Source organism: Dermacentor variabilis, chromosome 11 (genome assembly GCF_050947875.1).
Source record: "Dermacentor variabilis isolate Ectoservices chromosome 11, ASM5094787v1, whole genome shotgun sequence".
Lineage (NCBI taxonomy): Eukaryota > Metazoa > Arthropoda > Arachnida > Ixodida > Ixodidae > Dermacentor > Dermacentor variabilis.
In genome coordinates, this window is record NC_134578.1 from 109,377,822 (window position 1) to 109,449,910 (window position 72,089).

Here is a 72,089-nt window from a genome sequence, read left to right on the forward strand (position 1 = left end):
CTTTACCCCGCACGTTTCGAGAAAGGCTGTCATCAAAGCGCTCGTAAACACCGTGCCCTGATCTGACTGGATTTCCGCAGGAAAACCAACTCGCGCAAATATGGACAGTAGTGCATTGACTATCTCAACTGAGCTGAGTTCTTTAAGCGGCACTGCTTCAGGGAACTTTGTCGCTGGGCAGATCACAGTCAAAATGTGTCTGTACCCCGTGGCTGTTACCGGCAGAGGTCCCACTGTATCAATAACGAGCCGTCTAAAAGGCTCCGTAATGATAGGTACCAACTTCAACGGCACCCTCGACTTGTCCCCTGGTTTGCCCACCCGCTGACAGGTGTCACATGTCCTCACAAAGTGGTATGCGTCCCGAAAACACCCTGGCCAATAGTACTCTTGCAAGAGACGGTCCTTAGTTTTCTTAACTCATAGGTGTCCGGACAACGAACCCCCATGCGACAAGCGCAACAGATCCTGACGGTAGCACTGAGGCACGATCAGCTGATCGAACTCCACTCCCCTGCGGTCTAGATACTTCCGGTACAGGACCCCACCTCTTTCCACAAAACGAGCATTTTTCTTGGCGATACCTTCCTTGACATTGCAGCGTATGTTTTCTAGGCTGCCATCCTTTTTTTGCTCGGCTATCAAAGCCGACCGGCTGACTTTTAGCAACCTATTAAGTCCGTCTGACGTAGGCGCGATGAGGAAATCTGCAGATAGCTCTTCTAACTTTCCCGTGTCGGGCATTTCCTCTCGAGTATCTGGTGCCTTCAACGCTACAGGCTCAATTGTATTCAGTTCGGACGTGCTCAGAATATCAGCTTGCTGCGCCTCTGACCCTTTCTCATTGTTCGACAACGTCGGCCCCGCAACTACCGCCTTTGCAGCGAGCTCCCGAACCTTCGATCTGGTTAAGGCCTGAACGCTAGCCTCACCAAACAAAAGCCCCTTCTCGCGCAGGAGGTGATCGGACCTGTTCGAAAATAGGTACGGGTACTGGGGGGGCAGCATAGATGACACTGCGGCCTCCGTCTCAAGTGCTCCGAAAGGTCCTTCAATAAGCACTTTTGCTACGGGCAGACACACGCTATGAGCTTCCACGGCTTGCTTGATCCATGCGCACTCGCCCGTGAACATATCGGGTTCTACGTAAGAGGGGTGAACTACATCCATCGTAGCTGCGGAATCGCCAAGCACTCGGCACTCTTTCCCGTTCACGAGGAGGTCTCGCATGTAAGGCTCGAGAAGCTTCATGTTCTCGTCAGTGCTGCATAATGACAAAAACACGACTTCTGTTTTTGTTTCTGGACACTGCGCCGAAAAGTGACCCGGCTTCTGGCACGTATAACACACGCACACTTGCCTCGTCTCGAGCCGCTTTCTGCGTTCGGCTTCGGCTGCCGCCGTCTCCTTACGTTCGGTCGGACTTTCACTCGCATCCGCACTACGTGTGTCCCCCCTTGCTCTCATGGGCGTGAACTTTGGCCTCTCAAACTTGGAGCCAAATTCACCCTTTTGACCGTCCTTAGCTCCGCGAGCCCGACGCGTCACAAGCTCCTCGGCTAGCTCAGCGGCTCTAGCCACCGTACTAACGTCTGGCCTATCCAAGACCCAGTACCGCACGTTCCCAGGTAACCGACTATAAAACTGTTCCAGCCCGAAACACTGCAGAACTTTCTCGTGGTCACCAAACGCTTTCTCTTCTTTGAGCCACTCCTGCATGTTTGACATAAGCCTGTAGGCAAACTCTGTATATGACTCACTTTTGCCTTTCTCATTTTCCCGAAACTTCCGACGGAACGCCTCCGCTGATAGCCTGTACTTTTTTAGCAGACTCGATTTCACTTTGTCGAAATCCTCTGCCTCCTCTCTCTTCAAGCGAGCGACTACGTCGGCCGCCTCGCCGGGTAACAAAGTGAGCAAGCGCTGTGGCCACGTTTCCCGAGAGAACCCCTGCTTCTCGCACGTTCGCTCAAAGTTAACCAGGAACAAACCAGTGTCCTCTCCAAGCTTAAACGGCCGCATCAGGTCAGTCATCTTGAACGATACTCGTTCTCCTGCACCGTGTGCCTGACTTCCATTACGAGCGCGTTCCATCTCTATCTCGAGACGCTTCATTTCCAAAGCGTCTTGACGGTCGCGCTCTTGTTGCTCTCGCTCTTTCTGTTCTTTAAGTTCGCGCTCCTGTTTCTCTTTCTGTTCTTTAAGTTCGCGCTCCTGTTTCTCTTTCTGTTCTTTAAGTTCGCGCTCCTGTTTCTCTTTTTGCTCTTTAAGTTCGCGCTCCTGTCTTTTTGCCCTCTCCTGAATAGTCTCAAGGCATTCCGACAGCTCGTCATCCTCAGCCTCTAACTCAATAATTGCCCTTAGCAGTTGTGGTTTTCTGAGTTTGTCTGAGACATCCAGACCCAACTCTCTTGCAAGCTCCAGCAATTTCGGTTTGCGCAACGACTTCAAATCCATGGCTGCTCTGAATGCTGCTTTCTCTACTGCCTACTATTGTCTTGCCGCAAACTACCCTATTGCAAAATCCAGTGCACTGGGACCCAGTGCGCCTGATTATGGGCCCAGTAAATGCTGGCATGCTGGGACACTGGCACACTGGGGTACTGGGATGCCAGCGCACTGGGATGCCGGCACACTGGGACGCCAGCACACTGGGACACTGGCACACTGGGATGCCAGCGCACTGGGATGCCAGCGCACTGGGACGCCGGCACACTGGGACGCCGGCACACTGGGACGCCGGCACACTGGGACGCCCGCACACTGGGACGCCCGCACACTGGGACGCCAGCACACTGGGACGTTGGTGTGCTCAGCCATGGCATTTTAGCAAAGGCACATGGCTTGCACCCGCATCATGACAATGTATGAGAAATGACATCAATTTCTGAGGAAGTTATTTATTTGATAAAAAGATTAAAATAGGCCGCTTCAAGCCACAGTTTTTGAGCGCTGGCCTATTCGAGCGCTCTCTGCAAACAAATCACGGATCGCTTTCCGAGCTTGCGCCCGCCGCTTGCCTCCGGGGATGTCGCTGGGAGTTTCTGCGATCAGCTTTTCCACTACATCTGAAAAATGTATGCACCAGATTACATTTAAAACACACATGACAATCAAGTAACTATACAGTGAAAGCTCGTTAATTCGAACTTCAATAATTCGAATTTATGGATAATTCGAACTGTACGATTTGGTCCGGCCAAGCTCCACAGAAGTCTATGTATAAAAAAGTCCGTTAATTCGAACGCAAGAAGGTTCCCTCACGGATAATTCGAACTACGCTCACCTGGCACACGGCCAGAGAAAAGCGCCTACTGCCTACACACAAGGCTATATTGTCTCCGAAACGGAGAGAACGGCGAGAGATGGCAAAATCGGAAAAAAATCTAACCGACACGGGGTCAGCCAGAAGGCAGTGGCGGCTGCCGCCTCTCCGTTCTACGTAATCTCCAAGACTTCTTGGCCGTTGTGAATCTCGGAGGCTTTGCAAATCTTGTACAGCTGCAAATGTTTTGCCGAGATGGCACGGCAAGCGCCAAAACACAGCGAATCAAGTACGTCGCAGCTGCGCTTGCAATCAAGAACCAACGAATCAGGGCCTTCGCCACCTTCACATGTTCAGCGTCTTTGTCTCGGCAGTCTTCATCGGTTGTGCACCTCTGTTTTCAGCTTAGGAGGTATCGGCCGTCGCGAATCATTGTGATACTGTTAAGCCTCGGCTAACGTTCGTTTCGGTGGACATCGGTGGTGTGGCACAGTCGGACCCAGAGCTTCGACTTGAAGATGGCGTGTGCCCGCGGCACACGCCATCACTTTCTGACACGCCATATTTCTGACATGCCCTACTGCTTCCAAATCGCAGTGTACTGTTGCTCTCCTTCACTTTCGTTAGTTCGAACTTTCGTTAATTCGAACTGAATCGGCTTCCCCTTGCGGTTCGAATTAACAAGCTTTTACTGTATTGAAGTCTACATGCAAACAGCCTTTGTAAAAGGAATTATGCAACAAATTAATGTCCCTATATAAGGCTACTTTCACCAAACCGTCACATTATGCATGCAAAGATGTTCGAACCCATATTGTCGCTTATGCAATACCAGCAGTGAGCTCAACCATTGGACATAATTCAGAAAATGTACGTAGCAGTTTGCAAATTCTGCAAGCTTCTGCAAAAAACACACTTTTGTAATACACTGTGCGAGCACACTCTTTGGCTGCGAAAGCATGGTTGCATTTGCTAATAAAACCATCATATAACCAGTATGCAAACCGTATATAACTGTTCCAGCTATTGTAAAGCACACGTTCATAGATACTGCAGACACTAAAAGGGGGCATGAATTTGTGCAGTGTTACTTACTCATTATGGCAGTCACCTTATCAGGCGTCGCCTGCTGCTTTCCGGTGTCAGAATTTTTCCAGCTAGAATGGCCGGTCAATGAGCGAATCTTCAGCTCACTGACCGTCCAAAAAAAACGCGCCATTTCCCTGGCCACTTTCATCTCGTGGCCAGCCTTCATAATGAATGACAGTTTGTTTTCAGGCATAGTTAAGCCTGGCCCAAGGTGTACCTACAAGCATGAAAAAGTATGAAAACAAAGCATATTGTAAAATTTTTCAGTCAGGCAATAACAAGGGAAAACACAGCAGGGTGATAATCTCTCATTGACAGACTTAATTATTTTTCCTTATTGGCAAAAATTTAAGTTGCGGGCTTTTATTGTTCCAAAGCAACACTATGAGTGATGAGGGATGCTGCAGTGAGGGCGAAATGAATTCTTATCGCCTGCGGTTCTCCTATGTTAGCAAACGCTTCTATTTGCATTTAGATATCTTCCTCAGAATGCAGCCTCATGATCAAGAGCAGAACACCCCCATTAGCCATGAGCCACCGTGAAGGGTCCCAATAAAAAATGTTTTCTAAACACGTTTTCAGGTTGTTGCACTACTAATCATGATTTCTGTATGGTAGTTTTGATAACAATATGGCAAGTGTGCTGTGCATAGTTTCTATATTAATTTTAAGTGCTAGAAAAAAATTAATATCAGCTGTGAGTTACTTTGTATCATGGACCATAAGAACTATTGCCAGTTAGCGCAAATCGACATAAAAATAAGGGGAGGAAGAGGCAAGGTAAGCGCTAACTTTCAAGTGTTTATTGGGGACACAGGTACATTAAATGTATACCAAGAACCTACGAACATGCATTTACAAGCACGCTTTATAGCACCCACATAATATTTTTTCAATAAACTGACTGTCCAAGACAAAGAAGTAACTGATGTGTTGCTGATACACGAAGCCCCAAGTTTCCTGATGTGAAAAGCTTCTGTTAATTCACCTACAGCTGCATCCTTACTTCGACCTATAATCCTGATCTGGTCTAGCCATGGCTCACACTGATGTGCTTGGCAGCGGGCAGGCAAATGCGTCCTGTCTAAATTTACTCTTCAAAGACCGACGAAAAGACGAAAAGAACATGTATTCAGTTGGAAGTTTAGTGCCTGTCCATTGTAAATGTTCTTCTTTTCGTCCTCATCTCTCTAGAGCTGTTTTTCTTCAAATGTTACACCAGCTCACCCCCATCAAGCTCCTGCTGTACAGAATACCGCTACCTTGCAGTAAGAGCAACGTCTGCCAGACTGGCGCTACGTAAACGAGCCTGCATGGGAACACGAGCTGTCTTTGAAGAGTAAATTTAGACAGGACGCATTTGCCTGCCCGCTGCCAAGCACATCAGCGTGAGCCATGGCTAGACCAGATCAGGATTATAGGTCGAAGTAAGGATGCAGCTGTAGGTGAATTAACAGAAGGTTTTCACATCAGGAAACTTGGGGCTTCATGTATCAGCAACACATCAGTTACTTTCTTTCTCTTGGAGAGTCAGTTTATTGAAAAAAATATTATGTGGGTGCTGTAAAGCGTGCTTGTAAATGCATGTTCGCAGGTTCTTGGTATACATTTAATGTACCTGTGTCCCCAATAAACACTTGAGAGTTAGCGCTTACCTTGCCTCTTCCTCCCCTTATTTTTATGTCGATTTGCGCTAACTGGCCATAGTTCTTATGGTCCGTAATACAGTATGAACTGACTAGACCAGCAACAAATGTAAGTGCGTTAGTTTCATGTTTACTTTGCAAGAAAATTTGCTCAGTGTGCATGAATTTGCTGTTCAATGCACCTTGAGAAACATGCAGAGTGCTTACACAAGACAACTGGCCAGCCAAAACACAATGAACAAAAATGTCAGTAAAAAATAGAAATATAACCACAGTGAGCATCAGGCACAAATGTACATCTAAGCAAAGCTTAGAAACTACTAACTCGAAAAAGGTGACATGCATTGCTCCTCATACATAAAACAAATAACAATGCCATAGCGCTTACTACTAGGCAATTATTAAAAATATGAAACAAATATAAAAAACCAAAGCACAGCATAAAGGAAGTGTCCAAGTCAAACTTACATTCCCATCTACCACTTCAAACAGCTTGGGCTCTTGCGGTGCAGAGCTTGACGCAGCAAGAGAACTGTCATCTGAAGAGGCAAATAATATTGTCACTGAATGTCCCACAAGAAAAAGTCAGCAATATTGAAGCAAATGTGAAGCACAATTAAAGCAGCAAACAGGTTACCCTAGATAAACATGCATTAATGGGACACTAATTATGCAATAGGTGGAATATTAGTTGAAAAATTAAGGTCAAAGTTCTAGTTTTCGGATTTCATGCTGCCTCCAGACTGGCAGAATGTCAGTGTGACATCATTAATTTCGAAGCATACATTCTTGTTTTTCATATTTGGGCTTCGTTGCCTAAGTGCCACAAGCTTGCCATTTTCAATGCTTGGCTCCTTTAAAACACAATGTAGCCGATTTTTACCCACAAACAATTAACCATTGGGCTTAGCAGACACTCTGGTGCAGGAACTTTAAGGCATCATCGCTCACCTTCTCTTTTGCACATTTTCTGGCTTATCAAAATTAAGCCGTCTTCTGGAAGTAACCGAGGGCCTTTTTGGTATTGTGGAAGAGTAATTTAGTAATGCAGGTGAAACCATTTTTATGTTAACTGCGGCTCAAAGGATGTATCTGCAGAAAACTGGCAAACTTTGAAGCAGCTGGTAAAAAACAAAATAACTTTCTCCTCCTCCTAGATGAGATATGTTGAATTTTCTACCATAACGATCATTCAAACACAGTTTAAGCAAGTTATTCCACATACCAATATCAGCCTGGTCTGTCCTCCCCAGGTCCAGAAGCTCATCTTCCAGTGCATGGCTGAAACTGGCACCTGAAAATCACAATATTGCATCACAATTTCTAGTTTCATAAGCAATTTGTACTTTTTGCATAACTATGCCAGCAAAACATCATGCAATTGTCTGAACACATCTTTAATGAACTTCACAAAGCACCATGTAAATGAGTGCGGCAAAGTAGTTCTAGGGAAGCCTGCAAGTTGGAGGAAAGTCTACAAGATGAAAAAATGTCATTGACCTCAAGAGCAACGACTTTAGGGCTAGCTGGTTGCACATAGCAGATCACGGTGAGGCACGCACAAACAAGGACAAAGTGAGGGGTAAACAACACAAGCGCTTGTGTTTTCTACTCCTCACTTTGTCCTTGTTTGTGCATGCTTGACCGTGATCTGCTATGTCATCGACCTGACTGTAGCATGAAGCTATAAAGGAAACCCATACGAGTTTCTCAGAAAGAAAGCTTTGCAGTTGAAGAAAATCCCGGACAAGGACGAATTTTTCAATTGCAAAGCTCTGTTTAGAGAAGCTCGTACGCGTTTCCTTTGTAGCTTCATACTACAGTCGGGTGGATGACAATTTCCCCGTTATACTATCAACAACACATACACAACTACTTTTCACTACTGCAATGAAGTCATAAAAGTAATTGTCAAGGATAACTGGGGGTGTAGCATATATATAAAGTTCTCTTTAAACCATAACATTTTGTTTATAAAAAATGACCGGCGATTACGTTACTTCCTAATGCGAAATTTGAGCGCAGCAAATAAGCTGTTGGATAGATTGAGGCAAAGAAATCGAGCAACACATGTATGCGCTATCACAGAATTTTTTTTTATTTTTCACACGTATTCCTTTAACAAAGACTCCACTAACAGTTCTTGACAGTCATGAAGGAAGCTTTGTGGTCGGAGAAATAGACTGATATATGTTCGACTTGGTACACCAATGCTTGATTCTCAAAGACGAGATCTATACAAGTGCCTCGCGAGGTTGTCACAGCCGTGGGGGAAGCAGAGGCTAAGCGCCGCCGCCGAGAAGACCCTGCTGTTCGCGCCGCCGAAGCGGAGGCTCATTGCCGCCGTCGAGAGCAACCAGCAGTAAGCGAGGCTGAAGCAGAAGCTCATCGCCGCCGCCGAGAAGACCCTGCAGTTCGCGCCGCCGAAGCGGAGGCTCATCGCTGCCGTCGAGAGCAACCAGCAGTAAGCGGAAGCGGAGGGGGGCGGCGTGTACACCCAGCGGCAAACGATGGGGGCAGAAGCGCGCGCAGCAAGCGGACAACACGATAAAGGGAGGAGGGAAGAGATAGCAGCGACTGACTGATGCCTTTGACTGATACTCTTTCTGCATGGCGGCGACGGTGTTCTATGCAGTCACGTTATCTTGACTCTCTAGCGGCGTCAGCGGCATCCAGCGGTATCAGTCGGTCGCTGCTAGCGCTGGGGGGATGAAAGGGGGGCGGAGCTGGTTACGAGGCCGACGACGACGCCGACGACGACGCGAAACCCAGGAACGGACGCCAAAGAGCTGCGCTCTAAAAGTGCATGAGTGTAGCGACACACTACTTTTGTGGAGTTTCTAGATGAGGCAGACATACTTTGCTGTGAATAATGCATTTCAGAAAACTTATCAAAAATTCATGAAATTTGTTTAGAACCTTGAGGGCAGCAGTTTGTAGGGCAAATTTGGATGCAGTGACAACTTAATACAGCTACATTTTTTTTACATTGAGAATCATACTGAATTCTAGATACTTATCAAATTTGAATGCTTCATCAAGGCGATAATGGAACAAACACAGCGGGAGTACAGAAAAGGCAGCCTTATTTGCCGATGCACACAAACTCGAGTCTACGTGCCTTGTGCCTGCCACGCCTCACAAGGAATGGTGGTTTGCATCTACAATAAACGTGAGCCAGCGCCTGCTCTCACATAGATGTCTCAGCAGGCATCATTTCATATTGCTATCGACAGTGCTTCAAAATTCTTAAATATTTATCAAAGTAACTGTTTTAAATTTAGGGATGTAAAGTCCATGCGAAGAAGAAAGAAAAAGCACTTCCTCACATGAACATTACCGTATAGTGCGAAATATAAGTCGACGTTTTTTCCAAAAAAAATATTACTCAAAGGTCACCCCTTGACTTATATATATATATACCGGCCCTTGGCACAACCTGAATAGTCATCTGGAAACATGTAAAAGCGCAGACTTTCCAGCATCCACATTTTTATCGCCTCCATGGTGACCGATGAGGCCCAACATTGACGCGGCCTATGCAATTGGATCGACACCATCTTCCCTTTTTGTGCGGCAATCGTTCCTAGCATAGCTAATTTGCCGACAACCCACAAAATAAGTACTAGTACTTGACGTCAGATCACCACAGCATATTAAAAGAAAGTGATCGAATATGCTGAAATGCATGGGAGCATGTCCGCCCAGCGGCACTTTGGCATTTTGGAAAAAAGCATCCAGTACTGGTGAACGCAGAAAGTCAAGCTGTCTGCCTGCAATGTGTGGAAGATGTCCTATCGCGGGTGTCACGCGGTGCACCTGGAGCTTGAAGGCAAGGGGGCAGATTTCATCCGTGAGCATCGTGCCAGATCCTTGACAGTGACAGCAGAACTCATCCGCATCAAAGCTATCGAGATCACTCGAGAATCCGGACTGTCCAAGGAACAATTCAAAGGCTCCATTTATTGGGTTCGTCGCTTCACGCGACGCAAGGAATTCGCACTTCGACGGTGCACATCCATCTGCCAGAAGATGCGGAGGCATATGAGGACAAGCTGGTGGAATTCCAGCAGTATGTTATCTGTCTCTGGCAGCAGCATAGGGACAGATCGGCAACGCTGATGAAACGCCAGTGCGGTTCGACATGCCGTCGTCCACCACAATGTGCAAACACGGCGCGAAGGAAGTCAAGCTTCTTTCAACGAGGAATGAGCATTCGCGCTTCACGGTGATGCTCGTGTGTGATGCAGACGGCAGAAAGCTGCCCCCATACATAATCTTCAAGAGGAAGACGCTCCCGAAAGAGGTTTTCCCACGGGATGTTGTCATTTGCGTGAGCGAAAAGGGCTATATGGACGAGGCCCTCATGATCAATTGGATCAAGACCCTCTGGAATCGGCGACCCGGTGCACTCCTGCGGTGTCCGAGCATGCTCGTCTTCGTTGCCTTTCGCAAGCACTTGATCACAGGTGTGAAGCAGGCACTCCGCGACGGGAGGACAGAGTTCGCCGTCCTTCCAGGAGGTATGACATCAGCACTTCAGCCAATGGACGTCGTGCTTAACATGCCCTTTAAAGACCGTGTTCGTGAACAGTATAATCAGTAGATGGCCGGCGCCAATGCGACGACCCCAACCAGCCGGCTCTCGCCACTGTGGCCACATGAGTGTTGCAGGCTTGGCGCTCGCTGCCCGACGATACGGTGGTGCGGGCATTGAAGAGGTGTTGCATTAGCAACTCCTTGGATGGCACCAAGGAAGACATGTTGTGGGTCGCAGCCAGTGAGAAGCAGTCTTCAGACGAGAGTTCAGACAGCTCGAATGAATAAGCAGATGACTGGTCTGACGGCGCCAGTAAATAAACGAAGTCTTGTGCCTTATAGTTTTTATGTTGACTTCTTCGCTTCAATGCAAGGGGGTCGACCAATATTTCGCCCTAACCTATATTCCACATAATACGGTAATCAGCCTCCCTGAGAATTGATTTTAGCAAGGTGCTTGGCTAATATGGCAATTTAAGGCAGCCCGAGCACTAATATTTCCCTGCAACAGATCTCCCCGCTCGCACCAGCCTTCAACACATACGAGCTATTCCGCATTATCTACGCATACTCAAGCTGCACGCAGCTTGAGTATGCGAAGGCACGCAGACTCAAGCTTGCGTGCATTGTGTGGTTGGCAACTTCAGACATAAGTATAAGAAATTAGTCTTTCTTGGGTGCTGGTTATTGCACAGCACACATATCTAACCAATCAGTACACAAATTAGCCAATCAAAGCGGAAATTTAGGCAAGTTTGTGAGAATGCATATTTGACTTCAAGCGCAAAAAAACAGGGCGCGGGGAAGAAAGGAAGAACAGACGGGATGAGCACTTGTCCTATGTGGTTTTCCTTTCTTCTGTCCCTATTTATTTGCACTTGAAGTATGCACATACTTTAGACACACTTATAACAAACTGCAGGATGCACACAAATGTGGTCATTATATCCAATATTTAAATATTCTGAAAGATGTATGTCTTTGCTTATTGCAAATTGTCAATTATGCCAGTGGACTGTAAAGCAAAATGAGAAGAAATGTGTTCACAGCAATGCATGCAGTGCAGCATTATATTTACTGTTAATAGCACATTTCTATTGCAGTACTGTAAAATGTCCAATCTTATTAAATTTGAAAGGCAGTGCAACTTCCCAATGCAACTTAGGAGTACTTCAGCAGATCAGTTTACAGAAAGATAATAAAAAGAACATTGCCTAAGCAACATACCCACAAAATAAATTATATATGTAGGAATTACCTTAATATGGCAACAGACTTCAACTTGTAGTACTTTTTGATATTCCTGTTCCCAATACACTAGGTAAATGAATGTGGTAAATCAGTTCTGGGGAAGCCTGCAAGTTTATAGAGCATGACTCTGCAGAAAGAATTTCCACTATCATGCAAATTCTTTTCGAGGGAACTGCAAGCGTCACGTCATTGTTAGGCCAGAGAAGGTTCTTGTCCAGCTGAATAACTGATTGACACATGCTAGAAACTGCCAAATGGAACAAACATGGGCAAGTTATGGTCGCAGCATTTTATGTGCTTTAAATATATTTCAATGACGATTTGAGCAATGCACAGGGTCATCCATTCTTAGCACGCACACAGCGTAGCATGGCCGTGCGCCACGGAGCGCCAGCACGAACGGCTTAGCCGCCCATCGAAGCAAAGCGACGCAGGTGCACAGGGGCTTGGAGGTAGGGCTTCATGTCCTGTGTAGTATGCTAAAGCATGGTAAGCTCCCTCGCTTCAGCAGACGACGCAATGCCCCACCTCCAAGCCCCTGTGCACCTGCTCCACTTAGTTTTGATGCGCGGCCAAGTGGTGCACGCTGACGCTTTGCGCAGCACAGCCACGCTGCGCCGTGTTCATACCAAGAGTGGACGACCCTGTACATTTTACAATGATTATAATTAGGGTTCTGTACGTTTGGTGTAAGATGAAATGAAGAGAGAAGTATGGCATACTTTCTGGAGAACAAGAACTGAAAGCAAGGAATACTGATTATGGACAGTGTTGTGCTGGTTCAACATAGTGTGAAATTTGTCAGCAGTCTCCAAAAGATAGTGTTTTGATTTAAAATGGCCTTCTTTCCTAGTCAGAGGTGCAAAAGGGCTAGTTGTATAACCCCAGTTCACAGCTGACAAACAAAAATATAGTGCAGACCATTTAACATTTCATAAACAAAATGTATACACATATGCCATGGAATGAAACTTCACAAATACCATAAGAAGTGTGTAAAGACACACTCGTAATGAGTATTACAAGGGTTCACTTGCCTTCCACTGAACCCTCCGCCAACACTTCGTATGACTGCGGTGGACCACCTAAAACAAAAATATAGCAGTATGAGAAACATTCTACTGTACCTCCTGCATGATTTTTATCTGGACGAAAAAGAACAAAACAAAGCAAATCCTGCAAAAAAAGTCTTAAAGACTTCTACTAGGGGTGCTTGAAGCATTACAAAGGATGCTGCCAGAGGAACTATCATCTGTAATTGACTTAATTAAGTAAATATTCACAAATCACTCTAACACCCTTGGAAGTCATCATTACATTAGTTATTTGCAGCAATGCACACATTTCTGCACAATCAGCCAAACAATTGACAACAAGCGAGTGCTGCGCGATGATAACTGCTTTGTTCCAAACTCACGTGGAGCTTTCGCATAGGCATGGAAAGGTTAAACATTTTGTGCAAGTATATGAAATGCTGCAAATTCACTTACTGGCATGCAGCTGTCACCAAACATTTGTGGCAGTAGGCTAAAACTTTGCAAGTTGGTCCAGTGCTTTGTAATGGACAATGTAGAAAAAGCAAGGAGACGAATGACTATAACTACAGGGGTAGCATCCACTTCAGAGAACAGCCCAGCAGACAAATGTTGTGATGGCACCAATTAAGTGTGCGTGCACCTACACTAGATTTTTCTTTGCACTGCAGCAAAAAGCATGGATCATTAAAATGGCAAGCATTCACCCGATGTTGTTATCTGACTGATTGTACTTAGTAAGTCCAGTAAAAAGATGCTGGCTCTCCCATAACCGAGAGTAGATGTAAGCATGAACCAGCTACCGGCAAATCAGATGGGTTGGAGTAATTACGACGATTACTCACAGCCATCTGAGGCGTGCCGGTCACTGTCGGCCTGGTCACTCAGCACATTGCCAGCTCTTGCAGGAGGCGGCACAAAACTTGTGCCACGGAAATCATAGAACACTAGCCATGAAAAGAGCACAAGCAACCCTGTTTCAGCGCAAAAGATGACATTCAGGTGTATGGTGCACTGTATCTGCCTTTTTGAACATCGCTATTCGAAATGATAAATTAAACTTCAGCGTACAAGAAGTTACAGCTTGATAGAGTGGTATTGTGAACAAACATTAGGAAGAAATCAGAAGCAATATTTTTAAAGGGCAGTAATTAGCATATGTAATGTGGTCCTGTACAAAGGGTTGGGGACCAGAGACCGTGAGTTTAGACTGGGGCGAAACTGAGTTTCGACTGAAGCGAATTCTATCATTGTTTTGTTTCTCGAAACAGTGCGTTGGTTGTGCATTTAACTCGACCCCATCATTGAATGCCAGTGAGCCATTGCAATGTTGTTGGCTCTTGAAAAGCGCGCCACTGTTCCAGCAGTTTATTTTCCTTTTGTTTTTTCCTCGCTGTGCGTGACACCACCTAGGGACAACGCAGAGAAACTAATAGTTACAAACTGTAGTATTCTGCAAGCAGATGACAAACGAGTGAAGTAGACTTCCGGGGAGTTCACCACTTGCAGACTGGCTTCTCTCTCCGCCCCGTTCTCGCAAATTCTGCGTACTGCCACTTTGTGACGTTGCAGTGACCAAACAGAATGCGTATTGAACAAAGATCTTCGATCGCGCACTATATGTTCTCGTTTCATTCTTGCCCCATTCTCGTCTCATTCTCATCTTGAGTGCCCGGATAACAGCTCGATTTTGGCTCAAGGTCTCTTGAAGGTCGCGGACAATGGGAGCTAACAGCATTTTATGCTTTAAAAAAATGTCTACAAGGAAGCTGTTCCAAAGTGGTCAAGACAAACCCCTCATACCTTTTCCAAGACAATGTAATAGCTAGGTGCACCTGTACATATCAACAATGAAGACAATATAGCAATTAATTCTAGGACCTGTGTGTTGCATGAATAAGATAAATACACTGCCAACAACATGCAACATTTTGTTCCATCTTGTGCGTATGTTAGACTAACATCTTCCCATGCGTCGAAGTTAAATATTATGTCTCGCTGAATATCTGTCACATGAAGCCACACAGATGTAAATCACTTGCAATCAACTAAGAGGTCAAAAGTTTCCTGAAGTTATCATGCAAAAAAGTAAATTTTATGAAGTTATTTAGGTTAAATAAAAAGCAAATTTTTTAACATATTCTTAACAATTACAGCTTAAAGGGCCCCGCACCAAGTCCAATCGATAATTTTCTTTGTGCACTGCAAGTAGCAGGGCATCACCTAGGGAAGGGCTCACTGCCAACGTAAGCACTCTCTCCTTCTGCTATGTCTGATGCCCACAGGTGACTTTTGTTACCAGCCAACTCCCTCACTGGAGCCAAGGGACCTTGTCCCATTTACGTCACAAGCACTGCCTCCATTTTTTTCCCCTTCCACTTTTCGCTGTGTGGCATACTACCAGTGGCAGCATTGTGCTAGGCAAAATACCAAGGTCATAAGCCATAATTGGTGACGTTGCAGGCAGTGCATCTTACATAGAGGCATTTGTGCATGTAACCTTGACTCTGTGGCTGGAAGCAGAGCTCACGTGAAAAAAAGGGCATGCAAGCTTTTCTGTGACGTTTATGCTGTTACACCGTGTAGCTTTCAATATTTTGCAGACACAGTTTCCACAGAGTGATCTATGCGTCACACTTGTCTGTTCAAAATGCCTAAACCTGGTGAGGGGCCCTTTAAAGAATGCCACGTCTGGAACAGGAAAACCAAGTGAGAGAGAGCTGATGAGCAAACCTGGGGATACATCTGGCACCAAGATTTCATGAACAACCTCTTTTGAGATTGTGGCTGTCTTGGCAGTGGGAGCAATTTCTGCATGAAAAGCAATTACTGTTATAAAACACCAGCTAAGAAAATAGCATTAAAAACAAGGAAAAGCCAGACATTCTTTTGCCAATGGCTGCAAATAATGCACAACATGGTGCAGCAAAATCCTTATATGTGCTCGTGCCTGTGGACATAGCTGTGGCTAAGATGCATACGTGGCTCCTGTGCCACTCATGGTGCTTACAATAATGAAGAACAGAAGCTCCCACCTTCCAAAGCTGTATGCTCCGAACACAGATAATGAGCCCCGCAGTCATGCATTCAGTGTACACAGTATATTTTTGATAAGCCTTACATAACCTGCAATGTTGATTTAGCTGCTACATGCACATATACCACAATATTGCAAGAAGTGAGGTAATATTTGGCCAGGAACTGACAGCATGTCAGGTATAAATGATCTGCCATGAACTCAGTTTGGAAAATCAGATGCACACTATGAGCCTACCACAACTTAAAAGAGTACTGGTACAATACTTTTGCATCCTGTTTTCCATGCTTCATTAGATAACTGCTGAACTGAGAAACATAGTATGGTAAAAGAATTCCCTAAATGCACAAAGAATTGCTAATTATATCCTCTTCCAATGCTACGATCAGTTGGCCTAAGGTTTTTTTACAAGGGTTTCTCTACATGTCACGCATATCATAGGCAATGCTCACATGGTATCACAAGCTGCTGACATACAAATGAGCCTGATGATACAGTGTTCACAAGCCACAAAATAACCGTGTTGCCGCAAGCTGGAAGCACACCACGTGGCCTATTCTTTCCACTTGTTCACATTCAACATGTAATAATAAAAGCTTGGCCCTCTACTGTCTCTTAGAATGTGCAGTGCCCTTTGCCCTCCTCCCCTTCAGTAACTTATTCCTCGTCGTCTAAAGCTTTCTCGCCTTGAAAAGCTTTCACAACTCTATAACATTGTGCTTTTACCACTGCACCAAACAACTCATCAGTGATAACACGTGCACATAACCACAATTTGCACATGTAGTGAAGCTAGGAGGAATGAAAGAATTGGAAGAGAACACCATAGGATAAAATTGCAGCCAAAAAAAGTTGACTCAACAAGTGATCTTGTCAAGACAGTTTTTACTGTCTTTCACTGCCGCACTAACTGCACTCTTCTGAAAATAAAATGAGTGTGATAGTAGCTGCACTGTTGCACAATGGCTATTAAATGTACAAGCCAGCATAAGCTACCCAAGTTGCATAAGCATGTTGCAAAGAAGTAATCACACGGCAGTTACCAAAGCCCCCAAACACATGTACAGGCACCGACAAAAGTGGTAAACTCCACACAACGGGAGCCGCAGCAACGGCAAACTGCATCGCAACGCCATCTACAGGCAGCACCTGGGATCAAGACAGCCGATCGGTGCCCTTTATTATCTGCAGGCATGTCGCTTGACTCGTTTCAATGTTTCGTGCTTCAGCTCGCCAAAATACCGAGCGACGCCGCTGCAGTATCCCACTTTTGTAGGCGCCTTTATGTTGATTAAAACCTACCATAAGCCAAGCTTACAATGCCAAGTCTGCTGAGCGCAGGGTCATGCGGTAGGCCAAGAGAAAGTGAAGGGTATGGATCCAAGAATAATTGGTTTACAAAGGCCAGCTATGCAATGTGACATTTCCTCCTAGTTTATTTCCTTTCTCTGTGTAGAGGAGCCCTTGCAAACGAATGGTATGCAAATAAGCTGTACTCTATATGGTACCAATCTAAATTAATTGCATTAAAAGGTGGTATAATTCATGATTTATTGCATGTTTGAGAAACTGAGGCCTTATTATAGAGTTGCAGCTTTAAGAATAGATTTTTAATAATTGTGTCAGTGCACCTTGAAGACAAAACATAGATGCTTCTGTATTATACTTGGCTCATAGATACGCACCCATTTATTGATTATATGACACTCTACAGTGCATGCCTATGTAGCTGCACGTATGTTTCTTACTTGGTTTGTGTCTATTCACTCTCCTTTTGATCCCCAGCTTTTACTGCTTTCATTGAATACTGAAACATGTTATCGCTGTTGCGTGGCACTTGTTAGGCATTCTCAGCTTCTGTGTTAAAAAATAATGAGTTTAAGGAGCTCACTTCAAAAAGTCATGCTACACGAACATGAGTTAAAATTGTATAAGCGCACTGAAATTGAGGACTAGCAATTGCACAGACAAGCACTAACTTTAAGGCTTTATTGGCTGGCTGCAGCAGGCATAATAAAATGCACTTTGTAAACTAGAGATCGTGTTGTGCATCATACTGCACTTTCATGCGGAAAGTTCTAGGTAGGCCATATGGAACACTGCCTAAAAGACAAACTGAGAAACCACAGCAACAACATAAGAAAGCATGCGGTGGTTGGTTGGCTCTGTTGCAAGACATGTGGCAGTGAGCCATTGTTTAACAAAGGCTTTGATGTGCCGAGACACAGAGATGGACTCACTAGGCTGGTCATTGAAGTAGCCCGAACAGCAAGCCTAATTATAAATGCGTGAGCATGCCTTCGCTTGCTTTGTCAAGAACTGTTTTTTCTCAACGCGATTTTGTGTTGGCATTGCATTTTTGTTTGCAAGTGAGCATGCTTTGAATGCCTGTATGTGCATCTGTTTCCAATAAAGTGACTCTTGAAGTCTGTGTTTGTGTGTCCACTAATTTGTTCTCGGTCATTTCCCATACCAGCAAACGTCAACACTCATCACAAACACGAGCTTGCAACTTACCAATCTTGTTGAGGAGGGCATCCGTCAGCCTTCTAGACCTCTCTCGCTCCTCTTCCAACAGCCGAGCAAGCTCCTCTTTCTCAGCTTCTATATTTTGTAGTTCTTTTTCGAGGTCCTCAATTCTTGCTTCCATCTTCTTCCACTCAATTTCATGGGAAGCTCTTTTATCTTTCTTGCTTTTAGTGTGATTTTCAACAGATTCTTTGCTCTCATCTTCAAAGTCTTGAAACTGCAATAATACATGACACCATGAACCTTGGGAGAATGACGAGACTTCTCAAGAGCAAACTATGAATAATACTTGAACTGCGCTATGAACAATACAATAACGATACGAACTATGAAGAAGTCACTTAGTTGCATGCGTATGCAAGCCAATAATTTACTACCAGAAATCAGAACCAGATATCACCAAGTTATCTCTGATTAGCAGTGCTGCAATAAAAATCCATAAATGTGTATCAGCCAATCGACAGTGCACTTCTGGCAAACCAGGCAACACCTGTACTGGTATTAAATGAGACAGGCCAACATGAGCCAGCCATAAAGGTGCGTAAAATCTCACCCATCCACATGTTGTGGCATTACTTTTCAAAAAATGAAGCGCCAACGGTAGCGGCACACTAATAAGGAACAAAAAGACAGGAAGCGCCTTGTCCTGTCTTACCTTTCCTTCTTAGTGTGCAGTTACCGTTGGTGCTTCATTTTTTTATAGCTATGCACCAACTAGCCTCACAACTTGTTTTACTGCAATTACTTTTCAATGCAGTGTGTCACTTCTGAGGTCACAAAGGAAGCCACACACTAAAAATACCAGTATATACCAGTCAGGTAAAATTATGGTAATAATGACATCTTGCAATGGCAGGTTGTCTTGATTATGATAATGCAAGTTTTCCATGCATGACCACCTATAAAGCACCAAGTAGGATTTTGTACTAGCCAAGGAAATCAAGGCAACAGTTTATCTTATGACGTACTTTGGCACCATTTGTGCATTGCAAGTGATGCATATTTTTATTCTTATTTTCCCACAAAGGTGTTGCCATTACCTCTGCACACCACATACAATTCTTTATTTGCACATGCTAATGCAAGTGGCATTTAGTGAATATTTCTAGTTTTAACAATCCCTTGTATGGTTTAGTGATGAGCAGGTGAAAGTAACATTAAATATTGCATACTACTCTTTTTTTTATGTGTGCAGTCTCGTGTATGCTAGTCGTGTCCAGTTGAAAATAATGCCATGTTGTGCTGCCAGAAGGCCAAATTACAGAGACCTGTATATTGAATGAAAATGTGCAGAAAGAAAAGACTATTAATAACAAAGTAAAAGGCACAATCACAGCCCCCTCATCACATCACAGACATGATAATGAAGCAGCAAGGTAAACTGCTACTTTAAGCTTTAACCAAAATATTGTTTCAGCATCGCCATCAGGTTTGAATGTTGACAGCAATAATGGGTAGCTGGGCTCAAATAAATATTGCTTACCAGTTCCGAGTTCTCCGACTGCTTGAATGCCTTAAGTATGTTGCCAAGTTCCTTCCTGGCAGCTTCTCGCTTCCTTTTCCTCTCTTCTCTCTTGGAGAGCCCTTCATCAGCCTTAACCATAAAAAAGGCATGCAAGATAAAACTCAACACATCTCCTCAAGAACATTTATGCAGGCATCGGGATCTATTTCTTATCTTCATATCTGCAGAGACTCTCCCAGCAGCCAACACTGACCACTGCAACAAAAGTGTGTGTGGTTGAATGAGAGGAAACAGGGGAACTGACTTTTTTTTTTAGCAGCCCCATAGAGATGGTAAAGCTGAAGAAATCACGAGGGAAATTAACTGCGCTTTTAGGTGGATAAATAAATAAGAAAATGGCACATGTAGTGCAATAAGGTTTTCAGTGTGGCACTAATCATAGCTGGCCAGCTTTTATTTCCTCTTCCCCTTTCGTTATGTTTGGGTTTGACTTAAACATTGCCCTGACCAGGCTAGATGTCACTTAACTTTTGATTTCATCCAGGCCTCTTTCTATGCATTGCAAAAGCACTTGCCATCATTAAGGTAGCAGCCGCACATTTTGAAACAGTTCTACTGCTACACTCTAAAAGGTCAATAAAGCACCACATCATGGCCTCCAGAGCCATGTTTTTGCAATTACGTATCATACAATTATGCAGTAAAGCAGTGATTTGGGCTTGTTGGTAAGACATCGTGAGGCATATAGCGCGTTAAAAAGCGCCTGTGTGTATCACGTCTCACTTTTGTCCTTGTCTTTTTAACGCGCTATATGCCGCACAATTATGCAGCATTTTTACAAATGTATAAGATCTGGGACCTTATATTCAGGGCGTTATCACCAACAGCATTGCAACACTTAGGAAAACTAAATAAGAACAAATTAATAGCACAAGTAGACAACTGCACAAGCCACTGAATGCAGAAAAGGAAGCTAGAACCCCCTATGAACATACTATCATCAAATGAAACGCAAACAGTGAAGCGCGTAACCAAAGCATAATTGAAGGTATATTGTGTACCATCCAGTCAGCACCAGTGACACGCATACACATCCAGTTTGACCGCACTGCACAATGATGCTCCACCTATGATGCAATATTTATGTTTCTGTTTTGGTTCTCTTTCATTTGAAAGCAAGAAAAGATGACGCTGCTGTTCACATTTCAATTGACACCGATAGGACATACAGTTTCGTCGCACTGTGATAATGCTCGCCCTATACTGCAATATTTCAGCTTCCATTGCTTTCTATTTTTGTTTTCTTGCATTCAAGTAAAAGAGAACCAGAACACAAACGAAAATATTGCAGCACAGAGAGAGCATCCTTGTGCAGTGCTGTCAACAGGATCTGCACTCCTGTCAATGGTGATGACTGGATTGTGCACACTACACCTTCCATTATGGTTTGGCCATGCGCTCCAATCTTCACGTCTTATTTGACGCCAAGAGTACATCACAATAAATACTCAAGTTTCACTAAGAAGGCTAAAGCGATGGCTTGATGCAAATGGTATGCTTAAAGTAAGCAGTAATGGTCTGCCAAGCTGCACTTCTGCTCTCAATTTTGCAGCTAATTGTGGGTGCTAATAGTAATAATTATTATTATAACAGTAATAATAATAATAATAATCATGAACAATAATATGCGCAGGTGCACACCTCACTAGCAAATTATTTGTGGTCCAAAGCAGTGCTTTTGAACGTTTTCAGTGTATAATTATACTAGCGGGCCACAGCACGATACACCAATCTTTCATCCCTTGAAAAGTTCTCCTGAACAACACAAAGTACCACAAGATGGTGCTGCAGTGCAGTATTTATTTTACTGCTGAACTGAACTTTGATAACTCAGCAATAAACTACAGCAGCTGCACCTGTTTTGCTATGTAAGCTTTAACTGAGGAGCAAAGTAACGCTCGTAAGAAACCCAGTAGGTTGATGATATAGAAAACTAAGGGCCTATTTCATTCCCATATGGTCCCCAAAGTATGTGTGAAAAAAAACAAGACTACAACTGTGCCAATCATGCAAAGAGAGTGGGTGCACAGCATATCTTCAGTGAAACACTGAAGCTCAGGTGGTCACTTGGTCACTGTCAACCTCACAAGAGCAGATACGGTGACCCATCAACCCCATTATGCAACATGTGCGACCTGACAGACCAAGACCAGGCAGCCAGCCAAGCAGGAAGAAAGACTAGTGGGATGTAGTTACCAGGAATTCCGCACAAATGACATAGAAGCCCTTAAGGTAATGCAGCGTGAATAAGATAGGAGGAGTACAATGTGTGCACATTCTTCGGTGCCTCAACCTGATAATTGCAATATTCATGTGTAACCAAACTTTGAAGAGAAAGAAACAAAGACCTTTCTGCCACACAATGCATGTGCATGTGTGGTAGAGAGGTCTCATGCACATTCCCAAGGAGCCAGGTAGCAGCCAAAATCATAGCCTTCTTACTAAACTGTTTGTGCAAAGACAAAGACTGGCCAGCAAGCATGACCTGAGCAATCACTATCTGCAACTATGCACTGTGACTGTACCACACTGCAGTGCAGGGGTATTTCTTTTACCACAGCATTCACATCTGCGAAGAGGCAAACCATGCAATAGTGAGGATGGTACAATGAACCACACATGAATCAAATATAGCTAAAAACCGAAAAAGCTTAATGTGCAAGATGCACTCAAGTCATATATATATATATATTCCATTAGGTGTTGTTTTACCACTGGCATAACCAACCAAAACTAATGTACGCGTTCACACAGCACATTGTAAAATATAATTGAAAAAAATCTTACCAAGTTGCCTTTGTGCAGCTTTCCCAATATCACTCTGGGAAATGAGTGTCGCGAGTTCTTCAATTTGCACAGAAGGTCCTCAAGGGTGTCTGACAATGATTAAAACAGAACTCAAATGAAAGAAGGCAAACTATAAGAACAGCATGGTGGGCCACGTGTTTAGACCCCTACTCTAGGTGCAAATGGCCTGCGGCGGCGACGCGTCGGCTTACCCGCGAGTGCAGTGACGTTGGCCGGGTAAAAGTTCTCGCCTCTTCCATCTTCGTCCGCCCAATACGCCATGACAACGTCGTCCTTTTTGAAATCAGTTGTGCTTTGTGGCTCGAAATCTCTTATAAGAGCCACAGGCAGCGCTGCCCGCTCCTTATCTTCTGTGTACTGTACACATGCAAACATTGTCTCCGATCGTCGTGCAGGCGGAGTTTCGAGACACACGAGGAATGCTCGTTCACGACCGACAAACTATCAGCACCAACAATGGTTCCCGCGGATATAATTATAGTTTACTATAAATGTAATATAGATATACAGCTACTTGTAAAATCACAGATCACCTATGCAAACTGTCTCACTACAGCGTCTATTACAAAGCCCTACCATACATACAGACCTAGTCTAAAGGACACGGCCGCCCATGGTGGTAGATAAGTTTAGATGGCGCCAGTAACGAGTTTTTTTTTCCCCCGATGTTAATTGATTTTGTTCTTTACGATGGTAAGGTGAGTGTTGCAGATGTTTATTTCTCGTATAAAGTGACAAGCGTAGCCACCGAAATTTTAATTTTTTTTTTGTTCATCGGTTTTATTCTCGTGCTTCGTCCACGACCGATGAGTACACCACACGGGGACGAAAGTGCGTCTGTATGCTGCGCTACAAATAAACGGCTTGTTTATATCATTATATATACTCGTTTACAAAAGGCTTAAGCAGGTGTCATTAATTTACATCTAAGAAAATGTTTTTCAGTGCCCGGCCTAATCGTTAAAGCGACTGCACAACTAATTTTCATGGTAACCACTTTTTTAGTGCAATGGAAAGCTTACCGGCTCTAATCATGAAGTAGTAGCGTAGAATAAAGGTAGTAATGATGTGGAAAACGCCGTGGAAAAATTTGTTATCATAATTTTTCGATTTGCAGTGACGATGAAGTCGTTCACCGGAAGCATGCTGAAGACTGCGATAGGCGAGCGCGATAGCGCGTATAGGGCGGCACTAGTTGGAGGCAGACAAGTGCAGCCGTAGATGTTAGAACGTATTCATCTCTCGAAGACCTGAGCGAGCTGGAACAGAGGATCTTAGCTCGCATGCGTGCTCACAATTTACATCCTTACGAAGTAGCACCCAAACGTCATATTTCGATGCACGAAAGCTGCAACGGAAACGAGGAATCCGACTTGCACGAAAGACCACTGTCCCCGCCGTTTTCGTAACGCAGTTTTCACTCTAATTCAACCCAGGTCAGATCACAGCTCATAATATTCTTACACCATGGTCAGATCTAAGAGGGTTGTCACCTCTTGTACATTATGTTGCACTTTGCCTTCAACCGTTTTTGAATTTCAATCAGACGCGATTGCGTAAAATATTTACCACGTATGTACGTGTATCAATTATATGCCAGCGGAAATGTATGAACGTTGAGTATTCGTAGTCTTGTCATCAGCGTTCGACAAAATAAACATTCATTTCATCTATACCGACGTGTCGCTATATATGTATACATATGACAAAAGCAAGAGAACCGGATGCTGCGTCAGTTCAACATACCAGGGATAGAGTGTCTCCGTACCACACGATTATGTAACATAGGTAAAGCGGTATACCGGTCCGCTTTACCTTATGTTGACATAATCAGCATCAGCATTTGTTGTAGAATATATATTCCACAACAACAAACACGGCTTTGTACACGTAGTACAATTGTACTACGTGGACAAAGCCGTGTTGCAGAGAGCATGCAGCTTGTCGTTAAGGACAAGCTGCATGCTCTCGGCAATAAAGCGTATATGTATATACATAACCCTCAAGACAACCTGTTTGGTGTACTTTAATTGTGATATTTTCACATTTATTAGAAACACGTACGATCGAATATACAGGCCTAGCTGTAGTCGAACGCCTTTAGAACGAAGTGCATGCGGTCACCTCGTGGCACCATGCAGCTCACAATAGAACCGCGGAACAGAATTATTCCTTCGTTATATAACTGTCGATATATAATAATATTGGCGAACTGGAAGCACAGAATCGTTTACAGACGCTATCTCTTTACCGAATACGTACGTACAGTAAACGCCACTGCACGCGGTCGCGGCGATGGAGTCTCCCGAACCGGCTTCTTGCATGAAAGGTAGGCAGTCGCTGAGCGCAATTAAGCTATGTGAAATATGTTCATATAGCGGACTGTCGTGTAAACAAATGGCGCATAACAGAATGAAGTCTCAATGCAGCGATCGCACTGTATATGTTTATTGGTATTCTCATGCAGCGGGCAATTTCCCGCTGCTTCTCTTTCGTAATCCAGTGCGTTAATTCATAAAACAAACACCGTATACGCCTTTTTTAAATATGCTTCTTACCGATCCTATTCCATTCCAAAAAAAAAAATTAAATGGTGTGTTTTACGTGCCAAAACCACTTTTACGAGGCACGCCGTAGTGGAGGCGCGACTCCGGAAATTTCGACCACATGGGGATCTTGGGATCTTTAACGTGCACCTAAATCTAAGTATATATATATGTACATATATATATATATATATATATATATATATATATATATATATATATATATATATATATATATATATATATGTGTGTGTGTGTGTGTGTGTGTGTGTGTGTGTGTGTGTGTGTGTGTGTGTGTGTGTGTGTATACACACACGCCGGGCAGCGATTGCGGGAGAGGGTCTCAGTGCGCGTTTTCTTCTACTCACCGAATATCGCAGACCCAGCGCCGTAGCAGAAATCTTCGTTGTGTCTGTGCTTGCTGCATACCAGAGTTGTAGCCGATGGCTGTCTGCCCGTTCTAAGTTTCGCGGGCCAAGATTCAGGCAGCTTTTTGTCCTCCGGCTACGTGTGAATAAGGCTGGCACCGGGCTCCGTTGCGTACGTCCGGCAATGCGGCACCGAGCAGTAGCCCTACCATACTGCACGCCTCCAAAGGTATAGCCACTACCGATTATAGTGATTTCAGATGTTGTCAAGCAGATACCCAAGGCGGGAAAGCCTCCCCACTTAATGAGAACTGCAGCGCAAGTGGGACTTAAACTTTCGTTTTCAGGTCGCTTTGGCGCTTCCGAAGCAGCCGACGCGGCCGACGTGTCCACGTGATCCTTCATGTCACGTCATGCATGCCGACGGTGGCGCCAGATTTTCCAGTGGTGGAGCTCGCCCCCAATATACAGGATTAAGCCGATGGGGTTAATCCGAAGGCCTTATACTGTGGTTGGTGCATTCAGTGATAGCTGCGGCCACGACCAGCGACTGATCTTGACCTCCTGTTCTACGACTCTAATTAGGCGCTGCCGAATTGAGGGTCGATCCAGTCTTCGATTAATGGTTAGTAGCTTGTTCACTGTTCGATTAATGATCAGTTAATTATTCTATGTAGCAGCAGTTTTGCACACATTACGTGTGTTTTATCGCTCAGATTGAGCCGATGGCCGACGTTCCGTCGAAAAGGGCGCGAAAGAGCTACTTGCACCATAGCAAGGAACTCGGCGTGCCGAAAACGACTTTTTACAGACGTTGGAAAGCAGGCGAGGAGAACGCGGATTGTTCCAGCGCACCGAGCAGCGCAGAGCCGTCTACGTGCGGGGATGACGCACCGCCTTCCTGCACCGGCGACGATCTGTCCCGCGAACCCTCACCCGTCTCGTCTGAAGAAAGCTGCATGTTTCGCGAGGAAGCAGAAGACTGCGACGACTCAGTTGAGAGTGGATCGCCGCCGCCTCTTATCGAAGAGGAAATATTGGCCACTACATTTGCTGCACTCAGCTCGGAAACGCTGCCAAACCTTGGTACGTCCAAGGCAGGAGCTGCTGCTATGGCCATGTCATATGCAGTTACGCATGGCTTGACGTGGACAGCGTTGGGCGATCTGGCTGCGCTGGTGAACAGCATCGCAGGAGCTGACGTGTTGCCACGCAACAAGTACGCATTTAGAAAGCTGTGGTCAACAAAGAAAAGCGGCTTAGTTACCTATTGGTACCTTTGTGATGTTTGTCAGGCTGTGTTGACAGTGGAAAACGGCAACACACTATGTACTGTCTGTGGCACCAAAGAAAATTTCACCAATGTGCATGCAAAAGGGTCATTTTTTGTGACTTTGGACACAGCAAGTCAGCTTTGCCTTCTCATTGACAGGACAAAGGAAAGCCTGGAAGAAGGGTTGTTGAAGAGAAGCCAGCGATGTGATGCTGTCACTGACATAACAAGTGCTGCTTGCTTTCATGAGCTTAGCAAAGCTGAGAACTTGACTTATGATGACTTGACTCTGACCATCAACACAGATGGAAGTCCAGTTTTCAAGTCCTCCAAGACATCAGTGTGGCCTCTGCAAATTGTGGTGAATGAGCTACCACCTGCCACACGACTTCAAAATCCTGTTCTGACAGCACTATGGTTTGGGAGAACCCACCCAAATATGCAGACATTTCTTGCAAAGTTTGTTGAGCAGGTAAAAAGTATGAAGCCCATATCATGGAAGACTGCATCATCTGTACACCAATCTAGAGTATTTGTGCTGTGCTGTGCTGTGGATGCACCTGCACGTGCTGCCGTTCTGAACATGATTCAGTTCAACGGTCTGCATGGCTGCCCTCGGTGCCTCACGATGGCAACGCATAGAGAAGGTAAGAAATGTGCTGATATCTCCAAACAGTTTTTATAATTGCAGTATTATATAGTGTAATTATTGTAATTGAGTGGTGTCTCTTGTATGCACGGAACAGTCTTCTTATTTTAATATTTTCAGTCTAGAGTACTGGTGTAGAAGATGTAGCTGCACACAAGAATGCCAACTATCAAGACAGATATTGCTCCTCATATCACCCAAAGACTTGGGAAGCAAGGGCAACTTTCAACACACAGCATGCTCTATGTGGGATCTTGAGAATATTTGTGCAAGTAATTAAATTCGAAAATATTCACTGGGAAGTCTGTTATGTGCAAAAACCTGGCTTAGCTTGACTGTGGATGAAGTGATAGACATGCTAAGTTTCTTAAAACGTGTGGCAAAACATGCCACATGAGTGTGCATGCAGTAACACATGCAAGGCACTTGCCATTAAGGCAAAAGTACAGCAGTAGAGATACTGTGACTTTCCAGTTTTCTGTGCCATGTGTTACTTTAACTGACCACGTCTGTGAGGAAAATTTGGAAAGCCAGTGTCAAAAATAAACATACCTCGACAAAACTCATTTCTGTCAAGCTCACTGTAAATGTGCTCATAGGTTCATTAGCTAATTTTGTGCATATGAGGACAAGCATCTGTCGTCCCTGTTACCACATTTTTGCAGTTTTTTTATCCATGCAGGTAACAAGATCATACCAACCTAATTTTTAACACGAAAAGAAAAAAGACAACAGTACTACTTTCTTTTTTCTTTTTACATTAAGTGCATACTGTTATGAGCTTGTTAGAGGTGATGGTTTCTTGTTATGGTAGAAGCAAGTATTCTGCAGCCAACCGTCCTGAATTCAGCGAGACAGTCTCTATTTCTGAGTAAATGTCCCAAGTTGTGACTTGATCCAGTTTCGATAACCAAATGTCCCAACTTTGATTTTTTCTGCTTAATAATAGAATGGCGCTCCCCTTCCATTCCAACTTTGTCCACTCATCGACAGTTGGCAACCCTATATGAACAAGTTTGCAACAAATAAATATGGACAGCTGCCAAGAGTCTTTGTGATAATGTTTGTGTTCACACACCTGCATTACATAAGCAGCTTACATAAGCCTTACGATGCTGCGGCTTCATGTAGCCGCTAAAGGCAAATTGCATTATGTTGTTGCTGAAAACAGTTGCACTCTGGTGCATCTTGAAGTACTGTGACTGTATTGGTGGCAAGCACACCAGCATGCTTTGCAAAGACTCGCAATCAGGTGTCACTTGGTTGAGGCTGCCGCCATAGCTGGCGCAGTCGCCAATGTTACGATTGTAGAAAACAAGAAAACACAGGGTGGTGAAGAAAACCCACAGCAGCAGGCTCATAAAAATCAAGAAGTTGAAAAGCAATGAAGTGATTCTTTTTAACATTTTACTATAAACAAATACAATTGTATGGTTTAAAAAATAACAAATGTCATCATTCCCTACTGTTAAGTCACAGTCACTTAAATTAGTAGTAATGCCCTGCCCTCTCTAACTTCTGAACTCTACAGCATAACAGTTTTTGTCATAAACTGTGTGCATGTACGTACAAGTTCCTTTAAATTTGTAGTTTGCACCAGATAACGTAGCAATGTCAGGTACATTTTCATAATTGGAAAATGTGGTGTCTCTCTGCAACTACATTTTGGATTGTGGATGCATAGCCTGCAGGCACAGTGTGGTTTTGTGGGCAAAACTTGTTAATATTTTGGTTGTCACCATATATAGTTTATGTAGTGCAGTGCCTTTGTAAAAGTGTACAAGCAAGCTTTCCATTTCATTATTTTCAGGTGGCATGCGTTACATTGACCAACCGGCTGAGGAAAGGACACATAGTCAAGTAATCAGAGACATGCATATTGCATACATCGCAGAAAACACAGTGAATGGTTTCAAGGGCCCATCAGCTTTAATGAGCCTTAAAGGTAAGCATGCAGCGGCATTCTTTTATGCTTTTATGTGGTGGTGTGTTAAACAACCAGCTGTAACAGTCTTAAGAAGGAAGGGAAACCAGCTTATGAAGCCTTAAAGAGCCCATAAACGTCTAACATTTTTTTACACTTTTAAACAAATATGCTCGTCGCTTGGAGAGTGCTGTGACCATAACCACCAGTGAATGCTGCAGCCCTATGTGCTGCAGGAAACGCCACTAATTCAAAAAACAATCCTGTACTGCTCTCCTGCCCTATCCGCTGCTGCCTTTGTGCATCACCACCACGCATCAACAGGGTGCTCCAGGTGGTGTCGGCAGGGCTAAAAACTCTTGATTGGTCAGTAGTCGAGGAACGACAGTGCCAACTTGGCAAGAGCTGACTGTGTATTCTGAGAATGGAGGGATGCTTGCCCACTGTGCTCAACCGAACCTTTTATGAAGCTTCTATTCAGTAAGTTTCACGCTGATGATGATTAGGGGTGGACAATGGAGGACCCTTTTTTTCTGGCCTGCAGATTCGAGATGTAGCTTTCACTAGACTGCGTAGTGTTGGTGAGTATGTGACAAGGGGCAGATAGTGCAAATGGGGAGAGTAGCAAAAGAGAGCAAGAAACAGTAGTAGTTGCATTTTCATTGTTCAAACGCCTGTAGCTTTGCTATTACTGCGCCACTTTAAAAGTATTCTTGCCGCCACGTGTTCATATTCCAGCAACAGTGGAGATCAATTGCAACAAATGATTGAGGACCTTCACTGAGCAAGTGCAAGAGTGTGGTTAAAGTTTTGTATGCAGAAGAAAAATGCAGTGTTTAATAGCCTGGCAAGAAAACAAGAATTCATGATCGCTCGTCAGCCTCTAGAGTTTGTACGGGAGTACGTTTACCTAGGTCAATTACTCACAGGAGACTCTTACCATGAGAACGAAGCTTACAAAAGAATAAAAATGGGTCAGAGTGCTTACGACAGGCATTACCAAATCCTGACTAGGAGCTTAACACTGTTGTTGAAAAGAAAAGGGTACAATCATAGCATTCTACCGGTGCTAACATATGGGGCAGAAACTTGTAGGTCAACCAAGAAGCTCGAGAACAAGTTACCGTCTGCACAAAGAGCAATGGAACAATAAATGTTGGGCGAAATGTTAAGAGACAGGGAAAGAGCGGTGTGAATCAGAGAGCAAAGGGGGTTTCCAATATCATAGCTAACATTAAGAGAAAAAGATGGAGTTGGGCAGACCAAGTAATGCGTAGTGTAGATCACCAGTGAACACTAGAGTTACAGAATGGGTGCTATGGGAAGGGAAGCGCTGTCAACGATGGCAGAAAATGAGGCGATATGATGAAATTAAAAAATTTGCAGGTGCAAGTTTGAATCAGCTAGTGCGAGACAGGGGTAATAGGAGATCCTTCGTCTTGCAGTGGACAAAAAAATAGGCTGATGATGTTCATAATGGACTAGTGCTCATCAGCCACTATGTAACTCAATTTTCGAGCTCATGGTTGTTTAGGAGCTCTTTAAGCAGGTAGCTCTTCCCTGCTCCATATTTATCATAGTGCAGGCAGCAGGGAGGTAGTACTCTGTATACAGCCTAACACCTGATATCAGGCTGAGACCTATGGTGCAGGGCACTTGCCTGGTTTCTTTCTGGTAGGAGCATTATCGTCGGGTGACTTCAATCAGTAAGTGTGTGTGTTTTGAATGTAATTTTTCAGGTTTCAACCTTGTCAAGGGAGTCAGCGTCGAATACATGCACTGTGTTCTGCTAGGAGTCACAAGGCAGATAAGCGAGGCCTTGTTCAGTACAACTAACTGTTCTGAACGGTATTACGTCGGTATGTATATTTCAAACTTTGTTTCATGCTTCTTATACTTGCAATATTCAAGCAAGGCTTCAACTGTAGCAAACACTTACAGAAGGTGCTTCTGTGAGGCAAGGAGTTTGATAGAGGACATGTTGAATGATTAAACAAACCAAAGCAGAATGCAGCAGGTTTAATCAACCGACTATATAAATCAGATGTATGAATGGTGAACAGAGAAGCAACGTTATCAAGACAGGCAGAAAACAAATGAGTATGATGATAGAAAAGTGAATAAAAGATTGTAATTTGCGAAAAGAGTGCCATTTGTAAACAAATGTGTTCTGTGGCATTCTTAAGTGATAATGTAGCATAGAATGATTAATGACGATGAGCAGTTACTTCTGCAGTAATATAGCTTGTGCTTTTACATATTATGGTTTTTAATACTGAATTACGTAACTGCAGCATACAAATTGTTCTTATCCAGTAGGGAAGTTTCTAGGGACTGTTAATGGGGGGGGGGGAGGGAGGGTCATGTTCTAGTGTACACAGATTATGAAGATTGTAGATGTGCTGATTTCAGTGACTTTGCTATGTATACTTTTCATCTATCTCTGTTCATCTTGCTTGAATGGCTTGATGATGCCACTTAAGTGTGTATATTAATTGCTTCTTGCGTAGCAGCATCTGCAACAACTGCAATGTAGCAGTGCATATATGCAACACTAGCATATTGTAATGCTTAGTTATCACTTTTGCAAGCAAAAAAAAAAAGAAAAACAAAACATGGAAGGCTATAACACAGACATTTGCTCAAATCATCAGCATGCACATGGCTAAGAACTAGGACCAAGCATCAGCTGTTATTTGCACATTTCTGCAAGTGTGTGCTTTGGAGGGAAGGTCAAGACCTGTTGAAGGATATGGACAGAGGGGAGGGAGTGATAAATAAAGCAACAGACGCTGAAAGTAGTTACCGGTGGCTGATGGACTATCCTGTGTTAGTTGTAAGGAACAATTACGAGACTAGGTTTTGTAGAAACTAATTGGGTACAGCAGCGTCTTGTGCAGCAAGAAAGGTATAACCGTTACATGTTCCTGCTGCACTGTGGCTTGCCTGTGCCTCAAACACAAAGGTGGATCAGTTGCGAACTATTTGTGCAGGAGATACAGGCTGGGAGCTATCCCCCATAAAGGCACACAAGCGCCATAGCTGATCTTTACGAGAGACTTCCGACATGTCAGCAATTACAAAAAGTGTTAATTGTGTGCCATAAGCAAGAGATAATTCAACACACATGTTAAAATGGACTAGAAGTAGAGAACGCTTGCAAAGCTATGTTATACAGTGCCTAGTAGGTTACAAGACAGAAATGCCCTAATAACACAGTGGCTATGACACTCAGCTGCTCAACAGGCAGTCATAGGTTCAATCGTAGCCATGGTAACCATGTTTCAATGGTGCTGTGCTTTGGAAAAGCCAAAGTACATGCTACAGAACCTCAGGTAGTCTAAATTCTGAGCTCTCCACAACACTAACCCTCGCAGCACGTGTGCAGCTTTATGATGTTAACCACACAATTTTACGCTGAATGTAAGCACAAGTGTGGAATAGGTTTAGAGGATGAAGGCTGTAGCTTTCGTGGAGAGTAATCTTTAAAGGTATAGACTGATGGGTTAGTTGGTATTGCATCGTGTCCAGTCTAGTGGAAAGGGGGCACACACTGTACAATATTCCAGTCTTTTCTCTCGCCATGTGTTTGCACTACAGCGTACATGTTGAATCTATAATTGCTTGTACCTCTCTTGGTGCTGTGTGTTGTTACAAAATTTGTGAGGTTGCTTTAAAAGGTGTGACCACCGTATAAATCACTTGGTTATGACAAAAATAATTTCAGCGACCCTTTTAACTATTGCTGTATTATGGCACATATTAGAAGAATAGTATTAGGTGAGTAGCATGTGTGAGGTGACCGGAAAAGCCCACGGAGAGTAGCACGAGGTTGTTTATTAATTTTTGGCATCATCACAGTACACTGTATGCAATCTGCATGCTTATTTAAAATATGTAAAAAAAATGTGATGAGGTGGCTGTGAGGAGGAAGCATTGCTATGCTCTTAGTGCTTCATGCCACGTTAAGTGCGTACAGATTACTTTAAATGTATTGATAAGGAAGTGCTGCCTGATACGCTGCAAAGTTTCGCATAGTTGACGCACCAAATACAACAATGAAGAGCTCTGCTCACCAGTGCACACACCTTCACAAATCAGACCAAAACCAATGTAATTGAGTCTAGATATGACTGGAAGTACTTCTTTTTTGCCATTTCAGTAACTTGCATGCTTTAAGCATATGTTACTCTGACTGACGTGCCATGGATTTCATTCTTCGGGTTTAATTTTACTGTATTGGAGAGACATCTTGGTCACTTAAAATGCTCTGTATAATTAATCATTGTGCCGTTTTTATGTCTGCAGGCAGCCCATCATCTGTGAGAGAAGTTAATAACCGCTTGTTAAGCATTCAACCTCCTCACTGCATCACACGTCTACCCCGTCGCATCGATGACAGGGCTCATTGGAAGGCTTCAGAATGGAAGCACTGGCTTCTTTTCTACGCCCTGCCATGCCTTGATGGCCTGATCCCCCATGAGTACTGGCGTCACCTCGTAAAGCTGTCAGAGGCTGTACATATTCTGCTTAGAAAAGAGATATCTACTCAGCAGATAGACCATGCAGGTAAAGTACTGCACAAATGTAGGTTAAGTATCCACGTCATAGCTCACTATAATTGCTTGTAATCTTTGTTCAGAAATTATGTGTTGGGAGTGGCGCAGTAAGTATTGGTTGTTTGTTGATTTATCAGTCATATTCAATAACTAATAACTAGAAATTGCGGAAGTACTCAGGTTAAACAGAAAACAAGGCTCACCTCCGTAAACATCTGTTCTTTTCACTCGTACTGCAAATGCTGTTGAAATGTACTTAAAATGTGGAATTTTGGCAACAAGTACATATACGTGTGAATCTGTTACCCAAGATAACATTATAGACAAAAATCTGAAGTTCATTCTTGAAAGCAACTGGCTTCGCTCACCTTTGTTTTGGGTATTATTTATTGCACTCTAAAATGTATGTTCTACACCTCCACACTGCAATTTGTAAAATCATGTAAGCCCCCTCTCCTAAATTTTATTATTGTGGAAAGCTAGCCTACTTCAACAGTTACTGATAAAGGATTAGTGACACAGTATGAGAAACATGGACTGAAAGGGGTGTGTATAGATGCAACTATGTGCACTTCAACACCAAGCTTTGTCCATGCACAGATTAGAGCTTATGTAATCATATGTGTCTGTATGTCTTTACTTTGCAATTACTTATGCATCTTTAGTAAATTGCATTATTTGGCCCACCAAATGTGAAAGTTTCTTGGTGTAAAACGGCTTATGTGCATTCAACTTGGGTGCATTAAGATTGAGTTTTGTCTTGGCAAAATTTTCAATAAGCAGGTTATAATAATGAGTGATGAAACAAAAAATGTTAGGCATAACATTAAGAGACAGGAAGACAGTGTGTAGATTAGAGAGCAAGCAGGGGTAGCCAATATTTTAGTTTACATTAAGAGGAAAAAATGAAGCTGGACAAACCATTAATGTAGGGCAGATAACTGGTGGTCTAGTAGAGTCACAGAATGGATGCCAAGGAAATGGAAGCGCAATTGAGGACGGCGGAGTATTACGTGTGGTATGATGACATCACAAAATTCACATGCACAACTTGGTAATTGGAGATTACTTGGGGGAGGCCTCCATCCTGCAGTAAACATAAAAACAGGCCGCCGCTGCTGCTGATAAGCAGGATTTAAAATGGTTCGAAAATGAAAATAGTGCACCAAAAAGTAAAAATAAATGTTCATGCTCTACGACCTTATTTATTGTGATGCCGTGCAATGCAGTAGGGGTGTATTGAGAGGTCCACAAGATTGAATACCTGCCATGCTCTACCAGCTTTCTTTGGCTATTCTACCCACTTTGCGGTTTGTGTGTTTCTATCTGGCTGTGTACATGGCCTTGACACATGCCTAAGAGTGAATAATATATAAAATTACACATCCGATGGATAGTTTAAACCTAGTTCCCCCAACACAGAAGCCTGATGCTCTAACCTTTAAGCCTCGGATGCATACCTGAAAAGACATAATAAAACACCCTTAAGGATTTCCCTTGTGTAAACCAGATAGAACTTATGGGACACATTCTTTACCAAAATTAGCTGCGCTTATCACATAGTGGTGCATTTCTACAAGGTCAAGCATGTTGCATCTTGCAATTTAACATGTTTTAATGCCGTATAAAACTTCTGCTTGCTCTGCAAGGTCGGCCATGGTGGCTGAGGGATGCATTCATAACTGAAATCTGCAGTGTGTCTCATCGTCATAATATGGCATTTTCCCTTGCTGGCTCTTGAAAGCTTCGCTTCCGAATTTTCTTAGCGAGTGGAGTGTGCATATATGTTTTTCCTTGCACGTGTTTCTTCTAGCTGAGCTGGAAGGAAAATGTGCCTTCCCCCTGGAGGTCGTAAAAAGAAAGTGTTGCCTGCATAACTGTAAAGGGGTAATAGCATGAGGGAAAGATCAAAAACATTCTCAAGGGTGCACAACTTGTAATCACAGTTTTATATGGACATGCTCCTAGAGGACAGAGGCTTCTATTCTGGAAGCCACAAGACTTCCCGACATCTATTTTGCCAGCTATAGAAAATTCTTGTTGCATGCAAAGATTTTCACCATTTTGTGAGCCAAGCACATATATTAGAAAGATTGCAACACTCTTATGTGCACTCACATTTAATTTAACTGGTGTCAGTGCACTTAAAGGTCTGTGGTGTCAGTTTTTGCTCTACATTTCATTGAAACGTAGCTCTAGGGGACTATTAGGTTGGGTTGAGGCCATGCTCATACCTAAAACTAACAAGCACTCTTACTGCTTCTGCAATTATACATCATTATGCAGTTTCTCTGGAGCACCTCTCCACACAACTTCTAGAAAATGTATAAGGCATAATTTAGCATTTTGGTATTAGTGATAAACAGACACTAAAGATAAAATATATAAATTATGGGATTTAACGTGCCAAAATCATGATCTGATTACAAGGCATGCCATAATGAGGGACTCGAATAAATTTGACCACCTGGTGTTCTTTAATGTGCACCTAAATGTAAGTGCATGGGTGTTCTTGTATTGAAATGCGGCAGCCGTGGCTGGGATTCGATCCCTTGATTTGATTCTCAGCAACCCGACACCATAGCCACTAAGCAACCACGGGGGTATCGGACACTAAAGAGGAAAGTAAGTTAAGCTGTGTTAGCAAATAACCCTTATTTGTATAACATGAAAAGCCATTCTTACCATAGGAGGAAACTTGGTAATCTAGCATCATGCAAAAGGAAAGACATGGCAACGCCACCTTAAGTTCTCACTTCAGCTTGCCGTGATGTCAATGATTTTCAGTGTCTGTTCAGGCCTAGTTTATTGGGCTACATCGTATTGCAACAGAGGCAAAGACTGAAATTTGCAAGTTTCGAGAACTTTTAGTGTGATGCAATGGACAATAGAAAACACTTTGAGATCTGTTACATCACACTGATGTTCTGGTGCTTGGGGTTCAATGTGAAATTAAAAAAAAAAAAGGTTTGGCCTTATTTTTCTTGTTTAATCAACTTTTAGTGTGCAATTAACGAAAATAGTTTGAAAGCGTGCCTTGTCGGTCTACACAGATTTAGTGTTCATCTTTAGTGTCCATTTAACATCATCACATTTTGTATATCAACCATGTAGCCGCATCTGATGCAATGTTAAAATGTTAAAGCAATATGCTAGAAGAGAGTAAGGAAAGTGAAAGTTGTGACAGAGAAAGAGCATGATGATTACACACTACTAAACCATTTGTGATAAGTAGCGTATATTAATGAATGCTTCATTTTGGCAGGCCATGTGGTCCTTAGGATGCCTCAAAGTAGGTCTCTGCACAACAGTGATGTGTCAGCACAAATATAGAAACACAAGTGCATGTGTTGTAACACGTAGTAATTTTTGCATTTACACATTTCTTCACTTGAAAAAAAAAGAAAGGCTGATGACACTGCCCAATACTCTTGTGCTGAGGTCTCTGCTGAGCCATTAGTGGTACACTTTCCTTGCAGTGGCACAGGACCTTGTTGCTTATGGGGAAGTGGAGAGGAGTTGCAACAAAAATCCAAGGACACCTAAGCGCTTGTTACAAGTTGCGAATGCAAAATAATTAATGTCACAACTTGTACCAACTGCAGTCATTCGAGCTTCGTGCTGCGAGTAATCTTTTAATTTTTTCTGCGAGGTATTTATTATTGAGTTTTCAATTAAGTTGGTGCGGGTTACTTTTTTTTTTCTACAGTTTCTACGTTAGCATGTTGGCTGTAGACCGGAATCATTTGGACGATATTGCTGAGAAATGAAGTGCATTTATTTATTTATTATTTGCTATGTACGTGGTGGAAACGACAAGAGACTGAGGCACTAGCAAAGGCCACCAAAGCTGGCAGGTGCGCGCAGCAGCTAAGCCCAGTGGGGTTGAGAGAGAGAGAGAGATACAAACTGTGTGCCGGCTTACAAAGCCATAATCCTCGCACAACACCTGGCGCGCTAACACAGCAGCAGGTAACCGTTTCACCTGCTCGTGATGTCGCGTTGCAGCCAGTGGCAACTTAAGTGATGTTTCGCTGCTACAGGCGCTGCTTTTTTCGCACATTGGCCCATTTGATGCTTTCACATCAAAAATGACACCATAGTAAATGACTTCCCTGGTCCCTTAACTAAGTTTTATTTTAAATGCTCGCTAAGGTGCTGCCTTTTGGAGATGCTTGTAATTCCACTCAAAATATAAGCTCAACTGCACCAAATGTGATTAGACCCTCAAGCTTTTTATACATTACAAAAATTCACTGTTCTGATTGCTCCATTTTATTCTTTTCAGAGCGCCTTCTGTCAATGTTTGCAGCACGCTGTGAGGCACTGTATGGTGTGACAGCAGCGACGTTTAATGTGCACCAGCTCTACCACCTTGCAGAGAGTGTTCGACATTTGGGGCCACTGTGGGCCCATTCTGCCTTTTCATTTGAGAGTGGGAATGGGCATCTTGTAAAGTCGGTGACCGCTGCTCATGGCCTGCCCCATCAGATTGTTGAGCGTGTGGTTATGGGGCAATATCTAGAGCACTTCATCGCCACTGCAAATATCTCGGAAGAGGACAGGGCAGTTTGTGATAGTTTCCTTGGACACCCAGATATCCAGAATGCAGTTGAAGAAGGTGGTGCAACGTTTCTTGGCCTGAACAAGCATGCTACATTCAGTGCTTCCGAAATGCAAGCACTCAATGATACTGGCTATGGTGGCAGTAGTATTGAGTGCTACGAGAGGCTTGTATTTAAGAAACAGATGTACCACAGCACACTGTACAAAAGGCCAACTAAAAGCGACAGCACATTTGTGCAAACATCAGAAGGCTTCTTCCGCATAGAGAAAATGGTTCGTGTGTTGTTGAGGGCAGGTCACACTTGCTTGCTGCTGTGCCGAGAAGTCCTTTTCCTGGATGACCAACGCTTTCCGCAGCACATCCGGCCATGTTTTCTGTCAGCAAAGGCTCCACCAAAAGTTCTCAGGCCATCAAACATTTTAAAAAGCTGTGTGTACCTAGAATTCAGCAACACACGCAAAGCATTTTTGTGCCCTATGCCTAACATGATTGAAAGAGACTGAAGAACAGAGTGATGCACCATACATATTACTGTTTTCTGGATTATTGAACTGCATTCTGGAGACGTGTGTGCCACTTTATTTATTAATGGAATATAATGGGACATGAAAAAGAAAAAATGATTTCACTTTCATTAGTAAATTACCCTTATACGATACCAAAAATGCCACCCTTACTGCAAGAGGCTTGGCAAGTGGAAAAAGGCACAAAAAGGAAAAATGAGTAGCACTGCCGCCTTAAAGTTCTCACACCAGCTCAGTGTGATGTCATAGATTTGTATGGCGTCTGCTAGGGCCTAGTTAATTATTTATGGGTAAAAATGAACTACATTGTGTTCTAAAGGAGCCAGAATGAATATGGCAAGTTTCAGGAACTTTCACTGAGCCTACTTGGCCTAAATGTTAAAGAATGCCATGAACTTGAAAAAAATGGAACTCTGAGCTTCATTTTTTGTTCTAGTCACCACAAAATTTAAGAAGAAAGAGGGCTAAAAACATATAGTATTATTCGAAATTGTTCATGTTTATCTTCAGTGTCCCTTTAACACTCCAAAGTTATCGAATGCTCAGATGGGCTATTTCTTCTCTGTTCTTTATCACCAAATGACTGAGCTCTCATGACGACTTCGGCTTTCGGTAGAGCTTGTCGTGTTCAAAGCTTATGGACACCTGTATTGCTCCTGTAGTGGTGAAATAAGTCACAGCAAACAATGCAAGTGCTGTTACCTGTAATGTACAGCTGAGAATGTCTTCGACCGCCACGAGCCGGTAATTTATGTGCCTGTCATTGCTGCTCTTCACATCACAGTAATGATCAGCTTGAGCAGTGGCCCGACTCCCAATGCCAAAGCAAAGTTCAGCTCATGCGTAGTCAGCAATTCGGAGCCCCTGCTTTTCCATGAGGCTGGCTGTAGAGTCATGTGGTAGCAGTAGGAAGTCCTTGCAGAGCACGCAAATTTAGAGTGCTTTGAAATGCACTCTGGCATCGTACATGTTATGCAGCCACAATTTTACTTACTGACACTCTCTTGGCGATTAGCTTGTAGCTGCCAAAATTGTAAATAGTGAAATCTTGCTTTCCCTTTTAGTAAAGTTGGCAGAACAGTTCAGCATGAAGGTCCTTCTGCTGCAATTGCCGAACAGAACAGAAGGGCCATTTACTTTGCCCTTCTGCCCAAGCTTATGCTGTTTGAAGCAACATGTGGTTTGCTCCCCCATGTTTCTGCAACTTGCAACAGTTATTGCATGGTTGACTTGGGAGGTGCAACATCATTATCTGAAGGAAGTCGCACCAGTTGCTTGTTCTTGTCACAGATGCCTGTGATACGTTAGGTTGAGTACTTGGAGCCCTCGAGCCACTTTTCCTGCAGTCCCACTGCTTTATTCTTGAGCACTTGTGGCAGTGCTCGTTACTCTGTAGTACTTTCTTTTTCTTATTTAACGGTAACAGGAGTCTCATAGTTAAGAGCAAGAGCCCTCGCTGCCGTGCGACAGGTGCATGGGGTTTCATGGTTCACTACTCTTTAGCACTGATGCAGTACTTTAGCACTTTTTGCATAAAATTCTCCAAAATCGCGATGCTTCTGTTGGACATCTGTGCTTGGTGTTTAGTGGTGTGCTAGTTGGACTTTCCCTGGTTTCTAGCATTGCCTGCAAAATTTCAAGAACTCGAGAAGGTAATCTGCATATCCCGATTTGGTTATCTTTCTGAAGTACTGAAGGCAGAGCTTGCTTGATATCTTCTTGTGAAGCAGTAGTAGCGTGTCGTAAGTGCTTGGCAACACTCCCAATGGTTCTAGACTTCAGGCTCCCGCTTTACTTATTGTAAAGCGTCCTTTCTCTCTTGATGCTACAGAAGCTGTGCATTGGGTGCATGCCAAGCAAGCACAATGCGTGCCTTTAAATTATTACATCTTTACTGAATTTCTCAGTGACAGTCTGCACCACGATGCTTTAGCTTGTCGCTAAAACACAGCCCTTTGATGGCAGCGCAGCTCTATTTATGAAGCAGCTCATCAGGTGTTAGAATTCGGATGCTCAAAATAGGACACTGGTGTGAACATTCAGTTCAAACCAGTTCCATAACATTGCCACGAGGGGTCTCCATCGAATTCAGCATTTTGTAGCTTTTGGTAGTTTGATAGCTACAGGTGGTCGTTATGATCAATGGAGTAGTAAGAAGCTGTCTGTCATGGTCGGTAATATCTCCGGTCACTGATGATGTTCCTGTTTTTTTTAATGCTAAATGGTTAATTTTGAAGTTCATGTAATTCTTGATTTTGTGTTGCAGATCCTTTCATTATAAGTCACGCAAGAAGCTTGCACAGCTTTCAGCTCTTGAATGTATATTTTATTTTTGACTGTGATTAACTGTCTCGGGCTTTTCTGATTTCTTGAAGCATGTAAATGTTCAAGCTGAAAAGGACTGGCAGTTTTTTGAAGCAGCTTAGCGACTTAGGTGATGATCCTGCTGATAGCTTGGCGCTGGTCAGCCTGTTTCTTGTAGAGTACTTTCGTGGCGTTTGAGTGTCAGCGGCTGAAGTGTCTTGAGTTTCGGCACAAAGGATTGTATGAACACTAGCGCATAGTTAGGAACTAATGAGTAAGCGTGTCACATGGAAGACAATTTCTCTCTGTGTGAAAACTTAATGAGGCAGTGAGATCCAAATGCACATGGGTTACAAAAAAATTATGCACACTCAGTGTCATGTTGCCAATGGTGAAATAATTTGCAAGGCTCACTTTGAACAGAGGTACGACAGTTGCATTTATTTTGTGCCATGTTCAGTCCTAGTCCGCCAGTCCGGGTGACCCGCTTCACACATACTTTGCTTTCAGTCGCCACCACGGGTTGGTGGCGTTCTACTTGAAAAGAATGCTCAACTATACTCCATCTCAGTAATTCCTTGCAGCACTGGGGAAGCTGCAGGGCTTCTCAGCGAATAAGAAGGCTGAACGCCCTTCAAGATGTGTTCATCCATGCCACGTCATCTCCTTAGCATCTGCTTGCCATCCTTTCAATACATCCTCCAATGTTAGTGGAGTGATGCAACAAATGTTTTTGTGTTGTAACTGTAGGCTACTTTCCCATGAATGCCACAGCAGGGCTTCGCTTCATCAATACGCTTTCTGAGCACTTTAATACAGCCTCCTTAGCCAGTTCTAGTAAGATCGAATGCCCTGATAAATGTTCACACATGTCGTACCATCTGCTCGGCATCTAGTTGGCGTTTACTAGCCACCGTCAACATGTACGTACCATACTAGAGCGGAGTAGTAAATTATTGATGCAGTTAACAATTAGGCCTTCGTAGCATTCTGCATCGTCAATGCATCACCAACTCTAATCCTGTGGCAGCACCTGCTAAATTGAAATCGAACCACGTTTACTGCTTTGCACTGCCTCTGTAGTCCTAGCAGCATCAAAACAAACAGCTGATCTCAATAGTAATGACCAAATATACCTAATGCTTTGTCCTCAGCGTGAAATGAGACCAAGTGATGGTAGATTTTATCATTTATTTGTTGCAGTCAGGGTGGGGAGCCACTAACGAGCTCGAATTAGGATTAAAGTGGGCAGTCTGGTTAACATGGGGTGCTGCCATGTTGCTGTGTAATCGAGGTTAGGGTGGCTATTAATGTTACCAGCAATAGCTGGCACAGTAATTCGACGTGCATGTGCAAAGAGTCTAATATCTTGTATATCGCTGCAATGTATCGTGTCAAGCACAAATAAATCTAATCACGCCGGTTATCAGACAGTTAAGCCCACGCAAAGATATTGCCTGTATACACTTCTTATCTGCTACAGTGCTGCAAACCACTTACGAGATGTAGTGTCATGCACACAAGCACTCAGTGGACTCTGCTTTAAACTTCATTTGTTACGTAAAGTGAACACGCTGCTAGCAGTGAATGCACTGCCTACTACCACCACTACTAATGTAAACGAGGGGGACAACACAGTGATGCAAAGTTGGCTTCTTCTAGGTGCACTTTCTCCAACCTTTCACTTGACACGTCATACAATGGGTCACTGAAAGCCTCCGATGGCTCACAGGCTACACAAAATGGTACACTTATGTGCGCTGTCAACCAGGATGTCATAATTATTTGTTGTCTGGGGCAAAGCTGTGCATGACTGATGAGACTCGTAGAGCTCGGACAATTTTTTTTCAGTCATGTGCAGAGTAGTTTGCAGCATTATTCTTGAATTTAATGGAAAAATTTTACATTAAGTTTGTGTGTGAGCATGGACCAGTAGTGCTTTGTTGCTGGTCTGCAGCCAATATACGTTACAGTGAAAAAATCGTGGTAAAGGGGAAAAGGTTGTTTTTATAAACATGTTATAAGTTAATTTCTATGTAGCCTGTACATTGTCTGGATGTTCAGGTTTTGCTTGTAGTACAGGCCTTAGTTTCCTATATACTTTCATGCCAGCCCATCCATGCCAAGAATACAGGGTGCCTGCCCAGAATAGAAGAGACGACATTATACAGTGGCATGTCCTGTAGCTGGCCCTTTTATCTGCACAGATTCTATTGCTTTATAAATCTAAGTGCCAGTAACATTTTCACTGGCACAAACAGTCTGCCAAAAATTGTGTCAGCAGTAAATAATATGCATACAAAAAATAAACAAGCATAAGAAACTGTTCGTTTATTCTAAGGTGCTTCCGTGCACTTTCGTTCTATATTGAAGAGGTATTGCATGCTAGCCTTGTGACAAAGTAATATGGAACTTGAAAAGTACAGCACAAATACATTTATTGCCATCATTAGCAGCTAAATATTGTGGACCATCCGTAGCAGTGGCTTCACTGCAAAAATTTGGCATCAATTGTCAGCCTTGGTCATAACATTCAAGGCAAATTTAGTGAACAGAGAGCGAAAAAACTTGGCAATGCTTCTAACAACTTCTCATGATAATCAACCATTTAATACTTGAATACTTCACACTGTTGCAGCACTTCAGCACCATCTACGCCAAAGTAATGCTCTTAAAGTCGCGATCTCGCATTTATAATCAAAATGATGCTGATCGAGCTTCCAAGAATTACATGCTCTGTGAGCCTTCAGGATGCAGTATACAGTGGACAATGCATACATTACATAGCAGTTGAAATACAGCCACATCATAATCTATTGGCCGTCAGTGACGATGCACAAAACAAGCTAACCGAATCAATAGCACGTGGTGCATGAAGCTCTCGACCAGTGCAGTTGTCTGTGAAAAGCAAGCTACTGGATTTCTAAAACGTTCTTAAAGTTTTAGTACTAAGCACAACAACAAATATGTGAGGACAGCCTCATCTGTACTTTTCCCGGGAAGCGTATGTCCATAGTCAGTGTCACAGATGAAAGTGTCTTTCGGCTCTGCATGCAGCAGCTGGTGCTTTATACTTGGCCACTGCTTCGTCCAGGCAAGTACATTTTGTCATGTTTTAGAATAGTTGCAGACACGCACACATAACTTTTCATCTTTTCTGCAAGCCGGCCACTGCTTGTGTGTGGCTTAGGTATTCTGGGCTGGCAATGCCCCTATGGGCTCCATGGGTGAAATATGAGGAAGCCAATCCGGGAGGTAGAATGGCACGGTGCTGCCGAAGGGATTACGATGGCATAGAAAGTATGTAAGGGGCTAAGCACAGGCTCACTTGTGGTTGTACTTGTTTTGTATTATAATGATGCCTCACCATTAGCAATGTATAAGGCTGTTATATTGTACCACTGTGCAAGAAATATTCTGGAAGGTTCTTTTACATGTATATATCTAGTCACTGTATAATGTAATACAGTAGCTTTTATTTTTACCCGAGGAAGATGATGTGTCACTCCACTTACCTCTGACATATTTCAGTTAGTTTTTTCCACTCAATTATTTATTTCTCATGAATACAAATGTTACCAACTGACCCTGTATCCTATATGGCAAATCACTGCAGCATATATGCATAATAAACTGTGTTCTACCCTTTCTGTAGTATTTTCTATGCACTGTGTCTGTTACAAAACTCCAGCCTACCCTGGCTGACAGGTTTCCATCGCACTGATCACATCATGCTAGTGGTCCTAAATACCAAGCTGCTGCAACAAGTCTTGCATTACTCGTAACGTAACAGGAAACTTGCAAAATAGACATGAATACAGAGAAAAATGTAGCAAACTGTCTGCACTATAGCTGATTAACAATCTTCCGCAGATGAATGGCTAGAACTTTTATATTACAGGTCCAGATCAACCACAAGCATAACCGTAGTAGTCTACAGCTGATATTTTGTCAGTAGCAAATTAGAACAACTGATTCTTTGACAGTAATCGAAAGTTCATGTATACTGGAAGCCCGCTGTCTCTATATCTCTTGAAAGCTTGTGCACTATACATGGTGCTGTGTCTACCCGCTGTGCTGACTTGGGACTCGAGGCATTAGGTTTATATAAAAGCATGAGCTCACAGCTTTGATTATTGGGTGTTGTGCACTGGCGCAAACTGCAAAAATACTCCGACCCTGATTTAGATGAACACCAAAGAGCTCCAGGCCGAGATTCCAACTGTGGCATCCTTCCTAGCCCACTGTGTACTTTTGGGGTACTCAGGCCGACATTTATGATTGTGGTTGGTGAAACTGAAGCAATGATTTGGAGTATGGGTGAAGGTGACAGTGGCTTTTGTTATATCGCCTATAGTGCTGTGCTTCCCTAAGTAACCTGAAGTATGCATACTATTTTGTACATGCATATTATTTACATATACTGGCGTCTCAGAAATGAGACATAGTGGGAGTGGGTACATATAAGAAGTGAAATGAAAAACCACTCAGTTACAAGAAAACACTTACGAAAAGAAAAATGTAGGTAATCAACAAATGGCTGAGCAAATAAAAATCAATGAAGTTCACAATTTTTTGAGCAAGGACCACCTCGGGTGAGTTTCCAAGCAATTAAAATAAACCATCTAAATTATTATATATTTCAGTACTATGGTGAAAAAGAAGAGTACCTTTAAACAACCAAATGAGCTTTCAGTGATGCAGTGTTTAATACGTGACTGCAACACAACGTGTAGAAAAATCAGCGAAAGAAACTGGTGTATCTATGAGATACAATGAATTAACTATCTTGTGGAGCCAAACAATATGTCACACAATCATTTGTCTAAAGCCTGCAGAGACAGCCTGAGCAATAAGTGAGGAAAACGACAATTTTAGACTCATATATGAATTACTCTATAATGAAAGTAATGAAATAACTATCAGTGGACTCAAATATGGATGGCGTGAGGCACCGATATCCACCAGGCATTCATTACATTCACCACCTAGCCCATATACCACATCTTAGATATATGCCACTGCTGCAGAACATGGTCGAGCTGTTAGTCCTGTTCACATCAGCTGTGTTGACCTACCTCAAGGCCTATATTGACTGGAAGATTAGCTCATGCAGCTACGCTGCAGATGTAATACAGGATTTGTGAGGTCCGGCAATCCTCTGCTCAATCTTCCTAAACGGCCCAGCCTCCTTTTCTTGACATACATGAACTTCATGAACTTAATTGACTTGTAATTGGTAATGTCAGCGCATATGCTGCTGTAGAAGGTGACTAACTTATTTCAACAAGTTATGCGTTCTTTCACAGTTTAAATTTACATTAACCAATTGATACACTGCCTTAATCACAGCATGCAAGTTAGCAAGCTGAAAATAATGTAATTTGAATACAGATATGCTCAATGTTTATTTTATCTATGCAGCAAGTTTTGCTTTATGGACATTTCTGCAATATTTACTGGTGTGTTTATGTACCCGACTTCTTTCCGTTGGTTTCATAGGCATTGTTGTGATGACGTAAAAAGTAATAGGATGCATCAAGCGAACTCAACACAATCCAAAGAATTAAAGAATATGTGCGGACTCCTGTGTTTTCATGAGATTCGATTTAGTATAAACAAGTTATGAACCACATTGACAGGCCCCTTAATATAAAACCACTTTATTTCAAAGTAATGACAGCACAGCTTGTAATACCAGCTAGCTCCTTTAAACAGTGTGGCATATGCAGTGCAGGTATGCAAATATATTGCTGTACATATGTTATGGAATAATAATGCAGTGGAAATCGTTAGCCCAAAAATTAAAAAAAAAACTGGTACAGTTTTCTGTAAAGTCAGCGACACATTGGGCTTATTCACAACCTCTGTCGGCACAGCATTGCAAAACTGCTTTCAGCAGCTCGTTTATGGGAACGATCAAATGACTTCACGAGCAATTAATTATATTGATTCATTAGCTGGAGTACGTGATGTAGCTGTTTTCCCCGATATAGGACTGATGGCCTAGTATCCTAAAAATTTCTGAAGGCGACCGTGCTGCGCCGAGAAAGAAATCTGTCACAGATTAAGTTACCATGAAGCTAGCTCGATCGATCAGCATGCAGTTTCACTTTGGTCTGCCGTAAATGTCAAGTTTTAACGTTCGCGTGGTTTGCACCCGCCGGCCGGCAGGTCTCGGAATTACCAGCCCGTAGTTAAATATGCGCTCGGGACTCTTGTATAAGTGGAAAGGAAACATACCGCACCTCTAGTGATTATCGGATATCAATTCTTTACGGTAGCGCGATCCGCGATGGCTGAGCGTAAGCTTTGTAATATATATACACTTCTTCTGCGAACAAAACACTATGTCAGCGGCAGGCACAAGATCCGCGAAGTTTCACAATATCTGCTTTCGTGCACAGGCTACGCTATAGCCTCGAAAATGTCATTTCTGCGCATCGTACGAGCGTGTTTAGGGTGAGCGCGTACGCGCATCAAGTCGAGTTGGCGTGGTGATTACGGCAGCTCGATCAAAACGGATCGATCAGCCGTGCTTTGACAATGCAGCTGCTTTTATACGGAACGCGGTTCGATATAGACATTAATGGTTCTGCGATAATGTAGCAACAAACTAGATTCGCCCGTAGAGCCAGAGCTCCGATTTCCGATAGCAACTGCTGTATACGCGCTCACCTGCATATATCTCCCCGATCGTCGAAGGAACTTTCAACGTGAGGTTATCCATCTTTTTCTCACCGTACATTTATTCGCGCACATGTATACACGCTTACGAAGTCGTCCTCCGTGCACAACACATCACAGTCGCGAAGCGTTCCATGTCGTCAGGCCTCGCAGCCGTTGCAGCTCCCAGCGCTGAAGCGCGGCCCAGTGCGCCACCTTCCCAGCGTCCAACAACCAGTGCATGCCTCTCCAGCGGACTGGCCCCAGCGCCCCAGCGCACAGCGTGCCAGTGTACCAGCGACTGCAGACCTTTTTCGGTGCCCCCAGCGCATTTCGCACTGGCTCCAGCGCCCAGCGTCCCAGCGTGCCGCCTACAACTTGTGTATCCAGTGCGCTGCGCACTGGCACCAGTGAAATACATGGATGCCAGCGTTGGCCCAGCACAGACCCAGTGCAAATCAGCACTCCCAGCGTCACAGCGTGTGCCACCCAGTGAAATATCGTCGCTTCCAGCGCATTTACAGCGTTCCCAGTGCAGAAAACGCACTGGAAAGGCACTGGGAGGCGCTGGTTTTTGCAATAGGGTAGTTGCTCATTTTCCAATGAGTGCAGGTTTAGCATCATATATGCTGCTTGTTCGAGTACTGTAGGCTTGTGTTCTGAATGTTGTACGATAACTTGCACGATACACTTGGCCTGATGTATTTTCTATTTCAATTTGAGAGGACATTATATCTTCGCAACAGTGATGGCATGGGAAAGAACTACAGCCCTTCTTACTATAACATATATTTTGTTTTCAATGTGCAGGTGGTGAAGGGCAGGCGTCTGCTAATCAGGCAGGCTATAAGCCCAGTCGAACGACCTCGCCAGTTGGTTGCCAAACGCGGCCAACCCAGTAGTGACCATGACAAACAAGACCGAACTGAAAGTGCAGCGGACAATGTTCTGCGTGCTTTAATAATATATGGCACCAACACAGTGCTGTATATTCCTTCACAGGTTACGTGCCAAAAATGCGGAGATATTACAGCTCACACGTGTTCTAGCATATAGCGCGCGGTTTGTACAGACGTAATAGCGTACTTGCCCGATGCATTCGCTTCTGCAGTCTGCACAACACTCAGTGTGGCCATTGCGGACTTGCATGAGGTCTTGAAGTTTGATTGGATCGAGACAGCGAAAATGACAGGTTAGAAAAAACGCGAAACACGCCTTCCGCCCAGCTAGAAAGCCCAAGTTTCGCTTTTGCGCCGGGTCGCATCTCCCGGCGTGGCAGCCCAGACCTGCTACTTCGCGGCGCTTAGGATAGATGGCGCGATCAGCGCTCATCAATATGGCGGCGCGCTTTGAATTCACGGTGTTCTGGTGTATACGGTGCGCGGCGACGCTTTTATCGCCCTTGCACTTTATACGAAACCTCACGGCGACGCCGACGCCGAAAGGCGCCTGGACTGTCTATATAATTGCTATTGCAATAAAAGGGGCATCCAAATAAAGTTTGAGCAAAGAAGACGCATCAATTATTAATGCGTATTGAGCGCAAAAAGTTCGAGAGGAAACCCACATGCGCTCGGCCAAATTGCGGACGCCTATAACGGGAACCGGTGATGCGTCATTACTCAACGAAAAATATCGGCCGATCCTAAAAGTCGCGCAATCTAAACAAACTACATGTTACGCTAATGCACCCAAGAAGACCTTGTCTTTCTTTGGTGTCACTTGGTGTTGGACTTGCCTTTTTTATTTGTGCTAATATGTCACGAAGAAACAACCGTTCAAAACTTGCATGATAGCGCAAACGGCACCAATCCTGAAGCATTTCAGGCGTTTCATTGTCTGTGCCTGCGCAATCACCAGTGACTGCTTGGTTACACGTGGCAATGGTTGCATGACCTCTAAAGGTATTGCCACTGACGGTGACATTGAATGCTTCCTGATGCTACGCACACTCTTGTCTCGTGTCTCCATATAACACCCTCAAGAAATCTGAAGTACCTAAAAGTATTTTATTGTCATGGGGCATAACATTCCCTAGCACACATTTGTTACATGGCGATCGCTACACTACACCGATGATGTAAGTGCGTTTCAGCCACACGCCATGGCACCGTAATGCATAGACGTTTTCCAAAATGGCTTTACTAAACTGTCAAATTCGCCAGCTTCTAGCGATGAATACCCATCTCATAAAATAAACGAACGTAGTCTTTCTAGAATATCTACTATATTATTGTTAACGACGGACACAACATAACTATAGACAGTCCTTTATTGGCTCTCCACATTTCTGGGCATGGTATAGTCTGACAGACAAATATAAATGTTTGAGGATAAGTGACTTCGGGAACAGCTGTCCCTTGAGTTGCTGGTAAATCAAATCATTCACATTATATTAGGAAAAAAGCAATGCTTGCGCTTTATGAATAATGAAGAGCTTACCTTTGTTGCTGTAAAGCCATTCTTGTTGTTTTTATTAAAACCCCTGTAAAATGTGACATGTAAGTTCCTTTAAACAAACGATACTATTGCTTGTCGTGTAAACTTCTAATGCTTTTTCTACAGCACCCTTTGTTCCCTTAAAGCTACTTTGTTGTTTATTGCAGCGTGCACCTAAAAGATTGCATCTTATTATTTTTGTAAATCTTGTTTACCATGCTGCCGTAGCTTCGTCTTGTATTTGAGACAAAATATAACATAACATTTTTATTTAGTACATCACAACATAAGAATTTGAGAAAGCAAGTAAATGTCCGCGACAAGAGGCATAACTCCTTTAAGACGAAGCTTTAGATCGTGGGCTCCTATCTAATTATATGTAAAAAGAGAATTCGTTTTTCTCGGAAACCACTTCACCAAATTTGGCGAGGTTTGTTGCATTTCAAATCTAGTGACCGCTGGTTGCGAATATTTAATTTAGGTGGTAAATTTTTCATTAAAAAGTGGCAAACTGAAGATTTTCAGAAAACGAAACTGTCTAGTTCACAACGTTGTAACTCAGCAATGAAAATGATACCACAATTATGTGAAGCGCCCCTAATAGTACATCTAAAGGGGGCAAACTTATATGTTACACATGAATCTAAACAAAATTAGTAATTTAGCAATACAGCTTTCGGGGAACCCTTTTACAAAACGTAACAAATTCACGTAAGTTATAAAATGACATATCAAATTTCTACGTTTTCAATGGTCTAGTAGATGCCGTTTACAGAACCGCGATGTCCGATTTTGATGTAGAGCTAATATTCCAAAATATTCGTGCTTCTATCTTTTTGAGACTTTCCAATTTTTGAACATCTCTTTAACAAAATTCATGCCCTAAATCGAGATTCCGTATCCAACGGTCACTAGAATTTAACGTTCTCTCATAAATATAACAAATTTCATTAAAATCGGTGCAGGAGTTATCTCAGAAAAACATTTTTTTGCGTTTTACATGTATTTGAATAGGCCGCGTCGCAGCTGGCCCGAGCTAAAGCTTCCTCTTAACTACATATCTCCTTCGAAGTACATTAGTGGTACAACAACACGCATATGTGTCTGTTCAAATATAATGATCAACGTACCCGTTGTTATGGTACAATAAGTGCAATAGTCGAAGGGGGCACACGTACCAAACCTTGGCTCAAATCTTTCAACCGCGCCTTGTTTCAGCTAAGTGTCTGGAACTGGGCTGCTAAGATCTCGTAGAATTTATGCTTACGCCTATTCCCAAGCAAATAAATGGCTGAATATTTCAGCCTCATTAAAGACGTTTTACTATTAAACAAGAGCAAAAAGACACATATTAAAGAAGGCAATCAAGGCACAAGTCAAAGTTAGACATACTGAAAGCAACGTCTTGAAAACGCGTTGTAGGTGCTATTGCAGACGCAGAAAAATCACAAAGATTACCACTAAACGCTAAACAAAACTGCGCGTAAGCAGCTCTGTGTATTTGCTGGAGTGCAGGGACTGCAGCACTTGTGCTGGAACCATTTTGTACGCCTCTGCACATTTTTGGCACACACGTATCAAACGGGGCCCATGCGCGCTGCAAAGACGTGTATTTTTCGAGGAACCTGCATGGGGTCGCACGATAAATATATAAAGCATGGACGACAGAAGCGCTGCCCACGCATGATAAACACACCGACACGAAACATGACGTGGACGACACTGGCGTAACCGGCGCTACACGAGCGAAGTACTCTCGTAGAGTTGTTGATTTGCGACTGGCATAGTTACGACGTGCACGAAAAGGCCGCATACTGCACACGTGTGATGGCGAAATTTGATGATGACGACAGCAGGAAGTTAGTTAAAAGGAAGTCGCGGCACAGGTAGCAGAGTCAACTGTCCAAAAAGTCATGGAGGGGCTTCGAGGCAGATGACCCAAGTACAAGTTGTTCAAATAACGCTCCCAGAACGGCTTCTTCAAGATAACATAACCAGATCTCGAAGACCATGCTTCTGCTGGTTCCATAGGAAAGGAGCTCTTCATAAGCGACAATACGTCATGGAATTTCTTTCTATGCTAAATAATAAACGTACGCTATAAACAGTCCATTGAACATTTTTGGTCTGGCCACATTTAAACGTAGTTGGGAACAACACGTTACAAATCGTGAGTGGACTGGCTAATACTACAGCTATTACGGAGGCCACAGCAGCCTCACCGAACGCTGGTGGTGCTGGCCCCATGCGAGTGGTAAAATAACTGGGATGTTCTTTTTCCTAAGTCTTCGACGTGCCGCTTTGTTGTGCGAGCTGCTACGATGCGTTGTTTACTAGGACGTTATGTACTTAAGTTTCTGGAGTAGAGGTGGCTCTCCAAAAGCGAAGTAGATCGCTCACATTTTGCTAGACACAAGAAGCCCAAACCGCCTAGCGGCTGTTGGGGAGCGCAGACGAATTTTTCTTGTGCTTATTGGTTGTGCGCCGTTGCAGAAGTGTTTAACTGATTGTGACATGCGTTGCGAATGCAGTGCAACACCTCAGCAGGTCACATTTGCACCAGTTGCGTAAAGAAGACGCCCGGTGTAGCTTTTCACTTGTAATATAAGCTCTGGGCGTCTGCTCAGGATCATCGTACATAGTTCGTACGTTTCCGTCAGCAGGCAACGGTTGGGAAGGTGGCAGTAATTATAATTTTAGGTCGTATGTATATATATATATATATATATATATATATATATATATATATATATAGATACACATATATATATATATACTGTAGCGTTCCTAACTATAACGGCAACAGAAATGACGTAATCTAAGTGAGATGGGTGTCGTCCGCCATTTTATTCCAACTTCTTCCTCCTCACTTCTCCCCTAGCCCCTTTCTTCGTCTTCTGTCATTCGTCCAGCGCAGACCGCTTCACTCTTCCGGATTGCTTTTATATTACACCTCCTGGGGTAATACTTGAATATGTTTCCAATAGCGGCGCACTCCATTCGGTCCGAGGCTCCGGCGTACCAGACATTCTTCAATATTCCATGCTGGCATGCAGCCTTAATAACTTGAAGTGGTCCGCAAAATTTTGAATTTGAAGGCACAGCTCCTTTCCTTACAAGGACATAGTCTCCAAGCTGTATGTCCTGTATCTCGCTACTGTGCCTTTTATCAAACTTTCGCTTCATGCGGCGCTTGTAGACCTCCTGTTCTTTGACAGTTTTCCTTACTTCGGCGAGTTCGATGTTCTCTCGGAGACCTAGCTCACGATCTGCAGGAAATATGGGCGCTGTAACCGAAGTTACAAAATGAGGGCTGCAGCCTAAAGCCGTGGTGTATAATCTGTTGTGATGTTTCACAGCGGCCTCGAGACAGCACTTCCAGCCAGCGGCAAAGTCTGAATACATCTTCAGATACAGTTTGATGTCTCGTATGGCACGTTCCGCTAGGCCGTTTGCTGCCGGGTGGTATGGAGAAGAATACTTGATCATTATGCCGTGCTCCTGTGCCCACTTTGATAATTTGGCACTCCGGAAAGCCGGCCCGTTGTCGCAGACGAGCGTCTTTGTGGGTTTAAAACATTCAGCTTTCAGGAGATCTATTACGCTGTTTGCGTCTTCTTTGCCAGCTTTAGCCGCAATCGTTCTTGTGCACTCATCTATGGAGAGCAAGAAAGCTTGCGTTCGCTTGACTCGTTCCCCTTTCTTTTTGAGCTGCGCGAAGTCCAAATGAATTACTTCGAACGGACGCTTGAATATCCAGGGTTTGTCATAACGTCTGTCGATTGCTTGAATTTAACTTTGTTCACCTGGCAGAGGTAGCATGTGCGGATGTAATGGCTGATGTCGTTTTTCATACCCGGCCATGTGAATCTCATGAGCAATTTCTTATAAGTGCGCCAGAAGCCATCATGTCCACCCGATCCAGGGGGGTCGTGGTATAGATGAAGAATCCTTGGAATCATAGTTGATGGTACGTGATACCTTTCATTGATAAACTGGAGCTCTTCTGTACCTTCCCATAGCTTAATATGATTGATTGTCTCGGGATTATTGCTTGATTGCTGTACAAGTTATCTTAATAGTGCGTCAGCGTCAGTGAGGAGTGGGCCAGGACGGTGCGAAATTATGAAATCAAATTGTTGCAGATTGTTCACCCATCTAGCAATGCGGCCTCTTGGCTGGGCCATGCTGAGAAGTTGAGTCAGTGCTTGACGGTCCGTGAAAAGTATAAATTTGGCACCTTCCAGATAAGTACGAAAGTACTGCACAGCTTTTAAGACGGCCAGAGCTTCCTTTTCTGTGGTAGAGTAATTGATTTCGGCGGGTTTCAGGGTATAGCTGTAGTACCTCACAACATAGTGTTTGGTCTGATCAGCTTGTTTGGATGGCTTCTGGTATAGAACTGCACCGGTAGCATAATGTGATGCGTCCGTGTTCAGCACGAAAGGCAGAGAAAATTCCGGTATTCGCGAGATGGGGTCCGACCATATTAGTTTTACAAGCTCACGATAGACAGCTTCGCGCTTATCATCCGATGAAAAGGCACGTCTTTCTGAGTTAAACGTGTGAGGCACCTTGTTCTCAGTGCATAGTCTTTGATAAACACTCTGAAGTGTCCTGCAAGGCCAAGAAAAACGCGCAGGGAGTGTACATCATAAGGCTTTACCAGCTTGGAGATTCTCTCTACCGATTCTTGCTTAGTGCTTTTGGTCTGTCCATCAAACACCCTGCCAACAAATACTACGGTATCTTGAAAGAACGCACTTTTCTTGAAGTTGACTTTGAGTTGGGCAAGTCTGAGGGCATGAAGAACTTTTGAGAGATGGCTAAGGTGTTCTTCCTTTCTCTTTGAGTAGATGATGATGATGTCGATACACATCGCAAAATATGCCCAGGTAAGGTTTCAGAATGTCCGTCATAATCTTCTGAAACCACGCAGGGGAGTTTTTCCAACCAAATGGTAGGCGGCTGTACTCAAACAAGTCAAATGGGGTTATGAACGCGGTGTACTTGTTCGTTTCTTCACTTAGTGGAATCTGCCAAAAGCCCTTGCAGAGATCTATTCGGGAAAAACAATGGCAACCACCAGTTTCCTCAATGATGCCGTCGATTCTCGGCATTGGATAAGGTATCAATTTAGTTTGACGATTGAGAGCCCGGTAGTCTGTGCAGAGGCCGAATGTCCCGTCTTCTTTAGGTGCAGTAGGTATAGGAGAAGCAAATGGGGATACAGAAGGCCGGATGATACCTGCGTCTAACATTTCTTGCAACTCCTTTTTCAGCCACACCTTTTTATCTCTGGACGTATTATAGGGGGTTCTACGAACCACTGTTTTATCTGCGAGCTCGAAAAGAACGACATGTGATTTCATTGCTGGAGGATAGCTTCCCATGCATATAAGCTCTGGGTACTTAGTCTTGATGTCTTCCTGGTGAAAAATTAGTCTTGATAGACTAGGTTCTTCACCAGGATCTTCTGTCCTTATCATGTCTTCGGCCATTACCTTGACATCCCGATAGAGGTTTATCTTAAGTTTTTTCATGTCTGGACGGGACAAAAGCAAATCGTAGGTGACATTGGGAATTGCCAATACGTCACTGGTAATAGTATTTCCTTGAAATTCAATAGCCAGGGTTACCCATTCGCTATGCATGGTCACTCACCCATCGTAGGCTTGGACACGCAACGTTCTACCAGCGTGTAGACGACTGGTATCCACTCGAGTCTTGTTGATAATTGATACCGAAGCTCCACTGTCAACGAGAGCCTTAACTTCAATGCCATCTGCATTAATGGGGGCGTACAATAAGCTTACGACACCAAATACACTGTCTCACCGAAGCTCCTTTTCTGGGGCTTGTGATGCACGGTAGACAGATTATGTGGAAGTAGGTTGCCATGAACTGCGGTAATTGGTTCTTCACCACCCTCCCAGTCATGATTCACGCTACCCAGAGATTTGTTTATGAAGTTGTGTTCACATTCAGTTGAAGGCAACGACTCTAGATGTTCACTCAGCTTACGAGGATCAAGTTGCTCTGTTCTACCATCTGGCTGTGTTCTCGATGTAATTCTTGGCACTGAGGTCTGTAGAAAGTTCAGAAGGTCATCAAACGTTCTTGGACCTTTGAGATGGACATGACTACAGATCTCGATACACAACCCTTGCGTTATCAAAGCTACAACAGCAGAAGATGACAGCTTCGGTTCTGCAGAATACAATAGGCGACGCTTCTCAAGACAGTACTCAAGCAGAGAGCCACCTGTATAACTGAACCGTAGTGCCGCATCCAATCTGTCTACTGCATTGCCTTCGAAGGCCGCTAAAAGTTGCTTTTCCACAGTTCCCAACATGTTCTTCCATGACCCATGAGTTGCACGTCATACCATTTTCTGGCTATACCGCCCGAATAGCGGCGCATATTCAAAATCTTTGTGTCGTCGGAGTGCCACATATTCTTGTCACAGGCGTACTCGAAAAACCACAGCCAGTAGTGTGCACTTTGCGAGTTTCCTTCAAAAACATCTGGTTCAACAATGCTTCGTGCTGATTGCTCTCGACTAAGCGCTTGGACAAAAGTTCTCATTATTTCGATCTGTTGTGCAATGTTCCTTTACAGTTCCATAACACTCAAGTCTAGGCTCACTTTCCCGGCAGGCGTTTCCTCTTTGAGGGTGCCACATCGTAAGGGTTCCAGAACGAGTTTGTTCAGTGTCTGCAGTTGTAGATTCACGGTCACCGATACTGTTTGCACGAGGGCTTGGCGGCTGATTGCAGCTTCTTGCAGCAACACGTTGATCAGCGCGGTAGAACTAACTTCAAGAGGAAGATCCGCCGCTGGCTCACCGTGCACTTGGTATCGGGTGAACAAAACAGACTCCGATGACGCCTGGTCGACGAAAAACGTCACCCGCATGGCTGGTCTTCGAAAACTGTAGACTGCGCCAAAATGTAGCGTTCCTAACTAGAACGGCGACAGAAATGACATAATCTAAATGAGACGGGTGTCGTCCGCCATTTTATTCCAAGTTCTTCCTCCTCACTTCTCCCCTAGCCCATTTCTTCGTCTTCTGTCATGCGTCCAGCGTAGACCGCTTCATATATACATATTGTTACGCGAACGAAGGATTAAGAACTGGAGACAATGTACAACGGTATTTACACAGGATAACTGCAGCGCTGACCAGTTCAGCCGACAGTTCGACAGCCAGAGAGCGTTCGTCCTCTTCTCCGGGGTGCTCGCGTGCATCGTCCACAATAAACACGCAATATGCATGTATCATTACCCCCGGTGGCAGAAGCACCGTGCCGGTGCGTCTAAATATCGGTGATAAGAGGAGAGTAATATGGTTTAAGGCATGCGACATGCACAACGTCAGTGGAATTCGGGGCAGATGAGGCACCCGTACCGAAAGGGGCGATTTCATACGTAACTGAAGCCACGGCACGCAGCACTCGATATGGTACTGTGTAACAAGACAGAAGGTTTTCTGACAGGCCAACGTGACGAGTCGGGGACCACAGGATTGCCAGCAATCCAGGCGAAAAGTGCACGTCTCTGTGCTGGCGATTGTACAAATGCCGTTGCTTCTCTTGAGAGGTTAGGAGGCGAGCGCGGACAACTTCGCATGCTTGGGGTGCCCTGGTGATGGCGTCAAGTGCATACTCGCCAGTCTCTGCCGCGGTGGATGGAAGGGATGCCTCCATTGGCAATAAGGCTTCTCGGCCGAACAACAGGAAGAAGGAGGCATATTCTTACTGCACTATGCCAGGCAACGGAATTCTCGGAAGCTGTGCGCTTGAAATAACAGTGATCGGTAGAGATCGTGGACGCACTTTTGTCAATCTCCGCGCGTGTGGGATTTCCCACAGGAATCCAGTCAGATCAGGGATCCGTCTTTACGAGCTTACTGGAGAGACGCGGCATTACCATTATTCATATCTCAGTGTACCAACCCCAGCCAAATCTGTAGAGAAAGTCCCCTCATTAATGAAACGGCAATTGCAAGCCCTTTGTTAGGAGCACAATGCGGATTGGGTGGCTTCCTTGCCTGCAGCAATGTTGACGCTTCGAACAGCACCGCACGAGTCAAGGGATTTTCACTTTCCGTGCTCATTTAGGGCAGTCACCTTCGGCCCCTCTTCGTATTACTGGAGAAGCCTTGGTGAGACGGCCTAATGACACCTTTGTTGTGGCATAGGCGCTTGAGCTTTTAGACCGACTCTCCACAGCTCAAGGATTGCCAGGGTAGGAAATGTGCAGGGCCCAAAGTATTGTCAATTACGACAGAACGGCTCGAACGCGGCGTTTCAAAGTCTGGGAGAAAGTAATGATTCTGAAACTGTCAAGGAAAATTAAGCTACAAGTTCTATGGGAAGGACTGGTTCACGTAGTTCAGAAATTATCTTACACCAACTACGTAGTAACGATGGCGACAAAACAAAGTACGCAACAAGAATTCGCGTCTGGAGAGACAGAAATAAACTTTTTGAAAAGAGAGAGGAAGAGGAAATACATGGAAGACTGCGAAAGGGTCTGACGCGCGGCATCACTGAGGAAGAGGAAAGAGAACATAAACAAAAGAGAGGCGATGCGGCGGCGAGACTTCTGACGTGTGTTTATTATCGCGTGGGGGCTCCGATGAGCATCGAATTAATGCTCGCGGTACAATACTGCACCTGTGCATATGCATGTGTCAGCATTTCTATAACTCAAATGCCATGAGGACGCAAGGCGAGCCTCAGAGACTTAACGTTTCTGCGTGGCGACCGCGAGGCGCTTCTCATTGGGCATCCGACTCCCCGCGGGTCACGCGCACTCAGCGTCGAGCGGATAGGAGAGGAGCCACCTGTCTTCGCGATATGTCTGGCGCATCCAACCACAAGCAGCACCATCTGCCTTAATCCGGTTTCCATCCTATGCGACGAATTCAAACCCACAAAAGGCCCCGTTATCGGTAGCGAAAGCGTGGCATGCTGAGGCCGCTTTCATGAACGGGAACAGGTGTTTCTACTATTTTCACCTACCATCCAAACTATACCTCCTCGAACTGCGTCACTCTCACGGCCGGTCATGCGCAGAAAGAAGGCACCTGTCAGAAATTAATGCCAAAGATGGAATGAATTGGTGGTCACACTGTTACAACAGAAACCGAGGGCAGGTTTGGGGTTATCGTGTTTATTTACTCGCCGTAATGCACCTTGTTTGTCATTCCTTCTCCGGTGCACAGTCCTTTGCTGATATTTGTAGTGTTTTTGATTTCATGTGAAATAAGCAATTTTGGCCTGTGTCAAAGAAATCAGCGCATATTTAGCAAGCGAGGGCAGCGCGAACGAAGGCTGTCCCGCTAACGCCATAGAATGTACGAGAAATATCTTGGAAAAATTCACTGATGACAGCTGGAGAGAGCGTAGCCTTGCTCGTGCAAATTTCTACCCCTCCTGATCAATTGCATGCGCCGCGGTCCAGATGACGAAGAAATTCTACGTGTTTTCTGGGGCGCGATCGGAGATCATTGTTCGATACGCGTTCTGTTCGGTTGGTGCAACGTTTCAAAGTGGCAGTATGAAAAATTACTAAGAACGCGGCGGAGAGAGCAGCCAGTCGGCAAGCAGTGAACTCCCCAGAAGTTTAGTTCCCTCGTTTGTGGTCTGCTTGTAGACAGTATACTACAAATCGAAATGTTTCTCGCGTTCCAAAGTATTAAATCTTCATCTAAAAAATGTATTTTTTTTTCTTCTCAAGCTTAAACACGTTTTGAAATAGTAGTACATGTGACTAGTACAATTTATAACTATTAGTTTTCCTGCGTCGTCTCTAGGTGGTGTCGCGCCCAGTGAGAAACAGAAACAGAAGAAAGAAACGTTGGGGACAGTGGCGTACTTTTTAAGAGGCAGCAACAACATTCCAGTGGCTCGCTGGCACCCGATGGTGCGGTTGATTTCGCTGTACAACCAATGCACTATTTGTTTCTAGAAACGAAAGTGACGCCGGAATTCGCTTTCTGCCATTTGTTCAAAGGCGTTTTGCTCATTCACCCGCTCTCCTTCCTCCTCGAGCAACACCACCGCAACAACCGAAGTTCACAAAACAAGCGCTATTTTCTTGAATTAAACTATGGATCGGATCCCAAAGTGCCATTCCGCACCCGCAGCCACCGGTCCAATCAAATTCACCAGACGCACGATGCGAAGCCGGTCTCGTAACGAACCTATGATCATTCTGAACTTCCCAACTCCCGTCGGGTTCGGCGCTTATCAGACGACGTGCTCAGTTGCACGATGGTTGACAGGAGCGTGTCGTCGTTTTGACGTCACCAAAAACGTGGCCGCGCCCCGCGGCTGAGTAGGCCAATCGCGCGCGCTGGTAACCGAACGAACGTGCCGGACAACGATCTCCTATCGCACCCCTGGAGGCTTCCTTGCCTCCCGACCAATGGGGAGGCGCACCGCGGTGGCAGAGCGAGAGGGCGCTTGTACCGACGATGTTAGATGTTTGTGGGCCTGTATGCTTTGGTGCGAACGAACTAACAAACAGGACATGCCCTATAAATAAGAAGCGATGATCGCCGCTTATCAATCCATGCCTTATTTTCGTTTTCGAGAAGCGCTAGAAGCGCTACTGTGCGACCTACGGGCTTTCGATGCTAGTAATGCCCAGCCAGTGGCGGCCCATGCTCTACCTATTTCGTTCGAGAAGCACGCTATTGCCAACTCCGCCATTTCGACGGTTCTAAGGCGCACCGTTAAGGAGCAGGAAGAGAGCGGCGTGGGATGAGAGAGCAAACGGGGATACGCAATATTCTAATTGACATTAAAAGTAGTAAAATTCGAGCTGGGCAGGCCATGTTGTGCGTAGTTTAGGTGACCGGTGTGCCCTAAAGCTACGCAATATGTGCCAAGAGAAGCGAAGTACAGTGGAGAACTGCATAAAACTAGGTGGGGTGATGAAATTAGGAAATTTTCGAGCGCAAGTTTGAATTGGATGGCGGAGAGAAAGAGAGAGAGTAGAACTTTATTCAATGGAAATAAAATAAGGCACGATGGTTGGAGCCCCTATTCCAGGGCCCCACTGGCACGAGCGGCTCGCTGGGCTTGGTCCAGAAGAGCCAACTGGCTCTCCCGACCCTCGTCCGCAAGCCATGCCTCCCACTGCCTATTCCTCATTAGTGGATGTTGGTGTAATATGGGACTGTCTATGTGCGGAGGCCTCCTGGGGCACTCCCATGTGATGTGTTTTAGTGTGGGTGTGTCTGCGCACCACGGGCACTCGTCAGAGAACCTCGTGGGGTGTATTCTGTGTAGGTGGTGCAGGTTGGGGTATGTATTCGTCTGAATACGACGCCAGTCCCTCTCCTGTTCGCTGTTTAAATCGGAGTGAGGATGTCCAAAACGTCTCCGCTCCTGCCTTTGCTGTAGGAGGATGTCACGAGAATTCGGTGGAAGGACGTCGCTAGGCCATGCCGTTGCTCGGACGTTCAAACCTCGAGCAATACGGTCTGCCCTAGCGTTTCCTGCCAGTCGCTCGTGTGCCGGACACCAGACGATAGTGTGATGCCCCTCTAGTTGAGTGCCTAAAATTTTGATTATTGATTTGGGTGCCGTTCCTTCTAAAAACAGGCGGCAAGCCGCTTGTGAGTCGGATAATATGACAGCCGAATTGGTTTGCCGCTCGGCGTCCTGAATGGCCAAGGCAATGGCTGCAGCCTCTGCCACGCATGCCGAGGCGGTTTTGAAGGATGCCGTTGTTACGTTGTTGTTGCATGTAGAGACTATGGTGAAAGTGTCTGAGCTGGCTCGACTGGCATCCGTATAATACACCCCCGGTCCCATGCCGAAACGTTTGTGAAGGGTCTTTGCCCTTGCTCTGCGTCGTCCGGGATGGTACTTGGGGTGCATGTTTTTGGGAATTGGGGCCACCGCGATGTGCGATCGAACATTGCGGTCTATGTGTGCCGTTTCCTCTCCGCAATACTGGGGTCTCAGGGGAAAGCCTAACCTCGCCAATACTTCCCTGCCCTGAGTTGAAGAACAAAGTCGTTCTTTCTGGGAATATAACGTCGCGACTGCGTACTCGTCAAAAGTATTGTGCAGGCCCAGTCGCTCGAATCTCTCTCTGCTAGTGCATTCGGGAAGACCAAGGGCGGCTTTGAAGGCTTTTCTTATTATTTGCCTTATCGTTTGCCTGTTTAATCTCTTGGTTTGTCAAGGCCTGATACGGAAGGGCGTATGTGAGTCGGCTAATTACGAATGCGTGAACCAGGCTGATGGTCTCTCCCTCAGTTAGACCGTCTCTGCTTCTTGCCACTCTCCTTATCATTCTGGCCACGTTTCCTGTGACCGCCTTTAGTTTTTGTAGGGTGTGAGATGTTCCAGCATTCTGCTATATCCACATCCCCAATATTCTGAGTGTCTCCACTTCACGAATTGGCACCCCGTCGAGAGTCAGAGTGAGCGGCACCCAGTCCTTCTTTCTTGCGTACTTCGCACGCACCCGAATGAATTCCGATTTTTCAGGTGCGCATGCCATGTCCGCCGCCCTCGCGTATTCCACGACTGCGTCTATGGCCTTTTGAAGGGTTTCTTGCTTGTCCCCGTAGGACCCCTTGTGAGCCCAGAACGTGATATCATCGGCATATATCGCACAACCGAGATTCGGGTGTTTATCTAGCTCCAGGGCTAGCTTTCTCATCCCTACATTGAATAGCAGTGGAGAGAGTATAGCTCCCTGAGGGGTACCTCTGTCGGGACAGTTGAAGGTGTCGGACCTCGTGGAGCCTAATCCGATTGTGGCCGTGCGGTGGCTGAGGAACGAGCGCACGTAGTTATAAATTCGCGTTCCGCAGTTCACCGCTTCCAGTCGCTCCAGAATAGCGTGGTGGGAGATGCTGTCGAAGGCCTTTTTGATGTCCAATGCCAGTACAAATTTATCTTCCGACCCTCTGTTGGGGTGCAGGACCTCGTGCTTTAGTAGTAGAAAAACGTCCTGCGCCGACACGTGGGGTCGGAAACCGAACATGTTGGAGGGGAACATGTTGTTTAGCTCTATGTGGTTCGAGAGCCGGACCTGCACAACCTTTTCAAAGAGTTTCCCCGCGCACGACGTTAGGGAGATGGGTCGAAGGTTGTTGATGTTACGAGGCTCACCTGGTTTTGGAATAAGAATAATTTTTGCTTCCTTCCATTCTTTTGGAAGGACGCCGTCCTCTGTCCAGACCGTGTCGTTAAAGAATTTGGTCAAGCTCTTTAGCGTGTCGTCACTTAGATTGCGAATCATTGCGTTCGTGACCTGATCTACCCCTGGGGTCGTGTTTTTCTTGAAGGAGTGTGCCGCTGCGTAAACCTCTTCAAAGGTTATGGGGGCGTCCAGTTCCGGTTGGTCCTGACCTTCGTAAACGGGTTTGGTGGATTGCCTGGTCGGTACAGTTCCTACGTATATCTCTTTAATTTTGTCTATCATGTCAGCTTCCCGACCTTCAAACTCGTTTTCAAGCAGCTTAAGTGTGCGATTCGCGACTGTTTTTGTTCCTCCCGGGTCAATCATACTTCGAAGGATGCGCCATGTTTTCTTTGTAGTCAACGTGCCCCGAAGCGAGTCGCTGAACTGACGCCAATTGCTGTCGCTTAACTTTCGTGCGTATTCGTTAGCTTCCTGCGCTAGCTGAGCTATCCGTACCCTGAGTTTACCATTAAGCTTCTGCCTTTTCCACCTTTTTGTGAGGCCTCTCCGGGCTTCCCAGAGATGCAACAGGTGAGGATCCACGGCTGGAGCCTCCGTTGTCGTTTCAATTGTTTTGGTGACCCTAGAGTGAATAACTCGGATCTGCTCGGCCCATTCTCCTACGTCTGTTATGCTGCCGATTGTTTTCTGTTTTTCACGAAATTTGGTCCAGTCGGATAGCCTTGCCTTGCCAATAGCTCTTCGAATCCTGGCTGCATTAACCGATATGCTTAAGATATAGTGATCACTTCCTAGGTTTTCACCGAGGTTCGTCCATCGCGTCTCACTTTCGTTGTTGGTGAACGTGAGGTCGGGGGAAGTGTCCTGGGACACGCTGTTCCCGATTCGCGTTGGGAGATCCGGTTGAGTTAGCTGGAAAAGTCCGTAGCGCTCTACAACGTCTGCTAACAATATGCCCTTGGGATTGACACTACTGTAGCCCCAGTTTGAGTGTTGAGCGTTAAAGTCGCCTAACAATATTAATTTGTCCCTACCTTGAGCGAGTCGCACCGCGGTGGCCACCACGTTTTCAAAATCCGCCTGTTTTTCTCTGGGAGAACTATAAACGTTGACAATAATTGTTTTAGGTTTGCCCCTTTTCTGCGGCCAAATCGTGATTATCTGGTGCTGAATAGGTTCCCGGAAAAAATAATTTACGCTAATCGCGACATCCTTCTTGGCAAAGGTGGCTACTTGAGGGTAGTCAGGGTGAGCATAAAGCTCGTACCCTTTGAGTTTTTGATTTTGTTTCCCTATTTCCTGAATACAGATAACGTCGGGAGGGATTGGCGCCGATTCTATGTAGTGCGTGAAATTAGCCAATTTAGTGCGTAGCGTGCAGCAATTCCATTGCCAGATTTCAATGTGTCCGGTCTTTGTGTTGTTTGCCATATTATCCATGGATATTACTGTCGCTATCAGTGTGCTCTATAGCTTTCGGTGTCCTGGTAGGAGCTCCCGGACTTTGACTGACCCTCTTTCGGGGGACGGCTGCGGCTTTTGTTTGCACATCCTCTACCATTCGTTTGAGTTTGTGTAGTTCTGCGAACATTAGTTGCATGTTTTGTGCTAACTGTTCCAGCGTTAACGAATGAGTGCTGGAGGCGGTACTTTGTTGCAGTGATGTTTGTGGTGGTGATTTGGAAGTGTGGTCCGCAATTTGTATGGGTTGCTGTGATGTGCTGTTGTTTGCCGTGCGCTTAAAAGCTTCAAACTCGGCTCGTAGCTCGGCTAAACTGTTTCGAAGTATTTTGTTTTCTTCTACTATTTTCTTGTACTCTGGGTTTTGTGTGATTGGTGTAGGTATATTCTTAGCATTGGCAGTGGGAGATGCGACTTGCGCCCAGCTCACCTGATTATTTTGTGGGGTGCTGCATGCCAGTAGGATCCCTGGTGACTTGCTTCTTGGGGCCTCCTTCTTTTTTGTCTGATCTTGCTGCTGAGGCACCTTGGGTCGGGATGCCGACCGTCTCCTCTGGCCCGGCTGCCCGGAACAAGATCGGCCCCGCGACGGCGAGCGGGTTCTGGAGCGGCTGCGACGATCCATGGCCGGAAGGAACTCCAGCTCGGAGTCCTCGTCTTCAGTGGCGAACCACCGTAGCTGGGTCTTCGTTGGTTTCTTTGGCCGTGGTCTTGATACCTGCCTGACTGGCTTTAGTCTTTTGGGACATCGGCGGTCACCCGTTGGATGATCGCTCCCACAAATGGCGCATTTGGGTGTGCACGTGTGTCCATCGGCAGGCTCCCGCACCCCGCACGAGCGGCACACCTGTACGTCGGGCTGTGGACATACGTCGGTGCGGTGTCCCACGGTGCCACAGGTACGGCAGAATTGAACCGCATTTCGGTAGGGTGTGCAGAGTTTCTCTCCCCCGAAGTAATAAACACACCTTGGCACTCGGCTGCCGTAGAAGGTGAGCAAGGCACTTTGTGAGTCGCCCATCATTCTTGCGTCGATCAACTCCAGTCCCTGCGTTCGGATACGTAGGTTCGATCGCAGCACGTCAGAAGGGGTGTGTGCTTCTATCCCGTGGATTACTCCCGCGTCGTGTCTTCTCCTGCCGTAACGTACGCATTGACCGGGTGTTGTCGTCCGTTGATGTTCAAGGATTTAATGGCTTGCATGACCTTGGCCGTATCGCTGCAATGTTCGAACCTGACTTGATTCTTAGAATAAAATTGTTGTCAGTGGTTCTGTCCTCACACGCCTCCATGACGGCTCTTGCCAGTGCCTGACTGGTAACATTCTTGAGTGGTAGCCCTTGGTGTGGTGTGATGACCACCTTCAGGTCACTCTTCGGTAGTGGCGGAAGACGCTTCAGTCGTGGGTGCCCGCCATGCGCCATGGGTTTGGACGAGTTGGTAGTCGAACCTGATGGGAGTGCGCTTCCTTGCGCGGAGCGGCGCTGCTGAGCGAGATTTTTGTTTTCCTTCAGGGAAAGAACGCGCTCCCATCCGGCTTCTGCGGTCGTTTCGTTGACCACGGTAGCGCTTTGCATGTTGTTGTTGGTCGTGGCTGCCTTATTGCATTCGTGGCGCGGTGTTGCATCACCCACCTGAGATGCAGTGAAATCCATCTGTTCTTCAAGTCGCGACGTTGTAATAAGTCGCGGGTTCGATGTCGCAGCCGGAGTTCTTAAGGCCGCCATATTCAAATGTGCGCTCGCCCGCCGGCGCCGCTCTCCTAACTGAAGTTAGGGTTAGCTGCTCGGCACGTTCTGAAGGTGGAAAATCGGCCGTAAAACGCCGAAATATGGTCCGACTGACCTGCAGTTGGTCTCCACAGGCGCCGGACCACTTCTTGGAGATGGTGGTGATCGTTTCGGGCCGGTCCCAGAAGGTGGTCCGCCCGAAAAACCAAACATGCGTAGCCCGACGTGAGCGCAGCCGTTTCGAACGGCGTCTTCTTCTTCCTTCCTGCTTGGATGGCGGAGGACAGGGGTAATTGGAGATCGCAGGGTGAGGCCTTCGTCCTGCAGTGGACATAAAACAGGCTGATGGTGATGATGATGATTACGGTGTGCTGCTGATTATTATTATAATTATTATTATTATTATTATTATTATTATTATTATTATTATTATTATTATTATTATTATTATTATTATTATTATTATTATTATTATTATTATTATTATTATTATTATTATTAAACATCTGATGGAATGTTGCAACTCATGTGCACAGAAAAGTTTTGTACTCCGTACAAACTGCGCGGTTTCGTCGGCGTCACATTTTTCTTGCCTAATGGCTAAGATTGTACTTTGCTTTGTTTTTCTATTGTATTTTGTATTGTATCGACACTCGCGCAATGAAATATGCTTTTTTCCTTCTTCAGCAAGCCAATTCTTAGGTTTCGCTTAAGTTAATGTGTATAACGATCAAACTCTGGTGCGCTATCGGAGATCTTTGTTCGATACGCCTTCTATTCGGTTGCTGCAACGTCACAAAGTGGCAGTATGGAAAATTTCTAAGAACCGGGCGGAGAGAGCAGCCGATCGGCAAAGGGTGAACTCCTCGGAAGTATACTTCCCTCGTTTGTCGTCTGCTAGCAGACAGTATACTACAAAACCAAATCTTTCTTGTCTTCCAAGTGAATGACATCTTTATCTAAAAAATGTATTTTTTTATTTCTTAAGGCCAAACACGCTTTGAAATAGTAGTACGTGTGACTACTGCAATTCATAACTATTAGTTTCTCTGCGTTGTCCCTAGGTAGTGTCGCCCACAGCAAGAAGAAAAAGAAAAAAAGAAACGACGGGCAAGTGGCGCACTTTTCGAAAGTCAGCAACAACATTCCAATGATCATGATACCTTGCTGGTGAAGCAGCGTACTGACAGGGACACAGTGAAGACACACAAGAAAACGCGACACTCGCAACTATTTCAAATAGTTGCGAGTGCGGCGAGTGTCGTCTTTTCTTGTGTGTCGTCACTGTGTCCGTGTCAGTGCGCTGCTTCACCAGCAAAGTAGGATGATTACTCACTAACTAGCGCAACTTTCCTCATTACTGAACATTCCAGTGGCTCGCTGACACCGATGATGCGGTCGAATTCGCTGTACAACCAACGCACTATTTGTTTCCAGAAACGAAAGCGACGCCGGCATTCGCTTTCTGTGATCAAACGCGTTTCGCACCGCCTCCCGCTCTCCCTCCTCATCCGGTAACGCCAGCGCAACAACCTAAGTTCCGAACGCATGCGCCATTTTCTCCAATTAAACTATGGATTGCATCCGAACGTGCCATTCCTAAGCCGCCGGTTGGATCCAATTCAATCCACTAGATGCGCCATGCGAAGCCGGTCTCGTATACCAAGCGTATGATCGCTCCAAACTTCCCAACTCCCGTCGTGTTCGGCGCCTAGCAGACGATGCCGTCGGTTGCACTATGATTGACAGGAAAGTGTCATCATTTTGACGTCACCAAAAACGTGGCCTCGCTCCGTGGCTGGCGACGTCGGCGCGGAGTAGGCCATTCGCGCGCGCCGGTAACCGAACGAACGTGCCGAAAAACGATCTGCGATCGCACCCCGGGGTGCATCTTTTTGCCGGGCGTTCATGCGTTTCACGTGTCTGCATGTGTATAGTTTGATTAAAACTTTTTTTCTTAATAAAATCAACATACCAAAAAGCTTTCAAGTGTTTTTGTCATAATTTTGTGTTCACGAGTCAAAGGTGACGTTAGTTTACTAATATCAGACTTTGGCTTAACATGTGCCTTAGAAGTGCTATTTTTGTGCCTGGTTATTCAACTGTACCACTGGTCATCATCCACGCCATCATCATCATCATCATCATCATCATCATCATCATCATCATCATCAGCCTAGTTACGCCCACTGCAGGGCAAAGGCCTCTCCCATACTTCTCCAACTACCCCGGTCATGGACTAATTGTGGCCATGTTGTCCCTGCAAACATCTTAATTTCATCCGCCCACCTAACTTTCTGCCGCCCCCTGCTACGCTTCCCTTCCCTTGGAATACAGTCCGTAACCCTTAATGACCATCGGTTATCTTCCCTCCTCATTACATGTCCTGCCCATGCCCATTTCTTTTTCTTGATTTCAACTAAGATGTCGTTTACCCGCGTTTGTTGCCTCACCCAATCTGCTCTTTTCTTATCCCTTAACGTTACACCCATCATTCTTCTTTCCATAGCTCGTTGCGTCGTCCTCAGTTTCAGCAGAACCCTTTTCGTAAGCCTCCAGGTTTCTGCCCCATATGTGAGTACTGGTAACACACAGCTGTTATACACTTTCCTTTTGAGGGATAGTGGCAACCTGCTGTTCATGATTTGAGAATGCCTGCCAAACGCACCCCAGCCCATTCTTATTCTTCTGGTTATTTCAGTCTCATGATCCGGATCCGTGGTCACTACCTGCCCTAAGTAGATGTATTCCCTTACCACTTCCAGTGCTTCGCTACCTATCGTAAACTGCTGTTCTCTTCCGAGACTGTTAAACAATACTTTAGTTTTTTGCAAATTAATTTTCAGACCCACCCTTCTGCTTTGCCTCTCCAGGTCAGTGAGCATGCATTGCAATTGGTCTCCTGAGTTACTAAGCAAGGCAATATCACCAGCGAATCGCAAGTTGCTAAGGTATTCTCCATCAACTTTTATCCCCAATTCTTCCCACTCCAGGCCTCTGAATACCTCCTGTAAACATGCTGTGAATAGCATTGGATATATCGTATCTCCCTGTCTGACGCCTTTCTTTATAGGGATTTTGTTACTTTCTTTGTGGAGGACTACGGTGGCTGTGGAGCCGCTATAGATATCTTCCAGTATTTTTACATATGGCTCATCTACACCCTGATTCCGTAATGCCTCCATGACTGCTGAGGTTTCGACTGAATCAAACGCTTTCTCGTAATCAATGAAAGCTATATATAAGGGTTGGTTATATTCTGCACATTTCTCTATCACTTGATTGACAGTGTGAATATGGTCTATTGTTGAGTAGCCTTTACGGAATCCTGCCTGGTCCTTTGGTTGACAGAAGTCTAAGGTGTTCCTGATTCTATTTGCGATTACCTTAGTAAATACTTTGTAGGCAACGCACAGTAATCTGATCGGTCTATAATTTTTCAAGTCTTTGGCGTCCCCTTTCTTATGGATTAGGATTATGTTAGCGTTCTTCCAAGATTCCGGTACTCTCGAGGTTATGAGGCATTGCGTATACAGGGTGGCCAGTTTCTCTAGAACAATCTGACCACCATCCTTCAAAAAATCTGCTGTTACCTGATCCTCCCCGGCTGCCTTCCCCCTTTGCATAGCTTCTAAGGCTTTCTTTACTTCTTCTGGCGTTACCTGTGGGATTTCGAATTCCTCTAGGCTATTCTCTCTTCCACTATCGTAGTGGGTACCACTGGTACTGCATAAATCTCTATAGAACTCCTCAGCCACTTGAACTACCTCATCCATATTGGTAACGATATTGCCGGCTTTGTCTCTTAACGCACACGTCTGATTCTTGCCTATTCCTAGTTTCTTCTTCACTGTTTTTAGGCTTCGTCCGTTCCTGAGAGCCTGTTCAATTCTATCCATATTATAGTTTCTGATGTCCGCTGTCTTACGCTTGTTGATTAACTTAGAAAGTTCTGCCAGTTCTGTTCTAGCTGTAGGGTTATAAGCTTTCATACATTGGCGTTTCTTGATCAGATCTTTCGTCTCCTGCGATAGCTTACTGGTTTTCTGTATAACGGCGTTACCACCGACTTCTATTGCGCACTCCTTAATGATGCCCATGAGATTGTCGTGCATTGCTGCAACACTAAGGTCCTCTTCCTGAGTTAAAGCCGAGTACCTGTTCTGTAGCTTGATCCGGAATTCCTCTAGTTTCCCTCTTACCGCTAACTCATTGATTGGCTTCTTGTGTACCAGTTTCTTCCGTTCCCTCCTCAAGTGTAGGCTAATTCGAGTTCTTACCATTCTATGGTCACTGCAGCGTACCTTGCCGAGCACGTCTACATCTTGTATAATGCCAGGGTTCGCGCAGAGTATGAAGTCGATTTCATTTCCAGTCTCACCATTCGGGCTCCGCCACGTCCACTTTCGACTAACCCGCTTGCGGAAAAAGGTGTTCATTATCCGCATATTATTCTGTTCTGCAAACTCTACTAATAATTCTCCTCTGCTATTCCTAGAGCCTATGCCATATTCCCCCACTGACTTGTCTCCAGCCTGCTTCTTGCCTACCCTGGCATTGAAGTCGCCCATCAGTATAGTGTATTTTGTTTTGACTTTACCCATCGCCGATTCCACGTCTTCATAAAAGCTATCGACTTCCTGGTCATCATGACTGCATGTAGGGGCATAGACTTGTACGACCTTCAATTTGTACCTCTTATTAAGCTTCACAACAAGACCTGCCACCCTCTCGTTAATGCTATAGAATTCCTGTATGTTACCAGCTATTTCCTTATTAATCAGGAATCCGACTCCTAGTTCTCGTCTCTCTGCTAAGCCCCGGTAACACAGTACATGCCCGCTTTTTAGCACTGTATATGCTTCTTTTGTCCTCCTAACCTCACTGAGCCCTATTATATCCCATTTACTACCCTCTAATTCCTCTAATAACACTGCTAGACTCGCCTCGCTAGATAGCGTTCTAACGTTAAACGTTGCCAGGTTCAGATTCCAATGGCGGCCGGTCCGGAGCCAGGTATTCTTAGCACCCTCTGCAGCGTCACAGATCTGACCGCCGCCGTGGTCAGTTGCTTCGCGGCTGCTGGGGACTGAGGGCCGGGGTTTGATTGTTGTATTCATCCACGCCACTGCATGGCAAATAAATGTGGCTTGCAAACATAAGAACAAAATACA

The 72,089-nt window shown here is 44.7% G+C and overlaps 2 protein-coding genes across 3 annotated transcripts; one reads left to right on the forward strand and one right to left on the reverse strand.

The window, feature by feature from the left end:
- Positions 1-2,857: 2,857 nt before the first annotated feature.
- LOC142564016 (BEN domain-containing protein 5-like) lies at positions 2,858-23,287 on the reverse strand. 2 transcript variants are annotated; one of them, XM_075674820.1, is made up of 11 exons: positions 22,915-23,287; positions 22,703-22,791; positions 19,874-19,984; positions 18,379-18,607; positions 15,558-15,635; positions 13,670-13,771; positions 12,828-12,875; positions 7,226-7,294; positions 6,469-6,539; positions 4,361-4,571; positions 2,858-3,068 (listed from the first exon to the last, which is right to left on the reverse strand). In XM_075674820.1, exons 1-11 carry the CDS (start codon positions 23,096-23,098, stop codon positions 2,932-2,934), a joined length of 1,329 nt encoding a protein of 442 aa, XP_075530935.1. In that variant the 5' UTR covers positions 23,099-23,287; the 3' UTR covers positions 2,858-2,931. The 2 variants fall into 2 exon arrangements, with proteins under 2 accessions (XP_075530935.1, XP_075530936.1); XM_075674821.1 differs by lacking the exon at positions 13,670-13,771 and having other exon boundaries at positions 2,859-3,068.
- A 3,813-nt stretch (positions 23,288-27,100) lies between these two features.
- Positions 27,101-39,112, forward strand: LOC142563425 (uncharacterized). Its single transcript, XM_075673980.1, has 5 exons — positions 27,101-27,557; positions 29,370-29,504; positions 31,223-31,342; positions 33,792-34,052; positions 38,331-39,112. Exons 1-5 carry the CDS (start codon positions 27,350-27,352, stop codon positions 39,110-39,112), a joined length of 1,506 nt encoding a protein of 501 aa, XP_075530095.1. The 5' UTR covers positions 27,101-27,349.
- Positions 39,113-72,089: the final 32,977 nt, after the last annotated feature.

What these genes read in the sequence shown, in the direction of transcription:
- LOC142564016 (XM_075674820.1), bottom strand. Translation starts at nt 23,098, where the DNA reads ATGTTTGCATGTGTACAGTACACAGAAGATAAGGAGCGGGCAGCGCTG. An exon ending in CCGGCACGCCTCAGATGGCT is followed by an intron (nt 12,876 to 13,669) that starts GTGAGTAATCGT and finishes TTTTTGTTTTAG; the next exon opens with GTGGTCCACCGCAGTCATAC. An exon ending in TTGAAGTGGTAGATGGGAAT is followed by an intron (nt 4,572 to 6,468) that starts GTAAGTTTGACT and finishes TCATGCTTGTAG; the next exon opens with GTACACCTTGGGCCAGGCTT.
- LOC142563425 (XM_075673980.1), top strand. Translation starts at nt 27,350, where the DNA reads ATGCAGACATTTCTTGCAAAGTTTGTTGAGCAGGTAAAAAGTATGAAG. An exon ending in TTCTGAACGGTATTACGTCG is followed by an intron (nt 31,343 to 33,791) that starts GTATGTATATTT and finishes TTATGTCTGCAG; the next exon opens with GCAGCCCATCATCTGTGAGA. An exon ending in TCAGCAGATAGACCATGCAG is followed by an intron (nt 34,053 to 38,330) that starts GTAAAGTACTGC and finishes TATTCTTTTCAG; the next exon opens with AGCGCCTTCTGTCAATGTTT.